This window comes from Schistocerca americana, chromosome 3, assembly GCF_021461395.2.
Source record: "Schistocerca americana isolate TAMUIC-IGC-003095 chromosome 3, iqSchAmer2.1, whole genome shotgun sequence".
NCBI classification, from domain to species: Eukaryota; Metazoa; Arthropoda; class Insecta; order Orthoptera; family Acrididae; genus Schistocerca; species Schistocerca americana.
Window position 1 is genome coordinate 366,826,781 of NC_060121.1, and position 72,089 is coordinate 366,898,869.

General features: G+C 45.0%; 1 protein-coding gene across 1 annotated transcript; it reads right to left on the reverse strand.

The window, feature by feature from the left end:
• Positions 1-20,734: 20,734 nt before the first annotated feature.
• Positions 20,735-43,586, reverse strand: LOC124606085 (noggin-like). The gene is made up of 4 exons (XM_047138050.1): positions 43,326-43,586; positions 35,484-35,624; positions 35,256-35,432; positions 20,735-23,782 (listed from the first exon to the last, which is right to left on the reverse strand). The coding sequence occupies exons 1-4, from the start codon at positions 43,584-43,586 to the stop codon at positions 23,228-23,230; spliced, it is 1,134 nt and encodes a 377-aa protein (XP_046994006.1). The 3' UTR covers positions 20,735-23,227.
• Between the last annotated feature and the right edge of the window lie 28,503 nt (positions 43,587-72,089).

Sequence of the window (72,089 nt, forward strand, 5' to 3'; positions counted from 1 at the left end):
TGGGATTGATACAAGCACCTTTCCTTGCTATCGCCTGAATTAGGAGTCTTATTGCTTGTTTGGTTTAATCAATTAATAGAATATGAAGCAATTGGTATAAAGAATGCTTTTTCCAAACTTTCTACAAAAGAAAGTCTGCTATCAAGACATTGCTTTTGTTCTATTACTTTATTTATGGCTGAACGTTTCTAAAACTGAAGACACTCGTCCATGCTCTGCACTGCAGTCGAGATCTGGCAATGTCGTTCTCTGTTCATTGGCTGACTGTGTTTTGTGACGTCAGATGCGCAGAACGAACCTAAACTCGGCCGCCAACATAAATGACGCGCACTTTAGGAGACGAAAAAATTCGGTAGCACCCTCCAGAACTCGAGATTTTGATCACATTGCCAACAGTTTGTTAGCGTTACTTAGTGTGGTAAACACGAGATGCCTCTGGAAGAGTGTTTCTTGGTAAATTTTTTGTCTTCATATGTACCTTGTCTATAATGAACACTGGAACTCTGTGAGTTATTGCCGCCTGTTTGCAGATCCTGCTTAAGTTACCATACAGTGTGTGACAAAAAGTACACCATGTATCCACAGGCATCCGCAGACGTACACTCAGCGGAAAGCAAGACTCTAAAATTCACATTTTTATGTAGCCGAGCTAATGAGTTTGTGCATGTGCCGTACTGCAGAAACAGAATTATTGTTCAAATCACTGAAAGTCGTGGGAAAGTGTAAAACAAGGCACTCTTCTATGGAGAGCAGCTTCCTTTCTTTTGTTGTATCTCAGATGGTCACAATAGTAATTCACAGACTAGGAAGCAGGATAAAGACCTGGGTAGCTGGGCACGCTGTAGAATCTCAATAGACAGAGCTATAATTGAGTAGTCAAACACAATTACTTATCTTTTGAAAAGCAGTCATCCAGAACATAAGCATTTCCAATATCTGAATTTTGTCAACCCAACAGCAAACTATCTTTCTAGCTGTGCTGGTTCTCGCAGGCCCATCTGACGGATACGTCGGCAGACGCTGCCCCGTGGAGCTGAGCTGTTGAACTGAGGAGACTAACTGCGCTTACGAACTGCCCTCAAGCGCTATCGTCGGGAGTCCATTATGCCAGAGCCAGAGATGGCGCCGGTATCGTGTTGTCTTTTCGGGGAGGGGAGCTGTGGCGCATGATTTGCATACACTGTCTCGCTGGTGCCATCCCTAGGTGTCCACAGATACTGACGTTCGCGCTTACGGGCTTCTGACAGCCAGCGCAGAAGTGGTGTCTTACACTGAAGCGCCAAAGAAACTCGTTTAGCCAAGCGTATTCAAATACAGAGATATGCGAACAGGCAGAATACGGCGCTGCGGTTGGCAACGCCTATATAAGACAGTACCAGTTTGGCGCAGTTGTTAGATCGGTTACTGTTGTTACAATGGGAGATTATCAAGATTTAAGTGAATTTGAACGTGGTGTTGTGGTCGGCGCAAGAGCGATGGGATGCAGCGAGGTAGCGATGAAGGATTTTCCCTTACGACGATTTTATGAGTGTACCGTGATTATCAGGAATCCGGTAAAACATCAAATTTTCCACATCGCTGCAACCGGAGAAAGATCCTGCAAGAACAGGACCTATTACGACTGAAGAGAATCATTCATCTACATCTACATCTACATTTATACTCCGCAAGCCACCCAACGGTGTGTGGCGGAGGGCACTTTACGTGCAACTGTCATTACCTCCCTTTTCTATTCCAGTCGCGTATGGTTCGCGGGAAGAAAGACTGTCTGAAAGCCTCCGTGCCCGCTCTAATCTCTCTAATTTTACATTCGTGATCTCCTTGGGAGGTATAAGTAGGGGTAAGCAATATATTCGATACCTCATCCAGAAACGCACCCTCTCGAAACCTGGCGAGCAAGCTACACCGCGATGCAGAGCGCCTCTCTTGCAGAGTCTGCTACTTGAGTTTGTTAAACATCTCCGTAACGCTATCACGGTTACCAAATAACCCTGTGACGAAACGCGCCGCTCTTCTTTGGATCTTCTCTATCTCCTCCGTCAACCCGATCTGGTACGGATCCCACACTGATGAGCAATACTCAAGTGTAGGTCGAACGAGTGTTTTGTAAGCCACCTCCTTTGTTGATGGACTACATTTTCTAAGGACTCTCCCAATGAATCTCAACCTGGTACCCGCCTTACCAACAATTAATTTTATATGATCATTCCACTTCAAATCGTTCCGCACGCATACTCCCAGATATTTTACAGAAGTAATTGCTACCAGTGTTTGTTCCGCTATCGTATAATCATACAATAAAGGATCCTTCTTTCTATGTATTCGCAATACATTACATTTGTCTATGTTAAGGGTCAGTTGCCACTCCCTGCACCAAGTGCCTATCCGCTGCAGATCTTCCTGCATTTCGCTACAATTTTCTAATGCTGCAACTTCTCTGTATACTACAGCATCATCCGCGAAAAGCCGCATGGAACTTCCGACATTATCTACTAGGTCATTTATATATATATTGTGAAAAGCAATGGTCCCATAACACTCCCCTGTGGCACGCCAGAGGTTACTTTAACGTCTGTAGACGTCTATCCATTGATAACGACATGCTGTGTTCTGTTTGCTAAAAACTCTTCAATCCAGCCACACAGCTGGTCTGATATTCCGTAGGCTCTTACTTTGTTTATCAGGCGACAGTGCGGAACTGTATCGAACGCCTTCCGGAAGTCAAGAAAAATAGCGTCTACCTGGGAGCCTGTATCTAATATTTTCTGGGTCTCATGAACAAATAAAGCGAGTTGGGTCTCACACGATCGCTGTTTCCGGAATCCATGTTGATTCCTACATAGTAGATTCTGGGTTTCCAAAAACGACATGATACTCGAGCAAAAAACATGTTCTAAAGTTCTACAACAGATCGACGTCAGAGATATAGGTCTATAGTTTTGCGCATCTGCTCGACGACCCTTCTTGAAGACAGGGACTACCTGTGCAACTCTTCCGCAAATTTCTGCAGATTTCAGTGCTAGGCTATCAACAAGTGTCAGCGTACGAACCATTCAACAAAACATCATCGATATGGGGTTGCGGAGTCGAAGGCCCACTCGTGTACCCTTGATGACCGCACGACACAAAACTTTAAGCCTCGCCTGGGCCCATCGACACCGACATTGGACTGCTGATGACTAGTAACACGTTGCCTGCTCGGACGAGACTCGTTTCAGATTGTATCGAGTGGATGGACGTGTAAGGGTATAGAGACAACCTCATGAATCCATGGACCTTGTCTGTTACTTCAGACATTAGTCGAGTCCATGCTTCGTCCTGTTTCAGCACTTCCGCGTGCTAGCGGCTGCCCTACACGTTATTAGGCAGGTGCACCAGTTTCTTTTGCTCTTCAGTGTAAGATGACACTGCACCAGTTACATCAACTAACGTTAAGAGCTTCATAAAAATGCAGTGTTCCTGCTCAGTAATGAAGTAAAATAGTTACAGAGACAGTAATACCTTAAGAAATGCTTAATTTTAACTGACATTCGTGAATTTGGCTGTTAGTATGTAAAACTGGTCGCTTACCTCAGAAGCAGAGGTGTAAGTGCGCAGGCAGTGGGGGTTGGGGGCATGACAGTTTTCCTGTTTGTCTTCCAACGCTGACAGCTCATGGTGTGTGTGCCTTGTATTTGTCAGATACTATGGTGTAAATTTTAAACAGAATTAACTTTTCGTGAATGCAAGTTCTAGAAACGATCATCATCAAACGAAGTAAATATTTGTAGGAAAGAATACGAAATTAAACTCAAGCTGTTGTAATACCACCCAATGAGTAGAAGAATCCTGAAACCGAAAGCGGTTTGTGATCTCATTCTGGAAACATTTGTGATCGTGTTTCATACCGCACAGCGCATTAAAATATAAGTTCAGTTACTTTTATTGATCATTTACTCATCCTTACCATTTACTTATTATGTCCCTACATGTATAATTTGACGCTGATACCTACATCTGAATATTTCATGATCTGAAGATGGCAGCAGCTGAAACAGGTAATAGTGAAGTGTAAAAGTTTGCATGATCAAGACGGACCTGTAAAATAAAATGCCACAATATGATCATGGACCCATTTTCAGGCTTTATGTCTGTTCCATATTGTGCCGACTTTTAACGATTAGTACTTGGGGACGGCGGTCACGTTTTCGCACCCGTACTGTGGCTAGTGTAATGGGCCCTCATAATATACAGGGTGTCCGAAACTACTTTCCCTGATTACATAAATTGATAACTCAGGCTAGAAGTAAGATACAAATATGAAACTTGTGTCGAATTGTTTACAACTATCAAAGTTTTTTTTTTCTGTTTTAGGTTCGCACTATGTAAGTAGTGGATGAGGTGCAGTGCCCAAGAAGCCATGTCAACCAATCAGGCGAAGGCACAATGTGTCCTGTGGTACCATGAGACACAATCACCAACCACAGTGCAGAGACACTTCCAGACAACATTTGGAAGGAATCCGACTGATGTCAAGAGCATTAAAGCCTGGTATGAGAAGTTCAAGAACACAGGATCGGTTGCTGACCTTCCGAGGTCTGGTCGACCAACAACCTCTGCCGACAGGGTGGAAGCTGTAAGGCAGTCTTTTCTGCGAAGTCCGAAGAAATCGGTGTGCAGGGCCTCACGTGAATTACAGATGCCAAAAAGCTCTCTCCATGACATTTTACACAAACGTTTATTGTTTCGTGCATACAAAGTGCAAATCGTTCGGGCCTTGTTGCCCAATGACAGTACACGTCGATATGACTTTGCGGTCGAAATGCTGCCACGTATTGAGGACGATGATGGTTATCTCAGACGAATTGCCTTTCCCGACGAAGCGACCTTTTTTGTCAGTGGAGTAGTGAATCGCAATAATGTGCGCATTTGGGGTTCACAACCACCTGGCGAGGTCATGGAGTGCACCAGAGGCAGTCCAAAGGTGAATGTTTGGTGCGCGCTATTGCACGATCGAATTATCGGGCCATTCTTCTTCGCTGAGGCTACCATTACATCTGCAGTGTATCTGGATATGTTGCAACTGTATGCTGTTCCTCAGCTGCTTCACTATCACTCCGATGTCTTGTTTCAGCAAGACGGTGCACCACCTCATGGGGGTTTCGACGTCCGTGCCTATCTCGATATGACCTTTCCTGGGCGATGAATTGGTCCTGATGGGCCACGCTCTCCTGACATAGCCCCATTAGACTTCTTTTTATGGGGTTATGTCAAGGACGAGGTCTTCCGAACACGTGTACCAGATCTTGAAAGCCTGCGGCAACGGATAACCACAGTCGTTGAATCGATCCCTCCAGTGATGTTGGCTAATGTGTGGACGGAAATTGAATATCGGCTAGATGTGCTACGTGCTACCAAGGGTGCTCATGTGGAAGTTTACTGGTGTGTGAAAAAAACTTTGATAATTTGTAAACAATTACACACCAGTTTCATATTTGTATCGTACTTCTAGCCTGAATTATCAATTTATGTAATCAGGGAAACACTTTTCGGACACCCTTTACAAATACACAGGGAGAACAAAAATAGGGAAACATTAAAAACACAATACATTACCATCCCTAACACGGTTTAAGAAAATCAGTGGCATTGAAAACAGCTTCCAGGCGTCTCAGAATGGATAAATAAAGTTACTGTACGATTTACAAGGGAATCATATACTATTCATCCTGCAAAACAGAACCTCGCTCATGTAACGAGGTGAATAGCGACCACACACCCTTCTCTCCAAACCAGACCACAGAGGTCCGATAATATTGAGATCTGGTGAGTGTGGTGGCCAGGAAAGGCGCGACAATTCGTCGCTGTGTTCACAAAACCAGTCCTGGAGGAGGTGAGCTTTGTGAACAGGGGCCCTGCTGTCTTGGAATACAGCGCCACCACTGGGGAACAAACACTGTACCATCGGATGGACGTGACCTGCCAAAATGGATCCGCAACCCTTCGCAGTAGTGTGGAATATCACGTTATGACTGCCCAAACCAACATCGAACCCTCATCATGTTTCAGTCTTCGGACGTAAACTTGGTCAGGAATTGAAACTTGTGTGTGCCGGCCGGGTGGCCGTGCGGTTCTAGCCGCTACAGTCTGGAGCCAAGCGACCGCTACGGTCGCAGGTTCTAATCCTGCCTCGGGCATGGATGTGCGTGATGTCCTTAGGTTAGTTAGGTTTAATTAGTTCTAAGTTCTAGGCGACTGATGACCTCAGAAGTTAAGTCGCATAGTGCTCAGAGCCGTTTGAACCATTTGAAACCAGTGTGAAACAAGACTTTCCAACCAAATGACTTTTTCAGTTGATCCACAGTCCAGGTTTTATTGCTTCGGTACCACGTTTCCCTATTACGGGCATCTGAAACACTGACGAGGGTTTTGGGAATTCCAGCTCGCCGTGCAATTCTCTATTTCTGGAGAGCTCCCTTCGTTTTGTATTGCTACTGATAGGGTTCGCGGGTGGAAATCCAGTTCTTCTGTGACTTTTGCAGCTCTCGTCTCCTTCCTCGTATTTTCCGTCAAAATTCTCTTCAATGGTGGTCTCTCACGATCACTCAACGCACCTTGTACATATTAACGTAGCGGATGACATTTTCCACTTTCGCTGTATGCGGCGTAAATCTTCGATTCAGTGCCTCTTGAAACACCAAACACTTCGGCTACCATAGTTACCCGAAACACCTTCGAATTCACTTAGGTCCAATATAATGCACTCACAACTACACAGGACACTGTTCTGGCAATGGCTGGCACTTGAAAGGTATTGCAGAGATTGTACAAGTGCGGTTCGTGGTCAAATACAAGAGCGCAACATGAAGGCTAGGCTGGGACCTGCATTTACGGTCAGGCATGCGTTTCTTGCCGTGTTTCCACGTTTTGGTCCAACCCGTGTAGCTTCCAAGCAATAACAAGATCTATACATATGCAGCCCAAGGTCACCGCACAATGTCGTGACTACTCATGTAGACCGTTGGCTGTATCTCTTAAGTGTGTTCACTCTCTTGGTTCTACCATACCTGCCTTAGGAATTTTGGAGTATTTTTAAGGCTGGTTATAAATTCTGTCTTCTCAAAGCAAATTTATAATCCAGCATTTTCCACCATCTCATTCAAAAGGTTGATTTTCTCTGTTGCTGTATCGATGTTTTCGGAAAATATTGCTAAATCATTTGCAAAGGGTGGACAGTTCGAGCTTTTATATCCCAATCCGATTTCTTGAATTTCTTTTTCTTGAAGTCTAAGATTCCCGTCCCTTACTTCATTTTCCAAAACGCAGTTGAAGAGCATTGGCGGCAGGTCACCGCATTGCCTTGCGTCAGATTTTATTTCCAATGGTTCTAAAATTTCCATACTGGATTTGTATTTTGTACTTTGGTTCTGTCAGTTGTTCTTTAATTATTGCCAAAGTTTTTTTGCCTGTAAAAATTGAAGAGTTCTTTTCTGTTTGCAGAGTCGTAGGTTCGCTTGAACTCTACAAAGGTTACGACAAGATTTTTGCTTCTTAGACAAAAGTCCCTTATAATCAGTTTCGAGGTCATGATCTCTTCTACGCATGACCGACGCTATCTAAATTCCCCGTGATATTCTTCGCGCTGCTCTTCCAAATGATTCTGAAACGCCTTGGATTGGATTTTGTACGTACGGTTGCTGACATCTGTCTTATTTCCTTTCTTGTGTATACGATGCACGAGAGCGCAGTTCTAGTCTTCTCGATATTTCTGAGTTTTCCAAGTTTCCTCCAAAAGTTTTTTCAGTTTTTCAGTCAGGTAATCGCTGCCACATAACACATTTCCGCGACACCTGAAGCCTCTCCAAAGGACTTGTGATTTTTGACTTCCTTAGTTATAGTCTTAATTACCGTTTTATCTGGAAGTTTTGAATTTGGAAAAACATTTTAAAGTTCTACTTTTCAAAGTGTATCACTGGTTTGTCGAAAATGAGGAGCTTCTTAAAATACTCTGCTAATAATTCATTTTCCTTCTTATTAATGGACAGTTCACCGTTTCCGCTTTTGAAACGTAGACTTGGCGGTTAATACAATTTTGGAAGTTTTATGAAAATTTCTTGTGTTTATTTGGAAGCTTCCTTCAATATCATGCGGAAGATATTTTTCAAAATTTCTCTTAGTAGGCCTCAAAATTTTCCCATTTGCTTTCTTTGGCTTATGAATTCCAAATAATCAGATCCTTTCTTTGTAGGATACCATCTTTTCCATGCACTCAGTCTTTCTTCCAGTGCAGTGTCGGTTAGACCGTCAGTGACCGAGCCACTCGTGTTCCTGCTGCTAGTAAGGCGAGTACACCGTTCGTTTATTACGTGTTTTTACGAACTTCAAACAGGAGCGGCTTATTTTCAGTTAACTGTGTAGTTGTTGGTATATTTTTGTAATTTCTTGCTTGTTTGAGTGCTTACTAGGAACAAACTTTTATTTTAAAAACAGTGTAGCATACAGTATTGCCCTTGCTATCGACCCTTGTATCGGCCCTCGTATCGTATAGGCTTTTGTTTGTTTTGCTTAGAACAGCTCACCATCGGTTAGACCGTCAATGACAGAGCCACTCAAGTTCCTGCTGCTAATAAGGCGAGTACTACGTTTGTTTATTACACATTTTTACGAGTTTCAAACAAGAGCGACTTCAGAAATGGATAGGCACTGTGATTGCTGTGTACAGACGTGAGCTGAGTTGGTGACTCTTCGCCATGGCTCCCAGGCTGCGTTAGCTTCCGTCACACAGCTTGAGGCTGCTGCCAAGGGGCATCACCGTGGGGGTCAGACGCGTGGATGTGAGGGACGTCAAGCACGACCTAAGCGTCCACTGCTTTGGCCATCCTGGGTAGTGCCTGCAGTAAGGTTGACCCCTCACCCGTGGTTGAGTGGGAGATCATTCCAAAGTCTGTCGAGCAGCGAAAGACTTTCTGATTGTAGGGCCTCCCCCGTTCGTTTGACGAACAGTTTCCGGGCGTTATCTGTGGCTGACGAAGTCTCTGAGCTGGGTGCAGTCGTCCATACTGTTCCAGAGGAAGTTTCTCGGCCCGCAAGGTCTGGGCATTCACAGAGGGTGGGTTTGCTGGTAGTTGGGAGCTCCAACGTTAGGCACGTATAAGGGCCTGTTAGGAACATGGTTGCCAAGGAGGGGAAGGAATCCATTGTGCATTCCGTGTGCATACCGGGGGGAGTCATTCCGGATGTGGAAAGGGTGCATCCGGATGCCATGAAGTATTGATGTGCGGTGTGGTATCCACATAAAGTGGGACTGGCGGATGACATCAGAAAAGTTCAGGTAAGGGTGTCTTGTTTTGTTTTATGGCGAAATAGGGGAGATAGTGCCACAGACATGATACGTGCATTGGAGTGGCAATCATTAAAACAAAAGCGTTTTTCGTTGCAACAGGATGTTCTCATGAAATTTCAATCACCAGTTTTCTCCTCCGATTGCGAAAACATTCTGTTGGCACCACCTAGATAGGGAGAAATGATCACCACGATAAAGTAAGAGAAATCAGGACTCGCACAGAAAAATTTAAGTGCTCGTCTTTCCCGCGCGCTATTTGAGAATTGAACGGTTGAGAGGCAACTTGAAGGTGGTTCATTGAACCCTCTGCGAGGCACTGAATTTTGAATAGCAATCACGAAGATGTAGATGTAGACATTCACAGTCTTGATTCCACTATCGGTGTTTCTTGTTCTTTTCCCATGGGTCTGTTTCCTCGACAGCATGTATTATTTCAGTACTGATGCTTTTCCAGTCACTAGTTTCATAATTTGTTAGTTTTGTTGCTACTCGTAAATATTTTACTCCTTTGGCTCCTAATCTTGCTTTGACGAATAAATTCTACCTTAATGCCGTCAGGTAATCATCTGTTTCAATATTTTCTCATTTCTTGGCGTTCATTACTTCTTTAATGTTTCTACCTGAAATCGCAACGTGATCAATCTGGAACTCTCCTGGATTTGGATTAGGTGATCGTCAAACTTTTTGTTTTCTTGGGACCTTTTTGAAGTATATGGACACCAGTTTTAAGTTGAAAGCTTCGCAAAGATTGATCAATCTTTCACCATTTCTGCTGGTTCTTTTGTGAGATGGGATTTCTCGGACAGTGTTTCGAAACGCTTTCTCTTTTCCTGAGCTTTAAAATCTCCGAACAATATTCATAGATTTTCATTTGGGATTTGTGTAATTCGTATGCTAGGAATTTAAAAAAAATCCATCTTATCTGGGTTTTTGATATTTCCTTCATTTACAGGACCACGGCAATTAATGAGAGAGTAATTTTTATTTCCACACTGAAGTATTAGAAGAGACAGTCTTTCACGGAAAATAAGAATTCGGCGCTGAGTCTACACTCCTGGAAATGGAAAAAAGAACACATTGACACCGGTATGTCAGACACACCATACTAACTCCGGACACTGCGAGAGGGCTGTACAAGCAATGATCACACGCACGGCACAGCGGACACACCAGGAACCGCGGTGTTGGCCGTCGAATGGCGCTAGCTGCGCAGCATTTGTGCACTGCCGCCGTCAGTGTCAGCCAGTTTGCCGTGGCATACGGAGCTCCATCGCAGTCTTTAACACTGGTAGCATGCCGCGACAGCGTGGACGTGAACCGTATGTGCAGTTGACGGACTTTGAGCGAGGGCGTATAGTGGGCATGCGGGAGGCCGGGTGGACGTACCGCCGAATTGCTCAACACGTGGGGCGTGAGGTCTCCACAGTACATCGATGTTGTCGCCAGTGGTCGGCGGAAGGTGCACGTGCCCGTCGACCTGGGACCGGACCGCAGCGACGCACGGATGCACGCCAAGACCGTAGGATCCTACGCAGTGCCGTAGGGGACCGCACCGCCACTTCCCAGCAAATTAGGGACACTGTTGCTCCTGGAGTATCGGCGAGGACCATTCGCAACCGTCTCTATGAAGCTGGGCTACGGCCCCGCACACCGTTAGGCCGTCTTCCGCTCACGCCCCAACATCGTGCAGCCCGCCTCCAGTGGTGTCGCGACAGGCGTGAATGGAGGGACGAATGGAGACGTGTCGTCTTCAGCGATGAGAGTCGCTTCTGCCTTGGTGCCAATGATGGTCGTATGCGAGTCTGGCGCCGTGCAGGTGAGCGCCACAATCAGGACTGCATACGACCGAGGCACACAGGGCCAACACCCGGCATCATGGTGTGGGGAGCGATCTCCTACACTGGCCGTACACCACTGGTGATCGTCGAGGGGACACTGAATAGTGCACGGTACATCCAAACCGTCATCGAACCCATCGTTCTACCATTCCTAGACCGGCAAGGGAACTTGCTGTTCCAACAGGACAATGCACGTCCGCATGTATCCCGTGCCACCCAACGTGCTCTAGAAGGTGTAAGTCAACTACCCTGGCCAGCAAGATCTCCGGATCTGTCCCCTATTGAGCATGTTTGGGACTGGATGAAGCGTCGTCTCACGCGGTCTGCACGTCCAGCACGAACGCTGGTCCAACTGAGGCGCCAGGTGGAAATGGCATGGCAAGCCGTTCCACAGGACTACATCCAGCATCTCTACGTTCGTCTCCATGGGAGAATAGCAGCCTGCATTGCTGCGAAAGGTGGATATACACTGTACTAATGCCGACAAAATGGTTCAAATGGCTCTGAGCACTATGGGACTCAACTGCTGTGGTCATCAATCCCCTAGAACTTAGAACTACTTAAACCTAACTAACCTAAGGACATCACACACATCCACGCCCGAGGCAGGATTCGAACCTGCGACCGTAGCGGTCACGCGGTTCCAGACTGAAGCGCCTTTAACCGCACGGCCACACCGGCCGGCCTAGTGCCGACATTGTGCATGCTCTGTTGCCTGTGTCTATGTGCCTGTGGTTCTGTCAGTGTGATCATGTGATGTATCTGACCCCAGGAATGTTTCAATAAAGTTTCCCCTTCCTGCGACAATGAATTCACGGTGTTCTTATTTCAATTTCCAGGAGTGTATAACCAAACAACTGAGGGCAAATGCCCCTCTTAGACGTGAGTATCTCGTTTCTATACGATAGTACTCATATTTCATAGTATTCTCATCTGTGAATCGCTTTCTCTATAGTGCCAGAATAGAAACTATCTGTTCGTCAGAAGCTTTTGGTAGTTGTTTTTGTTTTCCGGGTTTTAATAGGGGATTTATGTTCAATGATTCCATAAAGTATTTTTTTGTGGATCTAAATTTTGACAGAGGGTTTTCAGAATGCTCCGTTTCAGTTGTTTTTTTGGGCTCTTCAGAATTTCCAGGCCCTACTGCGTCGCCTGAAGCGATGGACGATTTCATTTTCAGGACACCTCAAGGAGTAGATTTTATCCAAGATAAAAACCGACGCATCACGAAGGAATATAGAATGGAACGGAAATCGGTAGTCCAGTTGTGCGTTTACAGACAAACACATTATTAGAACGAAATTTTCACTCTGCAGCGGAGTGTGCTCTGATATGAAACTTCCTGGCAGATAAAACTGTGTACCGGGCTGAGACTCGAACTCGTGACCTTTGCTTTTCGAGGGCGGTACACAGTTTTAATCTGCCAGGAGGTTTCAAGCAAATTATTACATTTTCAGAAAAATTTGATAATTTATTCAAGGGAAAGGGCTTCACAAACTGAGCTCGTCCATAATGCGTTGTTCATCTCTAGTCCCTATGCAAGTAGCTAGTCAGCTAAGAAGAAAACCCATCTTGTTGATGAAGGTGAAATGAATGAACTAGTTGCGGGATATAGCTTCCAGCTGGGCATAATGAACCTTTCATGGTTTTGGCTGAAAGACAAATAGCATGCCACGGTGAACAGTGCGTACGTCCCCACTCTAGATTCTGATGATGATGTTAAAGGAACATTCTATTCGAATGTGGATGACATCCTATCACACATTAACCACCACGACAAAATGATCTCACTTGTCGACTTCAACGCTAGAGTGGCTAAGGACCGCAGGGCGTGAAGTGGTGTAAATGGCAAAGAGAGAGTTTGCAGCAGAAACGTCAGTGGTACTAGACTTCTCTCAAAACATTCTGAACATATTTTGTCGAGAGGATCTCTTCAAAACATTATGACAACCCTAGATCGAAGCACTGATGTCTCATTGCCTATGTGATTATCCGCAAGAAAGATCTATACGATGTTTTCACCACGAAAGCGAAGACAGAAGGCGATGACTCTAAGACAGATCACCGACTTATTAAACCCGTAAGGAATCTGTCACTATCCGCCCAGAAGAGGAACAAAATTAAGGACTGTAAACACACGTTTTATACTGAGGAGTTTTGTTAAGTCAGAATACGCCTCACAGTACAGGGAACAGCTTTATCAGACACTGTCTAAGGAACGTCTTCATGAAGGAACACAACAAGGCGAGAATTTGACGATCACTCCTGCAAGGCTGATTTGATAAAAATTATGAATAAATTGAAACACTGATTTCAGAAAAGAAGGTAGCCCTACCAGCATGGCGAAAGGATATTAACTCCATCGCTAAGGCAGAAGCCTTTCACCGTCCCAAAGCAAAAGTACTTGTGCTGAAGAATTCGTGGTAGATAACAATATTTACAAATTAGTGGAAATAGTGTTATGCAAAACACTGTTTTTTTCGTGTAGACCCACACAAATGTCAGCACCTTTGTGTCATCGTCAGCGGCTTTTCCTTATTCAAATTTGTAAACTGTGGATTTGTTTTAAGTGATAATTAATATTCGAATATTAAATCTAAAAACATGTTTTGTTTGCTGTTAACATTACCTCAATTTTACATCACAGCGTTATGCAAGTCGCTCTGCATATTATCGAGAATTGGTAGCTTGTCACCTGCTACTAAATTATGTTAATGTCAATTTTGGTTGGGCCGGCCGGAGTGGCCGAGCGGTTAACGGCGCTACAGTCTGGATCCGCACGACCACTACGGTCGCAGGTTCGAATCCTGCCTCGGGCATGGATGTGTGTGATGTCCTTAGGTTAGTTAGGTTTAAGTAGTTCTAAGTTCTAGGGGACTTATGACCACAGCAGTTGAGTCCCATAGTGCTCAGAGCCATTTGAACCATTTTTTTGAAATTTGGTTGGCGAGTTAAGACATCACTTTCTTTATTTGAATGTAATTTTCGCCAACGACAAAATGATCTCACTTGTCGACTTCAACGCTAGAGTGGCTAAGAACCGCAAAGCGTGAAGTGGTGTAAATGGCAAACATGTCCGTTTTCATCTGAAATCTCAATATAATCGCGAAATATCTTCACACAACAAAATTACGGTTAGATATAAAGTGACGTGTTAAACTCCCTAAAAAAAATTCACATTAACATTGATTTGTTGAAGATGACAAGCTACTAGTTGTCGATAATGTACAGAATGTACAGATAGTTCTGAATAACCTTACAACGTAAAACTGAGGTACTGACAATAAACAAAAAATATTTTGAGTCCTAATATTCGTACATTAAGTATCGGTTACAACATGCATACATTTTACAGATTTTAATGGAGGAAACCCATTGACGATCACACGAAGGCGCTGAAATATGTTTAGGACTATACGAAAAACAGTGTTTTGCGTAACAAGTGGACCTTACATATAGTAATTTTATCTGCAAACACGGCCAATGTAAGAGGAGAAAACCAAATGATACGGAAGCGCTAAACTATTACAATATCTAGTAGACAAAGGTATGTGACAGTTCTTCAATCCACAAGAGTAATTTGTGGTCCAACCACCTTCGGCAGAAATCCATTTCGGTCCCGTGACAAGAGTACACTTCCAAAAGGTAAGTGCTTCATACTAAATAGGTAGAACAAGCATTTTTAAGATCTTCTGAATCAGGAATCAGTTATTGATGAACAAATGTACGACGTAACAGAGCAAGCGCCTGTCAAAGAAGTGTATGACTCCTAACCAAAATCAGACCAAGTTAATTGTGCTAGTACAATGCCAGGGTTCCTGGTGACATACCAGAGGATACTCTCAGAAACTGATAAGGAATTCGTAAGAGACGTGCATGAAATGATTTTTAAAATCTGGAACAGTGTATAAATGCCTCCTCATTTCAGAAACAGTTCGTTGATACCCATACTTAAGAAAGGAGAGCGAAGAGACTGCAATAACTACCATGGAATGTTGTTGCTACCAAGCGAGATACGGCAATGGTTAGCACGCTGGACTCGCATTCGGTAGGACGACGGTTCAAGCTCGCATCCGGCCATCCAGATTTCGCTAAATCGCTCCAGGAAAATGATGGGATAGTTCCTTCGAAAAGGCACGGCCGATTCCTTCACCGTCCTTGACATAATACTAGCCTGTGCTCCGTCTGTAATGACGATTATGTCGACGGGACATTAAATCCAATCTTCCTTCAATATTGTTGATATCTATTTTGCGAGACTCGATTTTTCGAATTCTTTCAAATCGTGGAGCCCTTAGTGGAGAATTTACTACTGAAGAGCCAGTGTGGCTTCAGGCCTTCCAGATGAACCACTGATATACTCGCAGGTCCTCAGTTTCAGGAATAAATCTATTGTGTTTACATTGCCTAAATTGATCTCACTAAGACATATAACTTCGTAAATCAAGAAGCTTTATGGAAGTCTTTAATTCTGTATAGTTTTCCAAAGAAATTTATTTCCATCCTGAAATTGCTCTAGGCAAATATGACCGTACCTGTCATTAGTAATGATTCTATTGGTGAGACATTCCATATCAGTTCCGGGTTAAGCAAGGATATGTGATTGCCCTCACGTTATTTTCCTTGTATGTTGATTCTGTCATGTAGTTAGTCAAAAATGATCTTCCTCCAGGAATACAGTTAACTTACGGGATGGAAGGAAACTATTAATATGCGTCATCTAAACGCAACGACTTTTTAAAATTTTCTGAAGCGTTAGGTGGGTTGTACACCGAAGAGCCAAAGAAACTGGTACACTTGCCTAATATCGTGTAGGGCACCCGCGAGCACGTCGAAGTGCCGCAACACGACGTGGCGTGCATCGACTAATGTCTGAATTAGTGCTAGAGGGAATTGACACCATGAATCCTGCAGGGCTGTCAATAAATCCATAGGAGTACGAAGGCGTGGAGATCTTCGTGGTGGAGATCTCTTCTGAAAAGTACGTTGCAAGGCATCGCAGTATGCTCAATAATGTTAATGTCTGGGGAGTTTGGTGGCCTGTGGTAGTGATAAAACTCAGAAGGGTGTTCCTGGAGCCACTCTGTAACAATTCAGGAAATGTGGGGTGTCGCATTATCCTGCTGGAATTGCACAAATCCGTCGGAATGTACAATCTACATCTACATGGGCACTCTGCAAATCACATTTAAGTGCCTGGCAGAGTGTTCATCGAACCACCTTCATAGCTGTCTAATATTCCAATCTCGAATAGTGCGCGGAAAGAACGAATACCTATATCTATCCGTACGAGCTCTGATTTCCTTATTTGATTCCTTCTGATTTCCTTATTTTATCGTTTACAATGGACATGAATGGATGCAAGCGATAAAACAGGATGCTTACGTATCTAGACGTATCAGGGGTCCCATATAACTCCAACTGCACACGCCCCATACCGTTACAGAGCATCCACCAGCTTTAACAGTGTCCTTCTGACATCCAGGGTCCATGGATTCATGAGGTTGTCTCCATACCCGTACACGTCCATCCGTTCGATACAATGTGAAACGAGATTCGTCCGACCAGGCAACATGTTTTCAGTCGTCAACAGATCAATGTCGACGATGACGGGCTCAGGCGAGGTGTAAAGCTTTGTGTCGTGCGGTTATCAAGGGTACAGGACTGGGCCTTCAGCTCCGAAAGCCCATATCGATAATGTTTCGTTGAACGGTTCGCACTCTGGCTCTTGTAGATGGCCCAGCATTGAAATATGCAGCAGTTTGCGGAAGGTTTGCACTTTTGTCACGTTGAACGATTGTCTTCAGTCGTTCTTGCAGGATCTTCTTCCGGCCGCAGCGATGTCGGAGATTTGATGTTTTACCGGATTCCTGATATTCACGATACATTCATGAAATGGTTGTACGGGAAAATCTTCACTTCATCGCTACCTCGAAGATGCTGTGTCCCATCGCTCGTGCGCTGACCATAACACCACGTTCAAACTCACTTAAATCTTGATAATGTGCCATTGCAGCAACAGTAATTGATCTAACAACTGCACTAGAATTATCAGTGTCACCGTCGACGGAGAGACTCTTCAAGGAATTAACAAACACCTTTCCTATCTTGGTAGCATCCTCTCATCAAGTGTAAATATTGATTCCGAAATTCAATATAGAATTAACCATCCTGGAGCGTCGCTTGCCAGATTAGCATCTAGAGTATTTGACAACCACGATGTCAACACTGAAACGAAGATCCTCGTATACTGTTCAATAGCAGTTCCCACCCTACTTCAAGGATCTTAAAACTGAATATGTTATAGACGGCACTTTAAGAGGTTGGAACACTATTACTAGTGATGCCTGAGGAAGATTATGCATGTACCTTGGTAAGACAAACGCAACAACGTCATCATCCTTGAAGAGGCACATAGAAGTGATGGTTTTAAGATACCATTTTATGATAGGTAGGGCGTGTAGTCTGCATGCCCCATAACCGCATTCCCAAGCAAATATTTAAACCTGAGTTAACAATGGGAAGGCGATGTATTTAAGGCTAACGTGAAGATGTGTCACATTACTCTTAACAACTGGAAGATCTCAGTCTTCGACCGTTCATCCTGGAGATCATTAGCCCATCGCGGGTACTTGTTTTCGGAAAAAACAGACGATGAATACTGATTGATGAGAGACAGCGTAGAAAAGGAATCGGTATGCTGAGACGAAATCGAAGGATAAAAGCTGCTGCTCCCGTCATCCTGTCATTACTGCGAAAAACTCTGCGCCTCTCGTGTAGGAGTGTATAGTGTGGCCTCATAGACGATTGGAAGGCAAACCTACTTGGCTGCGATTGTTTGCTATGAATGATTCTTATTTCAGTGACTGAGACCAGAATGAAGCTTAAAATCTGTATATAATCATTAAAATAGTAAATTTAGTTTTTTATTTTGTCTAGAACACTTGGCACTAGTGTCTCAAACAAAAAAAATAATAATTCGAAAGCAAAAATAGCAAATGACAGTTTTTATGTGATTTCTACCAATCTTAGTCGAGTAGTTATTGATTTTTAAATTAACTGAGTGTAAAGCAGTGAAGAGTAATGAAGAAGCGAATACAAAGTTCTCACCAATAAATCACGCCATGTCTAAACAGACAAGCATAAAAACGATAAACAACGATACTTATAGTTCTACTCTCCATCTTTTTACCGGTCGCAGGTTCGAATCCTGCCTCGGGCATGGATGCGGGTGCTGTCCTTAGGTTAGTTAGGTTTAAGTAGTTCTAAGTTCTAGGGGACTGATGACCTCAGAAGTTAAGTTCCGTAGTGCTCAGAGCCATTTTTTTGTGACATTCATTACCTACAACTAATCTCAACGTTGTCACTTTGACTTCTTTTGGTTCCCTTTACGGTGTCCCTTCCGCAGTGCTGCTGTTGATCTGGCTGAATGGTGTTCAAGCTTAATATTCATAATTTTTCTGATCTATTTGCAATTTTTTGTAATGTGTCTTACACATTTCCGCTGCAGGGTCACTGGCTGTCTTGCGAAGAGTAGTGATAAGACTGATAGCAACTTATACCTATTTAGATATCGTTCGTAAATGGGACTTATTTTATCAGATTTTTCAGAGAATTGTAAATTTCTTCAGTGTCTTTATCATTTTCTGAATTCTTTCTTGAAAAAATTTTTAACGACTGTCGCCGACCATGTGTTTTTGACAAAAAGTTCTCAGTCTACGTACAGTTCCACACCTGATACGTAGCTGTTTTAAGGTCAAATTCAAAGATCCGACAGGACCGCAAATTTTTGTTAAAAAATTAAAATTTATTGACGCGTCTTGACTGGCTTGTTTATCATTTAGTTTAATTCCTCGGCGACACAGGTACGCTAACAAGCTTTTGAAATACTCCCGTTTTGACCAAAAGTTTACTGCCCCGGTGGAAAAATGATTTTAACGTTTTAGATATTCACATTATCCTTCTACGGAAGTACAGAGATTTACTCACCTTCGGTTAGCCGTTTGTTACTCATGGACGATTTAGAATAGTTGGTACAATTCTCACGTATCATGCTTTTGCACAGTCTTGGTTACTCTGTGATGAAGTGTAAGAGGCTCAGAACTGTAATATTTGAAAGGTATATCCCTGTGGATTATGAGTCCTCTTTCCTTTTTCTTTTTCCATATTTTTTAACCAGTTATATGTTGGATATATTTCTGTGTGTATGGTTTACGTTAGTCAACTTAAAGTCAGTGTAGGTGTGTGTGTGTGTGTGTGTGTGTGTGTGTGTGTGTGTGTGTGTGTGTGTGTGTCTAAAAAGAGGTATGACACAGCGTGTTTGATTCTTCATGTGTGTTGCTTGGACAGTTGCTAGGGGAACTACAAACAGAGCCTAACAGGCAAAAAATATTTTTAAAAGATGTGCTACCGAGAATAACCTAATCTATTGAGGGCAGTTATATAATTTTCGCAGTAAGGTTTTTTTATTTTCTTCCTTGTGTTTCAGTGCTGCTGACTTTGCAAAGCACTGCACTTTAGTATACATCGCTGTTCTGTAAGGTCAGTGATACTGACACAATCATCGCAAGCCAATACATGTTGTTTGTAACTGAATGAAAAAAAATTCTCTATAACAATTACCATTCCTGAAATCAAGAACGTACATTGCTTCAACGAGCAACGTTTCACGCAGGGGAGTAGTATTATTGTCGTTATACAACAATGGTCAGCGTATCTATCTGAAGAACTGCATCTGATCAGTATAAGACTTCTATAACTTAGCTATCTTCAGGCTTTCGTTTGTTTCTTTCTTCACCCCTGTCATTTAGTTTACTTCTTTCTTTATCCCTGATTACCTGTTGCACACAGTTTCGTAAAAACGTGTATTACATGTTCTAGTATTTATCACTCAAGCATTTCTGTTGCTCTATGTCCCTCATTCTACTATATCATTAATTACGTAATTTACAGCAACCTTATATGTTTTTTCTGGTAAGATTTATTCACTGATTAACCTAGTATCTATGGTTTCCTTACTTCATATCTACAACTTACGCTTATAATCTTTTCTCAGTTTTACATTTCCATATGTCAGCGTTTGTGTCCGAATTTCGTTTTTTGTTTTGCTTTTGTTACGTAATGGATACATAAAAGCTATTTACTATGTCCCTCTTTCTCGGCCGTCAGCAATAAAACGATCGGCAGTGTTAATAGATAGTATTTCAATATTGAGCACCATTCAGTGACTCGTACACCAACCAGTAATGTATTATATAAAGCTGCGAAAAGTCATCCTGGAATTGTGTGTGTCATTATGTGGAATTGGGTTCATCGCGTGATTTGTAATCATGAATAACAATTTACAAAAATATCTACAGTGCTTTTGTACTCAGTCTCGGGTAGATAATTCTTCTGACTCATGCACGTAACAAAGAAAAAATAAGGAACAGGTTCTCAATATCGTACACTGCAAAAAGTTACTCACATGAAATTTACATAAATAATGGAAGTAAATACTTAATACCGTCCATCAAGAAAACAGAGGTAGGATCCGAAGGAAACCCCACAGAATCAAATGAAATTAAGTAAAAAGTAGGCTTTTTTAATAAGTTATATTAAGTAGTGTCTTAAACCTTTGGTATGTTACAATTAGTGTACACCACTAAACGTGTCTTGTAAGTTTACATGGACTGGATGTATACGGAGTATCTGTAAGTACATAATAAAACATCAGCACAATGACAGTAACTATGTACAATGTTATATTTATCATTAGGGCGCGAGCTGTATATAATACACATCTTACAACGTACTTAATGACTGTTATTTAGATAAATCTTAAAGGTATTGAGTACTATAACATAATTTGTACATGAAGAAGTAGAACATTGAAACTAAAAAGATACGTTCAAGCTTACTGATTTAAACTATTTACAGTAATTACTAATACAGGAATGTTTTCAATAATTCGATTGGAGAACATTTGCAAATGAAACAGTGTAAACTCACATATCCTCCAGCCGAGGAAACACTAACTGCGAGCATGGTACAGTTTATGTTTGTGTATGTGTGTTTTTCTTTACCAGTCACATACTTCTTTCTTTGACGGTCGGCCATCATCATCTTGTGGTAAATACACAAAGTAGCAGTTCTAAGACATATTTTCAAAAAGACCGAAGATACTGACGTAATTACACTTTATATGTGGAGATAAATTGTGCGCAAACGTAGCCCTTAATAGACAGCTACGTGCAAAAAGTACCTCGACTGAGAATTGTTATATGGAATATCATAAAATTGCGAGATGTGATGGTAGCATAGAAAACTATGTATCTGTAATGCACGAATTGCTACAAATATCAGTCGAAATGAACGTGGAAGACATTTGTTTTTTGCTCCAAGCTCTTGCCGAAGCAACAAAGTGCACTTGGAATTTGAATTGCGTTGTCTTACTGTGCCTCCCTGGCTTGTAAGTTCATTACAGAGACTTTATTGCTCAAAAATCTATATAGCTTAGGTTAACAGAAAAACAATGTTTACTAATTTGCACTTATTATGAAAAACGTTGCGCTACAGTTCCCAGATGCATGTCACAACTTGAGATGATTGTACTTGTGAACTACTCAAACTGAAGACGCACTGCATCCACTAATACAACACAGCCTACATTTAAAGGTTGCTGAATGACTTAATGGTTACAAGAGCTGGTATTGCAGCGTTTAGCAGGCATTTTAGTACTTTAGTTTAAGTAGTCCCATCACATACAAATTACGAGTGTGATTAATGGTTACCGTACAACATTGGAAAGGATGTTAAATGCACCGCAAAGTACGCCGACAGGTAGTTTAATACATATCCATGACAGTTCAGAGTGCTACGGCGTGATTAGGTCTAAATCAAGCGGGCAGACTGCGGCAGCAGCGTGTTTGTCATGGGTCAGAGAGTAAATAGTACATAAATTACACAGTAGAAAGTAGTAAAATTATTCCAGCTGAAGACTCTGGTTTCACTTTGACAGAGCAAGTTTGGAGATTTCCTGGATACACTGCACTCGTCGCTCTGGGCAGCGCTCACTGTCTTCTTATCTGCAAAGGCGCTGGCCTTCGTCACAGTCCCGAAGGCAGCGAGCGTGTCCCGGTGGAAGACGACTGCACGCCACACACCGTCCAGTGTCAGAAACACCACGCAGCGCAATGTCCTCTATATCAATAGTAGCCTCATATTCGCGAAAAGACATCGCACTGTTTGCACCGACTGAGTCACTACTGCTTCTCCGTAACGTGAGCTAGCAGTTGTAGCATTTCACGTGCTACGAGCTCGAGACGTTCGCGTCACTGTGAGAAGGTAATGTTTTCTTTTCTTTTTCTTTGAATAAGTTAGTGTACTGAACGTAATACTTACAACGGGACAGGGGCGGGACTATATACAGAGGATCGGCGATGAATGAAACACGGCTTTCGGCTTCTCCATAAAGATGCGGTCTTCCCCATGAGAGAGTTAGGAAGACAGAGGGAATGAGAGAGAGAGGGGAGGGCGGGGGGGGGGGGGGGAGATGCAATATTAAAGGGACTAGTGGTTGGTAATTTACCTCGTATGTTCGAGTGCTTCCATTCAACGATACGGCGTAATGGATAGCCGAAATATGTAATGACCAATTGGATACAAGAATCGACTCGTGGAAGATGTACAGGAGAAGTTTGTGTTATTAGTGTGTTACCAGTAGCAGGTAGACACCCCTGTTAGAAAGCTACGGTACAACAAGTGAGAAGATAACAAGGCAGAGTATCAGGAGGTTATCAGTTCACTGCTGAATTTCCTCGCTCGAGCGAATGAAGACGATTGTATTGTTAAATGCATGTCGTGGACGAGTATTAAAAAGGTAAATACAGAGAATGTCTGTAAGTCAATCTATTGATCGATAGCATTTGGTACGTAGCTCACAGCCAGTACAAAGCAGAGATGTGGTACGTGGATGCAGCGCAGAGCGCTTTATTTGAAGGAATTTTCGAGAGGAGGGAAACGAACTTGGTGCGGAGCCGTAAGTGTGCGAGTGATGTATGGGGTCCGGGACGCGGGAGGGCGGTGCTCAGTCGTGCGTGCTGTCGTTCTTGGGGCAGGCGCAGGTGCAGCTCTCGACGATGAACATGCTGAAGTCCATCCACTGGCAGTGGCGGTCGCTGGGCGGGCGGCCGAGGCAGCGCCAGCTGAGCAGCTTCTTCTCAATTTTGGCGTCGGGGCGGCAGTGCATGCCGGGAGGGATGGAGCAGGAGGCGGCGCCGGCGGCGCAGTGGCCGAGGCGCAGGAAGCGCGGCCAGTAGCGCACGCCCAGGTCGCGCCACTCGTGCTCCACGGGGCAGGCGGTGAACGCCCACAGGAAGTGCTGCAGCTTCTTGCGGAACTTGGCCGGGTAGTTGGTGCGCACGCGCGTGCCGTTGGGCAGCTTGAAGTAGCGCAGGTTGAGCTTGTGCAGCGCCTCGGGCATCTCGCCCACGGGCACCAGGCGGCCGTGCTTGTTGCGCCGGAAGGGGAACTCGCCGGGCGCCGCCGCCTCGCCGTGGTGCCTGCCGTGCGCACGACCCTTGGTCTTGCCGCCCGGGTGCGCCCTGCCTCCACCCCCGTGGTGGCCACGGCCGTCCGGCGCCTGCAACAGCACGTCACACTTCATGTCGCCGTACCACACGTGCGCTATGCGGGCTACACTACAATATTTAGTACCACGCAATAAATTCGTGAAGCTTTCAAGCATATGAAAAATGAGAAATCATTGGGATGGAATATACACTACTGACCATTAAATTTGCTACACCAATAACAAATGCAGATGATAAACGGGTATTCATTGGACAAAGATATTATACTACAAATGAGACGTCAACAATTTGGGTTCATAGATCCTGAGAAATCAGTACTTAGAAAAACCACCTCTGGCCGTAACAACGACCTTGATACGCCTGGGCATTCAGTCAAACAGAGCTTGGATGGCGTGTACAGGTACAGCTGTCCATGCAGCTTCAACACGACACCACAGTTCATCAAGAGTCGTATTGTGACGAGCCAGTTGCTCGGCCACCATTGACCAGATGTTTTCAGTTGGTGAGAGATCTGGAGAATGTGCTGACCAGGGCAGCAGTCGAACATTTTCTGTATCCACAAAGGCCCGTACAGGACGTGAAACATGCAGTCGTGCATTATCCTGCTGAAATGTAGGGCTTCGCAGGAATCGAATGACGCGTAGAGCAACGGCTCGTAACACATCTGAAATGTAACGTCCACTGTTCAAAGTGCCGTCAATGCGAGCAAGAGGTGACCGAGACTTGTAACCAATGGCACCCCATACCATCACGACGGGTGATACGCCAGTATGGCGATGACGAATACACGCTTCCAATGTGCGTTCACCGCGATGTCGCCAATCACGGATGCAACAGAACCTGGATTCATCCGAAAAAATGACGTTTTGCCGTTCGTGCACCCAGGTTCGTCGCTCCTGGCTGTGATGAAGCGTCAAGGGCAACCGCAGCCACGGTCTCCGAGCTGATAGTCCATGTTGCTGCAAACATCATCGAACTGTTAGTGCAGATGGTTGTTGTCTTGCAAACGTCCCTATCTGTTGACTTAGGGATCGAGACGTGGGTGCACGATCCGTTACAGCCATGCGGATAAGATGACTCTCATTCGACTGCTGGTGACACGAGGCCGTTGGGATCCAGCACGGCGTTCCGTGTTACCCTCCTGAACCCACCGATTCCATATTCTGCTAACACTCATTGGATCTCGACCAACGCGAGTAGCAATGTCGCGATACGATAAACCGCAATCGTGATAGGCTACAATCCGACCATTGTCAAAATCGGAAACGTGATGGTACGCATTTCTCCTCCTTACACGAGGCATCACAACGACGTTTCACCAGGCAACGCAGGTCAACTGCTGTTTGTGTATGAGAAATCCGTTGCAAACTTTCCTCATGTCAGTGCGTTGTTGGTGTCGCCACCGACGCCAACCTTGTGTGAATGCTCCGAAAAGCTAATCATTTGCATATCACAGCATCTTCTTCCTGTCGATTAAATTTCGCGTGTGCAGCACGTCATCTTGGTGGTGTAGCAATTTAAATGGCCAGTAGTGTACATAGAGTAAATAAAGGCAACTCTTATGGTTGTGAATATCTTGGCCCAATATGCTGGGTGATTTTTTTCATCTTGTACAATCTCTAGGGATTAATCCTTTGGCCTGCCATTGTGGCTGAGCGGTTCAGTCCGGAACCGTGTTGCTGCTACGGTGGCAGGTTCGAATCCTGCCTCGGGCAGGGATTTGTGTGATCTCCTTAGGTTAGTTAGGTTTAAGTAGTTCTAAGTCTAGGGGACTGATGACCTCAGATGTTAAGTCCCATAGTTCTTAGATCCATTTGAACCATTTGATTGATCGTTAAGAGGATGCGGTACAAAAAAAGTATAATGAATTTATATCCGGAAATGCATAGTTTCCATGCTAAAGATGAGTTATTCAGTCATACTTTGTTACAAAGAGTGCGCTCTAATAGGCGCTGTACCATGCTGCCACTGCTACAGTATGTGTTGAAAATGCTTTCCATGCGCCTCAACGCACGTGAGTACGCTCCGTGGCATGTTCTGTCCCGCACGTTATCGGTCAGGCTGAATCCGAATAGCATCGAAGCCAGTATGAATATGCTGATCCAGTGTCTCCTCATCTGGAGTGGGCTCTGCATAAACGATACATTTGAGATGGCCCCATAACCAGAAATCGCAAGGGTTGAGGTCCGGTGAACGACCAGGCCTTGAAACTGGACCCCCTCGACCGATCCACTGAACGGGGAAGACAATATCGAGATGTGTCCGGACGTTAACTGCGAAGTGGCCTGGAGTGCCAGAATGTAGCAGCCACATAGCCCCTCGAATAATCAATGTCACTTCTTCCAGTAAGGGAGACAAAGTCACCCGCAAGAAGCCCCGATAGTTCCGGCCTGTTAGGCGACGTGGAAGGAGGACTGGTCCCAAAATACGGTCGCCAATTATCCCGACCCTCAAATTCCGGCTGCACCGATGCTGATGATTCGGTGTTACCATACCTTGAAGGTTCTGCATACTGTCGCACAGATGACTATTATGAAACTTCAAGATACCACTCCGCGTAAAGGTGGCCTCATCTCTGAGTAGGATAGATGACAGAAATCCCGGCATCATGGTTGGTGAAGAAACCAGAGCCAACTGCTCCCGATGTGGAAAGTCTACCGTTAGTGAGCCCTGCTCATGCTGTAAGGTGGTAGTAACAATTGTCGTGGAGATTGTTCCACACGGTAGTCTGTCTTACCCTGTACTCGCGGGCCAACAGTCTGGTACTGGCACGGCGGTCCTCTTCCACAGTGTTAACCGCATTTTCCTCCAAGCCTGAGGTCCCAACATTTCGGGTACGTCCTTTATGATTTTCTGCTTTCTGATACGACCTTGTCTCACACAAACGGAGAAACACTGTTGCAAATATTGAATGCTGTGGTTCTAGTCGGCGGGCAAGGTCTCCTGATACAACCTTGCTGTCCGCCACGCGTTGCCATTTGCGTTTCCGCAAGTAAACACCATGTCGGCAACTCTCGATTTGAATACGGAACCATTGTGTGCAACGCTGTGTCACATCCACTGCAAGGCGAATCAGCAACAGAAGTGGCTGGCACACGACATTACCAGTTACTTTGGAAGGAGAGGGCGCTAGGGCATGACGTATGAGGAACAGTACTACCCTCTAGAAGAAAACCATGCATACTACAACTGTGGCTGCATGGTACAGCACGTATTAGACCGCAGTCTCTGTAACAAAGTATGACTGAATAACTCATCTGTAGCATGGAAACTATGCATTTCCGCACATGAGTTCATAGACCTTTTTTCTTCGAATAATCCCTAGAGTTTGTACACGGTGGAAAAATCATCCTTCATAGCGAAGAAACCCAGCATTGCCCAGGTACTGTTTTTTATATCTGGGCGTCCAAGCTCGTACCATGCAGCGTCCGGCCTTGTGCTTAACGTTTACTACGTCATGTCTCTTGAATGATGTGTTTTACAATGACATAATTTTTTAGGTACATTCAGCGCAACACAGGATACTCTCCGCAAAATTTATTACTAGTAGAGTTATAGCAAAGATGTAATAAATTTAAACGTGAGCCATAATGCGGAAGTTTTTCACTCTTGTCACTGCTTAAGACGCTATATCTCCTGAACTATTGAACTATATGTCATACGGTGATAAAATTTTGCAGTTAAATTTAATTTTATATGTGCAGACTTTCTATATAATGTGTCACGAATTCATTTGGTAGTAAAGAAGTAATCAATTATATCGTCATGCCTCATATGGTACTTTTATTGCATGAATGATGGAAAAGTAGTAAGCAATAAACATTTTGGCTTTCATTAGTTTCTAGGGGTTTCCAGCAGTATAGTCCTCCCTTATCAATCCTGCTTTGTAGGGCAGCCTACAAATGGTTCAAACAGCTCTGAGCACTATGCGACTTAACTTCTGAGGTCATCAGTCGCCTAGAACTTAGAACTAATTAAACCTAACTAACCTAAGGACATCACACACATCCATGCCCAAGGCAGGATTCGAACCTGCGACCGTAGCGGTCGCTCGGCTCTAGACTGTAGCGCCTAGAACCGCACGGCAGGGCAGCCTACACTTCAGAGGCAAAAACGGTTTTCAAATCCCTGGTGTGTAGGCTACCATGCATGATTGGTTTGTCATGGGAGTAGTATCAGCTGCCATTATCGATCTGTTTTGGAAGGGGCTACGTGTCTAGATAAGTACAATTCAGCAGAGAGGGAGAGATGAGATGGATAGTAACAGAGGGGAGGAGAGGATGAAGTAGACAGAGAAAGGGGAGATTGAGTAGATGGACAGAGAGAGCGTAAGGAGGATGATATGGACAAAGAAGGAAGGCAGATAAGATGGACAGAGAAAAGATACAGAAAGTGGGGAGGAGAAAGTAGACAGGGAGACAGGAAGAAGGGGTGATGTAGGAGGCAGGTGAAGGTGTATATGGGTACTGGGCAGGTTGAAAAGAAAGTAGGGGCAGGAAGAGATGAACAGAGAGACAGGTAATGGATATGGTTAGGTGGATGGGGAGGAAGACATGGTCAGAGAGAAGGAGCGACAATGACAGCGGGGAAGAGGGAGGTGGACAGATAGAGGGGGGGGGGGAGGGATGAGATGTTCAAAGATATTGAGGGTGGAGGAAGAGGTAGGCAAAGAGAGGGCGAAGGGGGACATGTGTGCAATGCATGTGTCAAATACATACGTGAGCGAAGCTGTGGGGAAAAGACTAGTTGTATAATAAGTGCTTCAAAGAGAACCAGGTACCCAGAGAATGGTAAAAGCTTGTTATTACTTCATCTATAAGAAGGACAATAAACAGGACCGCAGAAATTACTGTAGAGCTAGGACGACTATATGTGATAATCTTAAAAGAAAGAATTGATATGAAGGTTACAATAGTTGAAGAATAGCATGGTTTTATATCAGAGCGCTCATGTATTGATGAAATATTCACATTACAGAATCCTAAAAAAGAAGACAATTGCCAGAGTGATAGAGAACGATTTAGTCTTCGTGGATTTGCATGACGTTTGTAGTATGATACCATAAAACAATTTGTCGACAAGTATGAAGAATAGTAGCGTGTCTGCTACTTACATCAAAACACGACCGTCACTGAATTAGTGCATTTCAGAAAATTAACTAAGCATTAAAATGTTAACATACCGCAGGACGTTAATAATAAAACTTAAATTAAATTTGTAGTGCAAAAACTTTGGAAAAAAGATTCAACTTATTAGTAAGCAGCTTAACTGTAGTCGTTAACACATTCACTGTAATTACTTTTGCAGTCGAATTTCACATTATATATATATATATATATATATATATATATATATATATATATATATATATATATTCAGTCTAGTTAATGGAATGAGACGTAAGTCGTAGATATATCCTGAGTATATGGTGTTTAATGTTTCGTGATTTAACTTTGACACAAATAACGACAGCAAATAAACATGCATTCCACCAGTTATTCACTTAATTTTTATAATTTTAATTCAGTATTCTATATTTATACATGATCCAGGATGGACCATGTTTCTGCTCTGGACGAAGTGATGTTTTCAACACCTAAACGATAATCTCCCGCCGGCCGGAGTGGCCGAGCGGTTCTAGGCGCTACAGTCTGGAACCGCGCGGCCGCCACGGTCACAGGTTCGAATCCTGCCTCGGGCATGGATGTGTGTGATGTCGTTAGGTTAGTTAGGTTTAAGTAGTTCTAAGTTCTAGGGAACTGATGACCTCAGAAGTTAAGTCCCATAGCGCTCAGAGCCATTTGAACTATCTTTGATAATCTCCCGTTTGGTCCTTTTTATTAGCTCGTTATTCCAAAGGATCCAGTTCAGCTGACATACGAGCCTCTTGACTTTCCCTACTTTATCATTTATGTCATCTTCAACTTTTGCGTTTGATGATATGATAACCCCAGATAGAAGTCTTACATCCCTGAGCTTACTGTCTCCAAACTCCAGATCCCCTATTGGTATTTTCGCCAACCTTCAGATAATCGGTTTTGATCAAGGTAAAGTCAAGAAGGGATCGGATGTGAAGGTTATACCTTGTCAAAGATAGTCGGTTGCAAAGTACACTTCCATGTACCGGTTTTTACTTCAGTTAAAACTTCCGGCCTCCAACCGTGGTCAATGTATACAGCTATTCACTGACTTTGGATCCCTATCGGCGGGGTACATCTCCAGAGATAAATCGGCAACTGCATCCAAACCTTGAGAGGACCCTAATTTATAGAGCTGCATAGCGGGCACCACAATTCTTCGCGTGATGCCAGACATGTGATTATCTCGGGCCGATGGCTTCGTTCTCGATTAAAGGTAATCAAACGGTACATTGTGGACACAAAGTCAGCATTCAAACTGTATTTTATTTTATCCGTTCTCTTCTGTTGAAATTATCATTGTGTTTTCCTCCCTTTTAGTAACAAGGCTACTGATCCTACTTGGGAAATCTTTCTCAACAGTTGGGCTGAAGAGATTTTTAAACCCATGAGGAAAATAATGAACGCCTCAAGACTGCAAAGGATGTTAAGTCATACTCTAGCAACAGCTGGCGTTTACACATGTGCTTGTAGTTGTGACCAAGTGTACATTGGAACCCTTAGATCACATTATTTGGAATTAGGACCAAAAAAAGAATTGGTAGCATTCGATTATCTACACTTAAGTGGTACTGTCGTTTTGGATAAACCGCTAAATTGCCCGTAGTGGAATTTGCTTTTCGAAACACAGGCCATGAAATATGATAAATAAATATAATAACAATTTCCAATACAACGCTATATCATTCCACCTTGTATAGAGCGATAACAGAAATTGACAAACACATTGACAATTTCAACAGAAACGGAGGAGTTAAGTAAAATGAAATATGGATGCTGACCTTCCACCAACAGAGTAACGATCGATTACCTTTAACTGAAATAAGTGCTGGCAATGAAAGCTGACAGTGCATTATTAAAGTTGATACTGTTTTATTATTATTGAGTCTAATTAAATCAGGTGATGGTGAGGAAATTAGATTAGGAAATGAGACACTTAAAGTAGTAGATGGGTTTTGCTATTTAGGGAGCAAAATAACTGATGATGGTCGAAGTAGATAGGATATAAGATGCAGGCTGGCAATGGCAAGAAAAGCGTTTCTGAAGAAGAGAAATTTATTAGCACCGAGTATAGATTTAAGTGTCAGGAAGTCTTTTCTAAAGATATTTGTATGGAGTGTAGCCATGTATGGATATGAAAGATAAATAGTTTCGACAAGAAGAGAATAGAAGCTTTAGAAATAAGCTACAGTAGTATGCTGAAGAATAGGCGGGTAGATAGTGTAACTAATGAGGAGGCATCGAATAGAATTTCGGGGAAGAGGAATTTGTTACACAACTTGACTAGAAGAAGGAATCGGGTGGTTGGACATGCTCTGAGGCATCAAGGGGTCATCAAGTTCATGTTGGAGAGCGGGGAGGGTGAAAGTCGTAGATGGAGACCAAGAGAGGAATACACTAAGCAGCTTCAGAAAGCTGTAGGGTGCAGTAGTTGCTTGGAGATGAAGAAGCTTGCACAGGATAGAGTAGCATGGAGAGCTGCATCAAACCACTGTCTGGACTGAAGGCCGCAACAACAACAACAACAACAGTCCTTATGTATAGTCTTCAGTATAATTTAGACCCAAAATTTTCGCTCTCTTTCCTTGATTTCTTCTATGAAACTCTTTCTATTTAAAACGAGTGTTTCAGCCCCCAAAACATACTATGGTTTGATGACAGTGTAGCAGTGTACCAGTTTTATGTATTTTGAGATGCATTCTCTGTTATAGATGTCTTTTTGAGTCTGAAGATCGTTTTCATTTTGTGACAGCGAACCTCGTAACCAATCTTTTATAGGCCAGGTTCCTACACAGTTTCATATAAATATTGTAACTCAGAAAGTGTCTCAACTTTTCTGTGTATATGTTTTAGAATTTGTGGCACCAGGTTATTCCTACACATGCATTTTGCTTTTCCTGATAATATTTTAATATTTGAAGCCCTACTCTTTCTGCCGTTTCTTTAGTTTTTCCGCTATCTGAATGTTTTGTCACATTCTTCTCGATAAACAAAGGTGAAGCACACAAAGGGAGCGAGGAAACGAAATGAAACTTCACAGGTTGAGATGCTATCTGATACTATTTTGCCATTACAAAAATTAATCAAATTTACAAAGAACTTAGCTGTTATGCGCCCACCTATCTGTATGACATAGCATCCCTCTGACCTGGAAGCATGCACTGAATCGGTTGGGAAAGGTATCACAAAGCAATTGTATCTTGTCCTCAGGGAAGCTGGCCCATAACTTTTGTATCTGACACTTCATATCCTGGATACTGCCACTAAGACGGATTTGACATAAGAGCTGATCCTACCTTGCATCAGGGACCGATTTGGAGATTTTGCTGGACAACATCAATCAGACAGTGTATAGAGACATGTGCCATGCGTGGACGAGCCTTTTCTTGTTGAAAAATGGCGTGATGAGACTATCGCATGAGCAGTAACACATGAGGACACAGGATGTCCGAGATGTACCGCTGTGCTCTTAGAATTACCTAAAGCACTATCAGCTGTCACCTGGAAGCTACCCAAGGCATGACGCCAGGAGTAATATGACTGTGCTTCTCCAAAACGTGGGAAAATGGAACGTGCCCAGAGGTCACCTCCCATATTTGCCGACATTGGTCCAACACGCTGTGATGTTATTCACCATCCGTCCATGCTTCAACGCCACGGCACTGCTGCAAACGCACTCGTCAAGACTGTGATTAACTGTACTCGATGCATGGGATCGTGATTCCGTGGTCTGGTGCGGGATGGTGTAGAGTGCTGGAGAGACTCCATTACTTGTTCTCTGGCGCCAGATGCGGATGCAAAGAGGTGTGATGGTGCACAATACGGGGAACCTTCCTTGGGGTGGTCAGACGTGGTCGACTGGAACCCTGACGACATGTATGACAGCCGTCACTTTCCCATGTATGAGATTTTCACTGTGCAGCGGAGTGAGGGCTGATATGAAACTTCCTGGCAGTTAAAACTGTGTGCCGGACCGAGACTCGAACTCGGGTTACACAGGTCCAGAGTTCGAGTCCCGGTCCGGCACACAGTTTTAATCTGCCAGGAAGTTTCATATCAGCGCACACTCCGCTGCAGAGTGAAAATCTTATTCTAGAAATATCCCCCAGGCTGTGGTTAAGCCATGTCTGCGCAATATCCTTTCTTTCAGGAGTGCTAGTTCTGCAAGGTTCGCAGGAGAGCTTCTGTTAAGTTTGGAAGGTAGGAGACGAGGTACTGGCAGAAGTAAAGCTGTGAGGATGGGGCGAGTTTCGTGTTTAGGTAGCACAGATGGTAGAGCACTTCCCCGCGAAGGGCAAAGGTCGCGAGTTCGAATCTCGGTCCGGCACACAGTTTTAATCTGGAAGGAAGTTTTACTTTCCCATGTAATCCTACAATCGGTCACTGTAACTTCTGAATGCCCCACGAATCTCGATACTGAACAATTCGAGAGGTCGACTAAATAGAAAACCACAACGAGTCTCCTTTCAAACTCTGTCAGGTGCTGATAACGCTGGCTTGCACGAGTACGTGGCATCAAAGTGTACTTCACATTGGCCGCTCAATATCGACGCTGTTCACGCTCTTTGTGTATATCCCATCGGGTCCAGTACCGAAACTGAAGACGAACAGCTCTAATCCCAACTGTCTGCTGTTCTAGCTGCGACAGAGAATTGTGACTCTAAAGTATTTACACTACTGGCCATTACAATTAATACACCACGAAGATGACGTGCCACAGACGCGAAATTTAACCGACAGGAAGAAGATGCTGTGATATGCAAATGATTAGCTTTTCAGAGCATTCACACAAGGCTGGCGTCGGTGGCGACACCTACAACGTGCTGACATGAGGAAAGTTCCCAACCGATTTCTCATACACAAACAGCAGTTGATCGGCGTTGCCTGATGAAACGTTGTTGTGATGCCTCGCGTTAGGAGGAGTTATGCGTACCATCACGTTTCCGACTTTGATGAAGGTCGGATTGTAGCCTATCGCGGTTGCGGTTTATCGTATCGCGACATTGCTGCTCGCGTTGGTCGAGATCCAATGAGTGTTAGCAGAATATGGAATCGGTGGGTTCAGGAGGGTAACACGGAACGCCGTGCTGGATCCCAACGGCCTCGTATCACCAGCAGTCGAATGAGAGGCACCTTATCCGCATGGCTGTAACGGATCGTGCACCCACGTCTCGATCCCTAAGTCAACAGATAGGGACGTTTGCAAGACAATCTGCACTAACAGTTCGATGATGTTTGCAGCAGCATGGACTATCAGCTCGGAGACCATGGCTGCGGTTACCGTTGACGCTGCGTCACAGACAGGAGCGCCTGCGATGGTGTACTCGACGACGAATATGGGTGTACGATTGGCAAAACGTCATTTTTTCGGATGAATCCAGGTTATGTTTACAGCATCATGATGGTCGCATCCGTGTTTGACGACATCGCGTTGAACGCACATTGGAAGCGTGTATTCGTCATCGCCATACTGGCGTATCACCCGGCGTAATGGTATCGGGTGGCGAGGGTTACACGTCTCGGTCGTCTCTTGTTCGCATCGACGGCACTTTGAACAGTGGACGTTACATTTCAGATGTGTTACGAACCGTGGCTCTACCCTTCATTCGATCCATGCGAAACCCTACGTTTCAGCAGAATAATGCACGACCGCATGTTGCAGGTCCTGTACGGGCCTTTGTGGATACAGAAAACGTTCGACTGCTGCCATGGCCAGCATATTCTGCAGATCTTGCACCAATTGAAAACGTTTGGTCAATGGTGGCCGAGCAACTGGCTCGTCGCAATGCGCCAGTCACTACTCTTGATGAACTGTGGTATCGTGTTGAAGCTGCATGGGCAGCTGTACCTGTACACGCCATCCAAGGTTTGTTTCACTCAATGCCCAGGCGTATCAAAGTCGTTATTACAGCCAGAGGTGATTGTTCTGGGTACTGATTTCTCAGGAACTATGGACCCAAAATGCATGAAAATGTAATCACATGTCAGTTCTAGTATAATATATTTGTTCAGTGAATACCCGTTTATCATCTGCATTTCTTCTTGGTGTAGCAGTTTTATTGGCCAGTAGTGTACATACCTGCCGACGGCGTGTGTGAATACGAAGTTACACAGACATCCAACCATATCTCATCGGTGCTTCACTTTTTTGTCAGACCCTGTAGAGTCGTCAAGTCATCCGCAAAAGTCAACCAGTCTGCCCCAATGTTGGTTCCCCCTAATATGACTGGTCCGTTTACTATTGCAGTGTTCAAAAAAGCCATAAGAGAAAATTTCGTCGTGTCCTGAGGTCGTATTACTGTAACTAGTCACTGCTTAAGGCAGGTAGAGGTTTGGAGTGGGGTATCAGGTGGAGCTGAAGTCATAGTGCGTTTGCGGTACTCACGACGGGCGTGATGCTCATGCAGGAGGGGTCGAAGTGCACGCCGAGGCGGGCCCGCAGCGCCGTCTCGTTGAGGTCCTGCGGCCTGGGGTCCAGGCTGGCGTCCCGCGGCTCCTCGGGCAGCGGGTACTCGTCGCCCGGCGGCGACGGCTTCAGCCCCGCGTCCTCCGGCGACAGCCCGCGCCGCGACACGCGGCCCGCCGCCGCCCCCGCGCCCGCGCCCGCGCCGGCCGTCCGGTTGTGGTCGTAGCCGTAGGCCTCCGCCTCCAGTCGCCGGTCGTGCGGGTGCGCCCGCGCGTGGGCGTGCAGGTGCGCATCCGCCGCCGCCGTCGCCAGCACCAGCCACAGGCACCACGTCCACAGCAGCTCCATCTGCACACATACCGAGCAAGAGGTTTGTAACCAGCTCCTTACAAACTCCGCCTGTACATCCTTCAAATAGAAAACAATAAAGCAAGCGGTGAAATGCTTGTGAAGAGACAGTATTTTGCCCCCATACGCGAAATACACTACCGTTTGTTGAAACTGCAACACGAAGAAGGAAACGCGTGAATTCAATTAATTTAATACCACAGGTCAGGTACATGACAAGCAACAAATGATTACCTGTTCAAATCTGTACATGTCCTTTGAGCCCTACTATTCAGTATGTCGTGTGGCCACCATATGCTGCAATTAGAGCTCCTATACGCCGTGGCACTGAATCAGTAAGGTTCTGAATACGTTCCTCAGGGATTTCCCTCCACGCAGTCTGTATCCGAGCCCACAAATCCGTGACACCAGCTAGTGGAGGACCCTGGTGCACCAGGTGCCAACCGACCATATCCCAGACGTGTTCGATGGGCGACATATCTGATGAACGTGCAGGCCACGGAAGCAATGGTACCTGTCGCTCTTCGAAGGAGGCCTGTACATTCCTCGCAGTATGTGGCTGGGCATTGGCCTGTGGAGATACCTGAAGCAGGGGGAGTACCTTACGCTCCACAACCTCCGTTAGGTACCGGTTGCTGTTCAAAGTGCCAGCTATACGTACGAGGCGAGATCGGTTGTTGTAACTAATGGCACCCCAAACCAGCACACCTGCTGTTTGTACACTATGCTGCTCCACAATACAGCCCTCCAGGTTGCGCTCACCACAGTATCGCTGGACACGTATGCGACCATCACTGTAGGACACGTTGAAGCGGGACTCATCTGAAAAGATTGCATGTTGCCACTCAACACTCCAGTGACGGTGTCCACGTGCCCATTGCAGTCGGACGAGCTTGTGGTTACTGTACAATAGAAGCCGACGTAATGGCATGCGTGCAACCAGTCCAGCCTGCAGCAGATGGCGACAAATCGTCAATGCAGACAAGTTCACACATGTTGCAGTACTCCAGAGATGAGCCAACACTGTGGATGATACTGTACGGTCCGTAATGACCATGCAAACAAGATGACAGTCATGCCGTGCTGTGGCCATGTTCCGTGGTCCAGTTCCCGCTCGTCGCTGCGTACGACCTTCCTCTAGCCACAGCTTCAAAAAATGGTTCACATGGCTCTGACCACTATGGGACTTAACGTCTTAGGTCATCAGTCAGACCCTGCAGTTTCCACACATGCATCACTGACGTAGCAGCATGCCCTGTGCGAGCCGAAATGTCACGGTATGACAACCCTGTTTCCTGGAGAGCGATCATTCTGCCCCATTCGAACTCGCTCACATGCTGATATGCTTCCTTTGACGTCGACGATGCATACTGGCACTCGCTGTACTGTTTCCACCTTGTGTGACAGCTCTGCACCGACCCTGTCGGACCGTATACGCCGTGGCCACAGATCTGTGACACCAGTTGCTGGAGGACCGTGACGTAGCAGACTCCGACCAACCATATCCCAGACATGTTCGATGGGCGACATGCCTAGCGAACGTGGAGGCCAGGGAAGCAATGGTACCCGTCGCTCTTCGAAGAAGGCCTGTACATTCTTCGCTATATGTGGCCGGGCACTGTCCTGTTGAAACGTGGCCTGTGGAGATGCCTGAAGAAGGGGGAGTACCTCAGGATCCACAACCTCCATTAGGTACCGGTTGTTGTTCAAAGTGCCCACAGTACGTACGGTGCGAGATCGGTTGTTGAAACCAATGGCGTCCCAAACCGTCACACCTGCTGTTCGTCCGCTATTCCGCTCCACTACGCAGCCCTCCAGGTTGTGCTCACCACGGTACCGCCGAAGACGTACGCGGACATCACTGTAAGACACCAAAGCAAGTTGCTGCATATGGGCTGCAGCAGCAGGCGCCTGGTTCGTGCACCCATGCCGATAACTGTTCGTCGGCGACGAAGGCTGGAATTTGCACGTCAATACTGCCTCCGAATGTTTACTGAATGGCGTCAGATGGCCTCCCCAGATGATTCACGTTTTATGCTCTATCAGACAGACGGCCATTGATATGTACGGCGTCAGACGTCTGAAAGCAAACATGTTGCAACGATCGTCGGAAGCTTCCAGGCCGGAGGAGGAAGCTTTGTGGTCTGGAGAATGTTTTCGTGGCATTCCCTCAGTGATAACGTCATTCTGGAAGGCACAATGGATCAACACAATACATCGGGCCATGTCCATCTAGCCGCGCAGGATACTCGTGCGGTCTTAGGCGCATTGTCATGGTTCGCGCGGCTTCCCCCGTCGGAGGTTCGAGTCCTCCCTCGGGCTTGCGTGCGTATGTTGTTAAGTTAGGTTAGGTAGTGCGTAAGCCTAGGGACCGATGACCTCCGCAATTTGGTCCCACAGGAACTTACCACAAATTCCCAAAAAATGTCCATCTACCAGCAGGATAACGCAACGTGTCACACAGTTCGCAGTGTACGTGCGTGGTTCGAAGAGCACCAGGATGAGTTTACTTTACTCCCCTGACGACCAAACTCCCCGGATCTAAACCCAACAGAGAATCTGTGGGGCGACCTCGATCGGGCTGTTCGCATCATGGATTCTCAACCAAGAAACCTAGCGCAGCTGGCCACTGCACTACAGCCGTCATGCTACCTTCCAGAACCTCCATGGTCGCTACTTGCAGCGGCCCGCATCACAAAAGTCTTTATTTACTCTTTGGACGGTGGGTCGCGTTAATGTGACTTGACAGTGTACCTCGTAGACACTGCCGTGTTCAGGGCTTTTGCTGAATCGCTAGTGGAACCAATCAAATTCCGTATCCTGTGGCAGATTCTTCGTCGGTGTAATAGACAGGTCCCCAATACTGCAGAAACATTGCCCGAGTTCGTGGGAAGGCACTACGACACCATTCGGTTGTCTGATGCTGAAAACAGTGCGGAGTATTTGTCTCCGTACAGTCCTGGCACAAATGGGTTCCTGACGGCCCACCTTCAAAACGGTGGCCATCTGATGTGGCGGTGTACTCGCGAGGAAAAAGTATCTTTGCGATACTGAAGATCCACGTTAGACAGTTCTGATGTCGGAAACTAGACCTTTTGTGTTATCTCCAATATGCTATGATACATGCGACTTGCATCGATTTTCATCCCTTGTTCAAAGTCGGTAAACTAGCGATTGCTGCCGTATTCACTACAGACTGGTCAGATGTCTTTTCTATACTCACGATATAGCCGCAGGTGGGCATAACATTGGCACCATATGCGGCACGAAACAGAATACTGACATTTGCTGGACGCATCAAGAAGATGAGCGACAATACATCGACCAAGATACGTAAAGCAGTATGTTTGAATGGTATCAAATATGTGAAATAAGTCAGGGGATGATTGGAAAACGATTGAAATAAAAAATCCTTGCACAGTAAGGCAAGACATGTCCGGCTATTGTGAAACAGTGGAAAATTATAGGTGGGCGTAATAGGATCAAAATTAAGGTAACAGGAGCAGGAGGAATCACGAGGTGCGGGAAAATGAAAAGGTATTGGAAAGAAGGAACAAATACGTACTGAAGAAGTCGCTTGTCATCGTAAAGGATCGAAATGAATTAAATAAATACATAAGCAAATCATTTAACCACTCACAAATGACCACTTCCTGCATTTGACGCCGATAGTGAGGAAGGACTATTTGCATCATTACTGTCTTTGAAGCAAATTGTGAATGGTTTTAACTTTTAAATAAAACGTTAAAATACGATGTCCACTGCAAATTTTAGATAGTATACTTGTGAAGAGAATCATTTAATCGGCAAAGTGGAGGTTGTTGAGCTATATATTGATCTCCTGGCTTACGCTGTCCAATGTGCACTTTCGGTTGAAGTCTGAGCGGTGTTTTATATTTTTAAGTACTGAGAATGTTTTTGTAAGTTAATGCACCAAATACTAGTGTGATAAAATTCAGAGCCGCATCTGGTCTGATACGAGACAGCAGCTTCAGCATTCTTCTAGTAGAACTAAGACTCCTACAGTTGTGTTCCAACACACTCCAATGTTAGGTCTATCGGGTAGCAAGCAACACTTTGAAAATCTGCTTCAGAGATAGATGATGCAAGTGATTTGATTTTTCTGTTTCCCTACGTGTAACGTAATCTAAAAATTCATTGGAGTCCATCTGAATTAATGGTTTAATTTTCAAAAAGGGTTACATATATTCAACGTATTTTATCAAAGAAAATTCTTCAGTAAATCTTCTGTCACATTTCTTTCACATAAAAATTGCCTTTAGTAACAGGTAATGATGAATGAATCTCGTTCATCACGCCTTGTCTGTTTCACAACTGATGCAGAATATGCAAGCGATGTCTTCTGTAAATATTTCGCCTTTAGTTTTACCAAGTAATAAATTTTTACTCTTTGACTTCTAATGTAAGACTGACAGCAGTGGATGCCGTATGCCTACTCATCCGAAATAGAAGTGTTGACAGGCATAAAACGAGAACAAATTGTGCTTAAACACGCTGCTTGGCAATAAATCAATGCGAACATAATATTCTGTCTCTCTTAATTTTCTTTTTTAAAAGCTGACGTCGATGGCCTTCGCAGTGGACAACTCTGAACAAGTTTCTACATCCGACTTGCTTCTCCAACAGAAGGCGGTACAGTGAGTGAAAAAACGTCCTTTAGCTCCAGGAAACGAGGTACATTAACATACGGAACAGAATCCACGAAACAACTACTTCTTTTTGCAGCACTCACTATTTATTATCAAAGATAATGTCTAATGATCATGCAGTTCAGACCATGAACTAAATCTTTTCAGTTGAACTAAATCTTTTCAGTTGACTGAACGTAGAAACAGCGACATTTCTACATCTACTATATGTGACAAGAGCATTTGATTCGACGTTAAGATATTAACTCATTGAGATGATACAATACTACCACAGAGTAGTTACACAGATGTTGTACGTTGGGTAAATAGACCACTACAATACACTTAAACTGACCCGCTGCCAACTAACGCATAGTATATTAAGAACTCACGTTACTCACAAACTGCCACAACGCTTGTATCGCCTGTGGGCACTCCCAAAATGTCAACAGCATTGTTTACACAGCTGCACGCATACGTTTCTTTTTCGACGAATACTCAATAGGCACCTTGGTTCGCTATATTACGCTACCTTAATCCCATGTCTAGGACTGTTTTGAACAGAGTGTGAATTACACCAACCAACATCCCCCCAATCTGGTTGGAGGACCTAACTATAAATGCGAGGCTTCAGCTGAATATGAGATACAGGAAGAGACTGATGGACTCCCTCCCTTGCCCTGTTGAGGAGGTGTTACACGACATTAGCGTGATGTTTATTCGGGGCGACTAATTTTTTATCCAGTTTGTTTACATAGAGAGGAATTTTCCCTCAAAGCTATGGAGATTCTTGGGAGATCCAGCAATGACAAAACTACGTATTTCACCTGGTGTACAAGATATGTGAGACAGCCAAAATAATCTCAGACTTCATGATCAGTGTAATAATTCGAATAAGAGAGAAGGCAGCTGCTTAAACCATCTGTTTAATAAGTAATGGATGTAAAATACTGAAACGAATTATAGAATAATAGAAAAAATAGTAGATGCCGACCTCGAGCGACCTCGAGGAAATCACTTTGGGTTCCAAAGAAATGTAGGAAGACGCAGAGCAATACTGACCCTGCGAATCTTAAAAGATACATTAAAGAAAGGCAGACCTACGTTGATAGCATTAGTAGATCTAGAGAAAGTTTTTGCACTGTTGACTGGACTGGAGTGTTCGAAATTCTCAACGTCGGAGGGTCAAATATAGGGAACGGAGAATTATTTACAGCTTGTACAGAAACCAGATTGCAGCTGTAACAGTCCAATGATACAAAAGGGAAGCAGTGGTTGACAAAATAATGAGATCAGGCTGTAATTTAAACACAATGTTATACACTCTGTACAATGAGAAAGTATTAAATGAAAACCAAAGAGAAATTTGGAAGGGGAATTAAAGATCAGGGAGAAGAAATAAAAACCTTGAGGTTTGTTGATATCATTATAATCGCGCAAGAGATGGCAAAGAACTCGGAACAGAAGCTGAAATAAATGGGTAGTGTCTTGCACAGAAATTAGAAGGTGGACACAGAAAATAAACAAATAAATAGAAATAAAACAAGGGTAATGGATTGAAGTCAAATTAAATCGACGGATGGTGAAGGGACTTGGAAATTATACATGACCATTAGGAGTTAAAAAATGAATGTCGTGTGACTAGAGCCTCCCGTCGTGTAGACCGTTCGCCGGGTGCAAGTCTTTCGATTTTACGCCTCTTCGGCGACTTGCACGTCGATGGAGATGAAACACCCAGTCCCTGAGGGGAGAAAATCTCCGACCCAGCTGTGAATCGAACCCGGGCCCTTAGGACTGACATTCTGTCGCACTGACTACTCAGCTAACGGGGGCGGACAACATTAGTATTTAAGTTTTGCTATTTAGGGAGGAAAATAAAAGATAGTGGCCGAAGTACAGACGATACAACATGCTAATAGAAAATCTATTCTGAAGGTAAGTGGCTTAGCATACAAGCGAAACGCAGTTTAGACAGTAAGAAAATAGAAATTTTTGAAATGTAAAGGAGACCGCTTATAAAACACTAATACGACCTATTCTTGAGTACTGCTCGAGCGTTTGGAATCCCTATCAGGTCGGATTGAGGGAGGACATAGAAGCAATTCAGAGGCGGGCTGCTAGATTTGTTACTGGTAGGTTTGATCATCACGGGAGTGTTACGGAAATGCTTCAGGAACTCGGGTGGGAGTCTCTGGAGAAAAGGAGGCGTTCTTTTCGTGAATCGCTACTGATGAAATTTAGAAAACCAGCATCTGAGGCTGACTGCAGTACAATTTTACTGCCGCCAACTTATATTTCGCGGAAAGACCACAAAGATAAGATAAGAGAGATTAGGGCTCGTACAGAGGCATATTGGCAGTCATTTTTCCCTCGTTCAGTTTGGGAGTGGAACAGGGATAGAAGATGGTAATTGTGGTACGAGGTACCCTCCGCCACACACCATATGGTGGATTGCGGAGGATGTATGTAGATGTAGATGTAGAACTGAAGATCAGATGGGTAGATCGGATAACTAATGACAAGGTACTGAACGGAATTGGGGGGGAAAAGAAATTTATGAAACAATTTGACTTAAAGGAGGGATATGTCAATAGGAGACATCCTGAGGCATCAAGCAGTCGTCAATTTCTAAATGTAGGGAAGTGTAGGAGTAACTGTCGAGGGAGCCTGAGTGATGAATACATTAAGCATGTGCGTATAGTTTTTGGGTCAAGTATTTATGAACAGATGAAGAGGTTTGCACAGGATATACTAGTGTGGAGAGAAGCATCATACCAATCTTCTAACTGAAGACCACAAAAACAACAAACAGGTATCTGAAGACAGCAGATCAGCACTCATCAAAACCAAACAAAGAATAGTAAAATAAAACGTGCGTAAACGTCTGAATATCCTGAATATCACAACGATGATGGCCAGAGCCGTACCAACCCTGAGGGTACCTCGCAATTTCGTTATACGTAACAAATATTTAGGTCATTCACACAAATCAATTTGTTATTAAGACGACATTCTATTATTTGCGGAGAGATTCACTTTTTTCTCAGCTCACCTTGCACGCCGTAAGTAACCTCAGACAACACTCTGTGATCGCGGGGGCGTCGCTTGTTTTGCCCGAGGCGGCGCGTGAGTTATGCCTGCGGCGCGCGGCGCGTGAGGCAACCGGGTGGCCAGCCGGCGCCGGCGGGCAGACTAAACAGCGGCGCGCAGGCGCCGCCGACCGCCTTATAGCCTCGTAAACGAGTCCGCTGCTGGTCGCGCGCACGTGGGGACAGTTATACGTGCGGGATCTGACTCGCGCCTCGCAACTCATTTACGCCGCTAACCGCGCTTTATGCGAGCTCTCTCCGCAGTGCGTCTAACTTTGTAGAACAAACAGCCGCCACAAATAACGGCCACAAAGGAATTTCAAAAGCCTTAGTGCTGGCCTTCGTCCCCGTGGAATGGCTGTTGTTTATTATCCTTCCGTCACGATGGAAGCCTCTACGGATCTGAACTATTTCGTATCTTCCACCCGTGCCTCTAAGAACTGTCTGCGTACGAGTCAACTCGTAAAAGATGCATTCCGAAAATTCCAGGTTCGCATTTCATCCTATTTCCAGAACACATCTTCTCCGTGTTCGCATTAAGTTCCTCTACGTTTGTTCAGAATTTGATCATTGCTATTAAGTTTAAAGTACTCTGACCTCAATATGTACAAAGTGTTCCACACTTTGAGACGTGATAATACAGACTGAAAAAAGAAAAATGTCCAATAATCATGGACTCTAAAATACATACCTTAAGAGCTCTGAGCATTTATCCATCTTCACTCAAGAGAAACATATCTCTCCTGCCACGCTCTATTTTCTATTATGTACGACCTACTGAAAGCAGTAAATGAATGAGAACATAGTACACTGTTACTGTAAAACAGAAGAGCTTCTACACTACTGGCCATATAAATTGCTACACCACCAAGGTTACGTGCTGCAGACGCGAAATTTAATCGACAGGAAGAAGATGCTGTGAAATGCAAATGATTAGCTTTTCAGAGCATTCACACAAGGTTGACGCCGGTGCCGATACCTACAACGTGCTGCATGAGGAAAGTATCCAATCATTTCTGATACACAAACAGCGGTTGACCGGTCTTGCCTGGTGAAACATTATTGTGATGCCTCGTGTTACGAGAAGAAATGCGTACCATCACGTTTCCGACTTTGATAAAGGTCGGATTGTAGCCTATCGCGATTGCGGTTTATCGTATCGCGTCATTGCTGCTAGCGTTGGTCGAGATCCAATGACTGTTAGCAGAATATGGAAACGGTGGGTTCAGGAGGCTAATATGGAACGCCGTGTTGGATCCCAACGGCCTCGTATCACTAGCACTCGAGATGACAGGCATCTTATCCGCATGGCTGTAACAGACCGTGCAGCCACGTCTCGATCCCTGAGTCAACACATGGGGACGTTTGCAAGACAACAACCATCTGCACCAACAGTTCGACGACGTTTGCAGCAGCATTGACTATCAGCTCCGAGACCATGGCTGCGGTTACCCTTGACGCTGCATCACACACACGAGTGCCTGCGATGGTGTACTCAACGACGAACCTGGGTGCACGAATGGCAAAACGTCATTTTCTCGGATGAATCTAGGTTCTGTTTACAATACGCCAGTCACTACTCTTGATGAACTGTGGTATCGTGTTGAAGCTGCATGGGCAGCTGTATCTGTACACGCCATCCAAGCTCTGTTTGACTCAATGTCCAAGCGCATCAAGGCCGTTATTACGCCCAGAGGTGGTTGTTATGGGTACTGATTTCTCAGGATCTATGCACCAAAATTCCTTGAAAATGTAATCACATGTCAGTTCTAGTATAATATATTTGTCCAGATACAGGGTTGTAGCCTCTCCCCGATGTTATTCAATCTGTATATTGAGCAAGCAGTGAAGGAAACAAAAGAAAGATTCGGAGTAGGTATTAAAATCCATGGAGAAGAAATAAAAATTTTGAGGTTCGCCGATGACATTGTAATTCTGTCAGAGACAGCAAAGGACTTGGAAGAGCAGTTGAACGGAATGGATAGTGTCTTGAAGAATATAAGATGAACAACAACAAAAGCAAAACGAGGATAATGGAATGTAGTCGAATGAAGTCGGGTGATGTTGAAGGTATTAGATTACGAAATGAGACACTTAAAGTAGTAAAGGAGTTTTGCTATTTGGGGAGCAAAATAACTGATGATGGTCGAAGCAGAGAGGATATAAAATGTAGACTGGCAATGGGAAGGAAAGCGTTTCTGAAGAAGAGAAATTTGTTAACATCTAGTTTAGATTTAAGTGTGAGGAAGTCGTTTCTGAAAGTATTTGTATGGAGTGTAGCCATGTATGGAAGTGAAACTTTTAGATGTTCTGAGCGGTCTACCTCGTCGTGGTAGGTCCTTGTTGTGAAGGGTGTATTGAGTTCTCCCTACATACACGGGACATTTGGGTCATAAATGAGCCAGCTTGTCTGAGTGTTACAGCTATAGCACGTTTGTCTATGGAACCACAATAATGATGCTCACACAGTCAGCTGTCACTAAGGAACTGTAGTATAGTAACGAAATAGTGTGTATCGCACAACTGTATGATATACAGTGCGGACGTCAAAACAGAACAGGGAAGAAAAGGGTAGTATGGAACGTTCATTCATTCGTCACACAGGAAAAAAAAAATAAAACCTACCATTTCCAGTAAGTATTTTGTATGTACACAACACTCTTCTGTATAATATTCAATGGAGATGAAAACAAACACTAAAACACGAAGTTCTTACCAATGTTGTGCTAAGGCATGGTACTATATACTGTGTACGGGGAATTAGATGTCAGTTATTTGTACTGAAATTAATGACCAGTAGCGTGTACCAGGTGTAGAAGAATGAAACCGGCAATTACTATAGATGGTGCTAGAAGTCAATGTAGGACCGTGAGACAGCATCTGCAGCGCCATAAGCTTCCTGTAGCAGCTGACGACGAATCTCAACACGCAGTAACCCAAGTTACATAGATAGGTATCTGTCTCAAACCCGTAAACATGTCGACTTTTGTGCTTACGAACTACGATTTGCGGACAGCATTGGTTTTCTGTTATTATTTGAAGAAAACTGCTGCAGAATCGCATCGAAAGCTCGTCGAAGCTTTCGGCGAACATTCTCTTGGGAAAACACAGTGTTTTGAGTGGTTCAAAAAATTCAAAAGTGGTGATTTTGACGTGAGAAACGACGAGCGTGGGAAACCACCGAGAAAGTTCGAAGACCAGGCTTTATTGGATGAAGGTGATACTCAAATTCAACAGGAACTCGCAGAACACTTGAATGTGACGCAGAAAGCCGTTTCTCTTCGGTTGAAAGTTGTAGGAAAGGAGCAGAAAGTGAAAACATGGCTTCCGCGCGAACTGAATGAAAGACAGCAAACAAATCGGAAGTCCACTTGTGAAATGCTGCTGGACAGATACAAAAGAATGTCATTTGTCCATCGAATAGTGAAAGGTGATGAAAAATGGATATATTTTAAGCCGCGCGGTGTAGGCGTGCGGTCCAGGGCTCCTTGTCACGGTCCGCGCGGCTTCCTCTGTTGGAGGTTCGAGTCCTTCTCAGGGCACGGGTGTGTGTGTCGTCCTTAGCGTAAGTTAGTTTAAGTTAGAGTAAGTAGTTTGTAAGCTTAGGGAGCGATGACCTCAGCAGTTTGGTCCCGTAAGACCTTACCATAAATTTCCAATTTCCAAATATACACTCATGGAAATTGAAATAAGAACACCGTGAATTCATTGTCCCAGGAAGGGGAAACTTTATTGACACATTCCTGGGGTCAGATACATCACATGATCACACTGACAGAACCACAGGCACATAGATACAGGCAACAGAGCATGCACAATGTCGGCACTAGTACAGTGTATATCCACCTTTCGCAGCAATGCAGGCTGCTATTCTCCCATGGAGACGATCGTAGAGATGCTGGATGTAGTCCTGTGGAACGGCTTGCCATGCCATTTCCACCTGGCGCCTCAGTTGGACCAGCGTTCGTGCTGGACGTGCAGACCGCGTGAGACGACGCTTCATCCAGTCCCAAACATGCTCAATGGGGGACAGATCCGGAGATCTTGCTGGCCAGGGTAGTTGACTTACACCTTCTAGAGCACGTTGGGTGGCACGGGATACATGCGGACGTGCATTGTCCTGTTGGAACAGCAAGTTCCCTTGCCGGTCTAGGAATGGTAGAACGATGGGTTCGATGACGGTTTGGATGTACCGTGCACCATTCAGTGTCCCCTCGACGATCACCAGTGGTGTACGGCCAGTGTAGGAGATCGCTCCCCACACCATGATGCCGGGTGTTGACCCTGTGTGCCTCGGTCGTATGCAGTCCTGATTGTGGCGCTCACCTGCACGGCGCCAAACACGCATACGACCATCATTGGCACCAAGGCAGAAGCGACTCTCATCGCTGAAGATGACTCGTCTCCATTCGTCCCTCCATTCACGCCTGTCGCGACACCACTGGAGGCGGGCTGCACGATGTTGGGGCGTGAGCGGAAGACGGCCTAACGGTGTGCGGGACCGTAGCCCAGCTTCATGGAGACGGTTGCGAATTGTCCTCGCCGATACCCCAGGAGCAACAGTGTCCCTAATTTGCTGGGAAGTGGCGGTGCGGTCCCCTACGGCACTGCGTAGGATCCTACGGTCTTGGCGTGCATCCGTTCGTCGCTGCGGTCCGGTCCCAGGTCGACGGGCACGTGCACCTTCCGCCGACCACTGGCGACAACATCGATGTACTGTGGAGACCTCACGCCCCACGTGTTGAGCAATTCGGCGGTACGTCCACCCGGCCTCCCGCATGCCCACTATACGCCCTCGCTCAAAGTCCGTCAACTGCACATACGGTTCACGTCCACGCTGTCGCGGCATGCTACCAGTGTTAAAGACTGCGATGGAGCTCCGTATGCCGCGGCAAACTGGCTGACACTGACGGCGGCGGTGCACAAATGCTGCGCAGCTAGCGCCATTCGACGGCCAACACCGCGGTTCCTGGTGTGTCCGCTGTGCCGTGCGTGTGATCATTGCTTGTACAGCCCTCTCGCAGTGTCCGGAGCAAGTATGGTGGGTCTGACACACCGGTGTCAATGTGTTCTTTTTTCCATTTCCAGGAGTGTATTTGCCGCGGTATTAGCCGAGCGGTCTCGGGCGCTGGAATCATAGACTTTGCGGCTGGTCCCGGCGGAGGTTCGAATTCTCCCTCGGGCATGGGTGTGTGTGTTTGTCCTTAGGATAATTTAGGTTAAGTAGTGTGTGTAAGCTTAGGGACTGATGACCATATCAGTTAAGTCCGATAAGATTTCACACACATTTGAACATTTTTTTCCAAATATATTTTGAGAATCATAAGCGTCATAAATCATTGGTGAATCCATGCAAACCATGGATAACCACTGAAAGACCAAATCGTTTTGGAAAGAAGCTCTGTGTTTGGTGGGATCAGAGGGGTGCCACCTATTATGAGCTACTAAGGGCTGGTGAAACCGTTGACACTGATCGCTGTCAACAGCAAATGATAGATTTAAATCGAGCACACGTGAAAAGCGACCAGAATACGGAAAAAGTCAAGTCATATTGCTCCATTTTAACGCCTCATCCCACGCAGCAAAACGGGTCAGGGCAATGGTCGCGGCGTTCAGTTGGAAAATACTAGGGCATGCGGCTTATTCTCCAGACTTGACTCTGTCCGATTATCATCTATTTCAAACACTGGGACATGCTCTCGCTGAACAACGCTTCAGTTCGTATGCAAATGTACGAAAATTGCTCGCTGATTGGTTCACTTCAAAAGAAGGCTATTTTTTTAAGCCTGCCGGAGGGTGCGAGAAATATATAAATAACAATGGAGATTCTTTTGAATAAAATATTGGTTATCAGTTTCAAATAACAGACGTGTAATTATTGCAACCAGAGGTCAGTTTTATATTTCTACATCTGGTAACTAAGAAATGTGAAATACACCCGAACAGGCCACGGAAGACCCAACGGTTCCGACCGACCGCCGCGTCATCCTTAGCCGATAGATATCATTGGATGCGGCTAAAGAGGGGCCTATGGTGAGCACATCGTTTACCCGGTTGTTGTCAATTTTTTGTACTCAAAGCCGCTATAGTACCCAGAGCCGCTACATCTCGGTCAAGTAGCTTATGAAGAATACCGGTTCAAATGGCTCTGAGCACTATGGGACTTAACTTCTGAGGTCATCAGTCCCCTAGAACGTAGAACTATTTAAACCTAACTAACATAAGGACATCACACACATCCATTCCCGAGGCAGGATTCGAATCTGAGACCGTAGCGGTCGCGCGGTTCCAGACTGTAGCGCCTAGAACCGCTCAGCCACTTTGGCTGGCTGTAGCTTCTGAATTGCCCTCACGAGGGCTGGGTGCACCACGCCTGCCAACAGCGCTCGGCAGACCTGAATGATCACCCATCCAAATGCCAGCCAAGCTCGACAGCGCTCAAGTTCGGTGACCTTACGAGAACTGGTGTTACCACTGCGACAAGGTCGTTGTTCCAATAAATGTAATCAGCGTCAACTAAACTGATTCACACTGTGGTTTTTTCAAACTAGCCAAATTCAATGCATATTAAAAATCGCTAAAAATCTTTTGGTTTCTATTTATTTGATAAAAAGAAATGTGTTCTCTTGCTTTGTGCTGGGTTTCAAATTTCTCCGCTAAATCTCCCGTTTCTTCTTGTCTGCCGCAGGAGCGCTTCTGAGAGAGCGATACAAAAATGCCGAGAATGTGCCAGCTAAGAGTGGTGAGCTTCGCTCCGTGAGTGTACGGGGCAGCCGACAGCCGAGTGTAGGGTTACGGACTGGGGCCGCAGCAGCCGCAGGTACGCAGGAAGCGGCCCGCCCACTGCCGCCGCCGCAGCCGCCGCCGCCGTCCTTCGCAGGGTCGTCAGCGCGGCAGCCGCCCACGGGCGCGCCATTGTGTTCCTCCGGAGGCGCTGACCTCAGACACTGGAGCGCCGGCGCATGTCGCATCGCTAGCGAGTGCTGCGGCATACTTGTGGCTCTGTACTGTGGTCACAGCCTGAGGGTGTCACCACCCGAAGGCAAGGATTCCAGGACAAAATTCTGGATAATTCTATATGTTGCAGACGACGTCAGTGTAAATTCTGTGATTGTGGGTGATGTACTGAGCGAGATGCAATAGGTAATTCAAATAGTATTCGAAAGGACTAGGGTCCAAATACTCATCCGATAATTCCAATTTACACTGAACAGCCGAAGAAACTGGTACACCTGCCTAATATCGTGCAGGGCCCGCGCGAGCACGCAGAAGTGCCGCAAAATAACGTGGTATGGACTCGACTAATGTCTGAAGTAGTGATGGAGGGAATTGACACCATGAATCCTGCAGGTCTGTCCATAAATCCGGAAGAGTACGAGTGGGTGGAGATCTCTTCTGAATAGCACGTTGCAAGGCATCCCAGATACGCTCAATAATATTCATATCTCGGGAGTTTGGTGGCCATCGGAAGTGATTAAACTCAGAAAAGTGTTCCTGGAGCCACTCTGTAGCAGTTTCGGACGTGTGGGGGGGGGGGGGGGGGGGCGCATTGTCCTGCTGCAATTGCTGAAGTCCGTTGGAACGCACAATGGACATGAATGGATGCAGGCGATCAGACAGGATGCTTTCGTGCGTGTCACCTGTCAGAGTCGTATCTAGACGTATCAGGGGTCACTCCAACTGCACATGCCCCATACTATTACAAAGCCTCTACCAGCTTTAACACTCCGCTGCTGAGATGCAAGGTTAATGTATTGACTCGTTCCATGACCATGGAGACTTCTCCTTAATTTGGTCCCACGGAACAATAAATAAATAAAATAAATGGATTCAGGAGGTCGTCTCCATACCCGTACACGTCCATCCGCTCGATATAATTGGAAACGAGACTCGTCTAACCAGGTAACATGTTTCCAGTCATCAACAGACCGCCGGCCGAAGTGGCCATGCGGTTAAAGGCGCTGCAGTCTGGAACCGCAAGACCGCTGCGGTCGCAGGTTCGAATCCTACCTCGGGCATGGATGTTTGTGATGTCCTTAGGTTAGTTAGGTTTAACTAGTTCTAAGTTCTAGGGGACTAATGACCTCAGCAGTTGAGTCCCATAGTGCTCAGAGCCATCAACAGACCAAACTCTGCGTTGGTGGGCTCACGCGAGGTGACAAAGGCATGACAAGCAAAGTATTTCTTAATGGGCTCCCATTACCTGGATGTTGAAAGTCATGTACCCTACTGGACAAGGAGCGCAGGGTATAGAGCAGACAAACACTGTATGTGACCGGATGAACTAGCTTCTGGTGTAGGTGTATTGCCACGAGCTCATCACCGATCAGCGTAGGTGAATTTACATTCCATAAGATCACTTATTCCAAGTACACCGCGAGAAATGTCTCCACTGGGGTTAGTGTAGTTGGTTTCGAACGTATACGGTGCACACTACTCATAGAACTGTATTGGCATTCAACTTAGGTAGTGAATCCTAGTACGTTTCCAGCCCCTCTCCCCCACCACCCGTCCTCTCTATTTAGAACTGATGTGTAATATGCTTTCTCGTCATTATACATATTTTCGATTGTATTTAACCCAACACACAGCCTCACAAAAAAGGGAATTACCCAAAAGGCGAGCAGGGAACAAAATTAAACTTCGCCGGTTGAGGAATTTATGACGTTATTTCACTGAAGACAGTACCGACGCAAGTTTACAAAGACCTTGAGAGTATCAGCTCACTTATTGGTATGACTTTGCAGCCACCATGGCCTGGATGCATGCGTTGACTGCATAGGGTGCCATAATGCCGTTGTATCTCCTCCTGATGCAAACTTACCCTTTACCTGTTGTAACTGGTCCATCATATCCTCGATACAGGCTGTGGGACGGAGTTGAGCTGGTCCCACACATGTTCTGTCGGCGACAGATCTGCGGATTTTGCTGGACACGGAGGTATCTCGACTTAACACAATTTATAGAGGGACGTACCATATGTGGATGAGCACTGTCCTGTTGAAAAGTAGCACCACGATAGTCTCGCATGAGAGGTGACACCTGAGGATACAGGTTGCCCGTGGCGTTCCGTTGTGGCATCAGAGGCATCAGATTTCCCTCAATCACTACAAGCCGTGACCAGAAGCCATACCTGTGGACTGACCACACAATGAACAACGAACAACACCGCTTTCCAGCAGGTTGGGAGAATGAGACCTCTTCCTAGGTCGTTGCCGTGTTCACCAAAGATGATCTTTTCAAATTTTTTCAGGTGCTGATAATGCTGTCTTACACCAGTCTTCGACTCTCCGTGTGCTTCACAGTGATCACTCGACATCTGACACTTTTTACGCCCCTTATACCATCTACCACTCCTGGTACCAGCCAACGGCCTTGCCGCACTGGTAACACAGGTTCCCGTCAGATCACCGAAGAAGTTAAGCGCTGTCGGGATGGGGTAGCATTTGAATGGGTCACCATCTGGTCTGCCGAGCGCTGTTGGCAAGCGGGGTGCACTCAGCCCTTGTGAGGCAAGCTGAGGACCTACTTGATTGAGAGGTAGCGGCTCCAGTCTCGGAAACTGACATACGGCCGGGAGAGTGGTGTGCTGACCACATGCCCCTTCATATCCGCATCCAGTGACGCCTGTGAACTGAGGATGACACGGCGGCCGGTCGGTACCGTTGGGCTTCAATGGCCTCTTCGGGAAGAGTTTTAGTTTAGTCCTAGTACCAGTGCTAAACACGAACAACACTAACGTATGCTGGTAGTCGTTCTACCTGTCCGAGGGAACGACAGCGCTACATACATGCTTATGTTCAGTACATGTACGAAGTTACATTGATATTTGACCACTTCTTCTGAGCGCTTTAGTTTTTCGTCAGGCAGCACAGTTTCCTGCAACTTTCATCGATAACCTCCGCCACAAACAAAACTGGGATGTAGTTAATGGTAAAGAAGGACGTACATAAAAACGCCACAGTTCAGATGTCAGAGAGAAGAAAGGGAATTTATTATCTTCTATTCGAGCTTATCAAGTCAGTATCGTTCATTAAACGTCACCTGCAGCTAGCGAAAACTCCACGCTCTGGTATTCTGTCTCTTCTTATCGGACATCCGCAAGACCACCTAAGTGCAGCATTCGCTTAAAAAATTGCACCATAAACACACTTCCACACCTGCTCAATGACTCGCACTTTCAAATTATCGCAAGCTTCAAAACCAATAGAATTACCTTATCTTTCACTGAGGATCATCGCTACAAACTTCATCCATGCAAGACTTAAATCTCACCTAACCCCTCCTCTCCCCCTCCGCCCCCCCCCCCCCTCCAGGGCTCCAAATCACCTCCTACAGTCACGAGGACTGTAGGCCGACTCGCCAGATTTCTCGAGCACCGAACTGCGTTAGTAAATTGTTTTAACACCCATCTCGTTCAGCCAGTCAACGTGAGGAGGAATTTGCAGGCTTTTCCACTGGCCATTCCTCGCCAGAGTTAGATTTGCTGCATGTATGAACTCTTGGAAAACAACTGCCATCATGGGAAACTTGCTGCGACTATACCCGAGCATACAAGGCTCCGACCACAGTACATTTAGCAGGATTATGGTATCACTGTCCCAGCATCCGCAGTCTGAACGAAGCTCCCTGCCCTCAAATAAAGAAAACCGGCTCTTGCGTCCAAAACAGACAAAGGACGAGCCTCAGAGCGTCAAAAACAATGATATTAATTGACCAATCCCTTAACACTGCATCGGGTCGCTAGATAACAAGACTCAGTTTGTAATTTAAAAAAAAAAACACTAAGGCGTTTTAGGCGTGGTCCATTATCAGAATATCAGAAACCAACTTCACACAAAGTATCGTGTCAACTGGTAACCCTACTAAATACAGCTTGAACAGAGATGTCAGCACAGTTACCACTTGCGTATCAAGTTTGTTTCTGATATTGTGAGCCACAGCTATGTGCTAAAGGCGTCAGTAATGTCTTATAACTATTGCGTAGTTGTTAACAATGTTAAACAGTGTTGATATCGTGCTAAGTTAATCGTATAATAATCGCAGGCCTTCTGCACGAACTTGTATCGCACGGGAAACTAAAAAGGGAATGATATGTTGCCGTCAGCCCTGTTACATTGAACTCAGCCAAACAGTTATGCGTTGTGTTCCGTTATAATAGCTTAAGGGAGTGGGTGAAAGTCTACCGTCAGGTCTGCTTGACAGAGATTTGTAATTTGCTCCTGGCACAGAGTAGGAATATCTATGGACTGAGAATAGCTTATGACGCTTACGGCGTACATCAAACTGAAATAGCCACGTGAGTTACGTATAACGCTGTTTGTCTGCATGTTGATCTAGGACAGAAACATAAGCGCTACAAATCGAGCGAGGTGACGCAGTGTTTATCACACTAGCCTCGCATTCGGGAAGAGAGCTGTTCAGATCACCGATTGGGCCTTCCAAATTTAGGTTTTCTGCTATTTCCCTCAATCCCGTAACGGGGTTGTTCTCTTTGAAAATTTTTAAAAATCTACTTTTTTTGCTTAAAACGTTCATTGGCATGTCTACTTTATTCTACTGTTCGTCCCTAGTTCGCCAGAAACTCCGTTATCGAGTTACAAGGCAATTTCAGAAAAGGTCTCGGCAACATGTAACTTCAACGACGGCCTAACAGGCATTGTGGAAAAGGATGAACGTGCTCGAACTTGGGACCGGACCAGTCTGTTACATCTTCTCTACAAAAGTGGAGGAAAAGCATATCGAGTGAGCAGAGCAGCGGATGACAGAAGCTGGCAAAGAGGCCAGCATGATCACCATGGCCACGAAGGAAGTGGGCCAAAGGCACTCTGCAGCATACGTATGTTGTATGTTTCGCCGGTAATCTGTTCCGCTTGAAAGGACCTGGGCCGATTAAAATTAAAGTTCCTGATCCTCTTCAGAAATGTCTTTCTCCTGTTAGAGACACGTGTCCCTAAGGTTTTCTTGTTGAAAATCACTCTTCTCAGTTTAAGGGTTATGCGGATGCGGCACACATGGTTAGTAGACAGTGCTAGTTCGATGAAATCTTGTGACCCAAGCCCGGCGAATTCAATAAAATGACGCCTAGTGTCACTGCAAAGTGTCGATAGAGACTTTTTGTCTCCAACAAAAGTTGTTCCTCGTGACGTGATCTGCCACCCTTAGACGTTTGATGCCAGGGCTCAAACGCCTTGTGCATGTACACTCCTGGAAATGGAAAAAAGAACACATTGACACCGGTGTGTCAGACCCACCATACTTGCTCCGGACACTGCGAGAGGGCTGTACAAGCAATGATCACACGCACGGCACAGCGGACACACCAGGAACCGCGGTGTTGGCCGTCGAATGGCGCTAGCTGCGCAGCATTTGTGCACCGCCGCCGTCAGTGTCAGCCAGTTTGCCGTGGCATACGGAGCTCCAGCGCAGTCTTTAACACTGGTAGCATGCCGCGACAGCGTGGACGTGAACCGTATGTGCAGTTGACGGACTTTGAGCGAGGGCGTATAGTGGGAATGCGGGAGGCCGGGTGGACGTACCGCCGAATTGCTCAACACGTGGGGCGTGAGGTCTCCACAGTACATCGATGTTGTCGCCAGTGGTCGGCGGAAGGTGCACGTGCCCGTCGACCTGGGACCGGACCGCAGCGACGCACGGATGCCAAGACCGTAGGATCCTACGCAGTGCCGTAGGGGACCGCACCGCCGCTTCCCAGCAAATTAGGGACACTGTTGCTCCTGGGGTATCGGCGAGGACCATTCGCAACCGTCTCCATGAAGCTGGGCTACGGTCCCACACACCGTTAGGCCGTCTTCCGCTCACGCCCCAACATCGTGCAGCCCGCCTCCAGTGGTGTCGCGACAGGCGTGAATGGAGGGACGAATGGAGACGTGTCGTCTTCAGCGATGAGAGTCGCTTCTGCCTTGGTGCCAATGATGGTCGTATGCGTGTTTGGCGCCGTGCAGGTGAGCGCCACAATCAGGACTGCATACGACCGAGGCACACAGGGCCAACACCCGGCATCATGGTGTGGGGAGCGATCTCCTACACTGGCCGTACACCACTGGTGATCGTCGAGGGGACACTGAATAGTGCACAGTACATCCAAACCGTCATCGAACCCATCGTTCTACCATTCCTAGACCGGCAAGAGAACTTGCTGTTCCAACAGGACAATGCACGTCCGCATGTATCCCGTGCCACCCAACGTGCTCTAGAAGGTGTAAGTCAACTACCCTGGCCAGCAAGATCTCCGGATCTGTCCCCCATTGAGCATGTTTGGGACTGGATGAAGCGTCGTCTCACGCGGTCTGCACGTCCAGCACGAACGGTGGTCCAACTGAGGCGCCAGGTGGAAATGGCATGGCAAGCCGTTCCACAGGACTTCATCCAGCATCTCTACTATCGTCTCCATGGGAGAATAGCAGCCTGCATTGCTGCGAAAGGTGGATATACACTGTACTAGTGCATGCTCTGTTGCCTGTGTCTATGTGCCTGTGGTTCTGTCAGTGTGATCATGTGATGTATCTGACCCCAGGAATGTGTCAATAAAGTTTCCCCTTCCTGGTACAATGAATTCACGGTGTTCTTATTTCAATTTCCAGGAGTGTAGATGTCAAATAATGTGTGCAAAACCTACGGTACTTTTGTGTGGAATCTGCATTCTTACCATAGGCACGTTGCTTTTGGAGTCGAGGTATGTTGGCGAATAAATTTACTTTTCGCGCAGCTACGACAGGTGTTCAATAAGTAAAGCAACACACGGTTTTTCTCGGTCAATTTCGGTCAAAAATATTTGGACTTTGATGTGCCACATCGTGGAATATTGACGCTTCATCGCCTGTATTTTCGCAAAGTTCCGATAGGTGGCGGCGCTATACATAGCCTTCGAAATGGCGCCTGTAACGGAGGTGAGTTACTTTTGGCGGAAAAACAAAGCGTCGCAGGTACTCATAGGTGCTTGCTGAATGTCTATGGAAATCTGGCAGTGAACAAAAGCACGGTGAGTCGTTGGGCGAGGAGTTGTCATCATCGCAACAAGGTCGTACAAACTTGTCCTTCGTCCCCCGTGCCCGCCGGCCGCACATAGCTGCGACTTCTGCACCTCATTCGAGATGATCGACAGATCTAAGTCAGATCCCACGCTGCTCAACTGGACGTCTCAGTTGGTAGTGTTGACTCACTGGTTCACCAGTTGTTCTTCCTCATCCACCCTACAGTCTAGATCTCGCACCTTCCGGCTTTGATCTGTTTCGCCCAATGTAGGATGCACTCTGCACAAAGCAGATCGTGAATGATAAGGTTATTGATCTAGCAAGACGTTGACTCCGAAGTCGACCAGTAGAGTGCTTCAATGCAGCCACACGGGCTCTCCCAGTAAGGTACCGTTGAGAGGTTCCATGTCCTCTTTTGCATGTCCCCTCTCATTTTTATCAATTTTATTAATGTTCTATGTTATTGCACGGTAGTAACAGACCGAATAAGGTTATTGTAATGAGAGTATTTGTACTGAGAGCTCAAAAAATATTTTTCACTTGATTCCTAAACATGTTTTACTTCTGTGGCTGGCCTGGGCGAGGCGAGCATCGTAGGGCACGGCATACTGCGTTTCCGGTTGGGAGCTGCACTTCCCTGAATTCTGAGGGGTTCATATAACAGACTTAAGCGCCTGGCAGAACGACTGACGTCGGTCGAGTTTCGCCTATTGTATGCAGGGAGAAACGACCTGCGAGATGTATAAGTGTCGCCACAGTTAATGTGTTTACTGTTCCGGCGCGTCCGGAACGAAGATTCCTGGCACCGACTGACTGCATTGTCCTCATGATTCTGAGAATACTTGTGGACTGTGCCCTGCTGGGTGCGACTGTCTGGCGCTGGATGGTCGGTGGTCTAGGCAGGTTGTTTTTGTAGCCGGTCAAACGGCAAGTTCAGTGCCCTCAGCTGAATAGTAGAGGCATGATTGGTCAACTTAAACTGGGGCTAGTTGATGTCATAAAATCCTGCTCAAAACTGGAGGGAAAAGTCGCTATTGGCGCGAATGATGCTCCAAGACAGTGTGGGGGAATTTTGGAATCAGATGCGAGAGAGCCGCGCAAAGCTACGGTGGAGCGGTCAACAGAGGCCAAAATATGTTTGTGACTATAGCAACTTCACGCTGAATTCATGGTCCGCAGAGTCTGAAGTAAATCAGGTGAAGAGCGATAGAATGAAATACGCCTGCCTCCGATGGGAACGTAGGACCAAGGAATTTGAAGTACTCTCCTGGGAGTCAGAATTCGGGAAAAATTGGTGTTTTGTGGAGATGCTAACTTTGACGGGTGGCCTGGGAGGAGCTAAATAGCAGAAGTTGAGAGGAAGGGAAATTTTGTGGGAATTTGTTCACTTCCCAGAGTAGGCACTGGTTGGCGCTGGGAAGCGATGCATAATTAACGTGACTTGTGCTGCAATTGGCGTAAGTGATTCTGCTGGAGGGGAAACCAAGGCGAAGAGCTGACTGGAAGAAGTCCCCGTAGTAGTCTTCCGTTCCCAGCTTGCCTGGAGTGCGGACATGGTGTTCTTTACTCAGCTTGTCTGAGAGAAAGTGAGCATCTCTGCAGTTTAGGACTTAGCAAACGGAACGATTGAGCTTGCAGATAGAAAGTTTTCGATCAGCTATGTACTGAGCAAGATAGCTAGAAGTGAATAGATGAGCGCAGCATTGCAGCACCGCGAGGTCGGCCGATGCCTGCATAACGATGCAGCGCCGCCACGCTGAATTCGGTGATATTGCGCCCGCTCCGGCCACTGATTAATTTGTTGGATCATGTCGGCAAAGTTTCCACGAGGGTTTCATGGGCCGTGTATTGTAGAATTCCTCTCGCACTTCGCATTACGCCTGGGTCAGTCGATAGGAATTACTTTTGATTCACCGTGCTGTACTCCATGAAGACGCAATTTATTACCACTGCCTGTTAGGAGAGTCATGTAATGTGATGATTGGGGTCGTGAGTTACAAATAAATCTGTGCTAATCGACTGCATCTGTTTTCAATCAAGTAGTTGAAATCCCAAGTCACTTTCTTAATTAATAGCCGGCCGAAGTGGTCGTGCGGTTAAAGGCGCTGCAGTCTGGAACCACAAGACCGCTATGGTCGCAGGTTCGAATCCTGCCTCGGGCATGGATGTTTGTGATGTCCTTAGGTTAGTTAGGTTTAACTAGTTCTAAGTTCTAGGGGACTAATGACCTCAGCAGTTGAGTCCCATAGTGCTCAGGGCCATTTGAACCATTTTTTTTTCTTAATTAATTTTATGGTCTACATTTGCATCTGGTGTTCAATAGCTGAATATAACATCAATGTGCACCCCTTTTTTAATAAAAAGGGATCAATTATGAATCAATTAATGTCAACACTGCCACCACAGTTCAATCAGGAGTCACAGGGCCTTGTTACTTTCTTTGCTCTTATCCGACATTGCGGCAGTTAGTCAATTACGTGGGGTGAACACACACCAAAACTAGATAAGTGACGGGTGGGGTGTTACAGCATGTCCCATTCTCATGCAAGATTCATCTGAATTAAAGAGGTACAAACTCTTCTCCACCCCGACACCTCGCACGTCGTACTGAATGGTCATGATATTGAAAAATTGGGTTTTGTATCAGAAAGATTGGCGGATAATATGGTGTATGGGATCCTGAATAAAAAGGAACCTGCTTTCAGAAAAAAATGTGTTGCATTGCTTATTGAACGAGCCTCGTAAATGTTCATTCCATAGGTACTCCAGCTCCGCGGCTCGTGCCGAAGACGAGTCCATTGTCTGGGCCACGGCGCCAGCTCGACCGCTAGAGGCGCTGCCGCGCCGGCACGGAGGAGGCTGCGGCGGAGGTGGAGGCGTAGCGCTGTGCGCGAAGACGCGCCCCGCCGACCCGGCCGGCCGCCTTGAATGGCGCCCACGGTGCGAAGGTGAGAGAGGCGCGCCGCCTCGGCTATATATAGCGCGGCTGGCGCGGCGCGGCGCGGCGTGCTGCATCCGAGTCAAGGCCGCGGAGGCCACGCGAGGCCCGGCCCGGCACGCCCCGCCCCCCGCCGCGGTCGCTGGCGCCAGTGCCTCCACAGGCGCCAGCGCCACCGCGTTTCACGCGCCACGCCACGCCGCGCCGCGTAATCGCCAGCTCAGAGCCCGCAAACGCCGCCTAGCCCGCAGGCACGCGACCAACCCAGTTGGCCTGCGTTGCCGCATTGTTTCACTGGACAGTGTACGAGGGTCGTTCTGAGAACGAGTCGGTTTTACTCAGAACTGACACAAATCTTATTGAAATGCTGTCATCTTCGCCTTATTCACACGTTAAAGTGTCTACTGTCACACCCCAAAAGAGTGATGCTGTTGCGGTTTTCTGTCCGTATGCTACTTTGCTGCAGATCTACATGTTAGCTTATCCAGTACTCTTCCACATGTACGTCCATAATCATCATTGGGTTTAGCAGCTTAGCAGAAACCATGTTTGCAGACAGAAACACTGGCTTTAAGCCGGCCGGAGTGGCCGAGCGGTTCTAGGTGCTACAGTCTGGAACCGCGCGACCGCGACGGTCGCAGGTTCGAATCCTGCCTCGGGCATGAATGTGTGTGATGTCCTTAGGTTACCAGAATGAGATTTTCACTCTGCATCGGACTGTGCGCTGATATGAAAATTCCTGGCAGATTAAAACTGTGTGCCTGACCGAGACTCGAACTCGGGACCTTTGCCTTTCGCGGGCAAGTGCTCTACCACCTGAGATACCCAAGCACGACTCACGCCCCGTCCTCACAGCTTTACTTCTACCAGTACCTCGTCTCCTACCTTCCAAACTTAACAGCTCCTCTCCTGCGAACCTTGCAGAACTAGCACTCCTGAAAGAAAGAATATTGTGGAGACATGGCTTAGCCACAGCCTAATGGATGTATCCAGTATTAGAAGGTAGGAGACGAGGTACTGGTAGAAGTAAACCTGTGAGGACGGGGCGTGAGTCGTGCTTGGGTAGCTCAGTTGGTAGAGCACTTGCTCGCGAAAGACGAAGGTCCCGAGTTCGAGTCTGGGTCCGGCACACAGCTTTAATCTGCCAGGAAGTTTCATATCTGCGCACACTCCGCTGCAGAGTGAAAATCCCCTAGGCTGTGGCTAAGCTATGTCTCCACAATATCCTTTCTTTCAGGAGTGCTAGTTCTGCAAGGTTCGCAGGAGAGCGTTTGGAAGGTAGAAGACGAGGTACTGGTAGAAGTAAAGCTGTGAGGACGGGGCGTGAGTCGTGCTTGGGTAGCTCAGTTGGTAGAGTACTTGCCCGCGAAAGGCAAAGGTACCGAGTTCGAATCTCGGTCCTTAGGTTAGTTAGGTTTAAGTAGTTCTAAGTTCTAGGGGACTGATGACTCAGAAGTTAAGTCCCATAGTGGTCAGAGTCATTTGAACCACTGGCTTTAAGATCTGCCTGTTACGCTACAACTGTTTTTTCATATAAATCCAAACACGTTTCAGCACATTTATGTCATCATCAGTGGGTGCTTACATTTACATTTCGAAAGCAACGTGAGGCTGTAGTCGCGATATATATTTTCATACAGCAAAATTACGTTTAGATAAAATGTGACTTGTTAGCTCGCCAACAAAACTCACAGTAATATCGTTTGACTGCAAATGGCAAGATATCAAAACCCGATTATGCACAGAGGAGCCGACATAATCTAATATTTATAATAAGCAAGTAAATCACAGACAAAAAGTTTCTTAGGCCAAACTTCTGTTGCTATAATTATTACGTAAAACATTTTACAGAATTGGATTAAGACTACCCACTGACGATGCCTGAAACGTGTTGAAACATGTTTGGGTTTATATGATACACAGTTGTTTGAATTACGGTAACGTGCATGTACACTCAGGAAATCCCCTCCTGCTGTCTGATGGAGGTTGTTTCGTGTACCATAATTACTTTCTCTCTTTCATGTTGCAATCATGAATGGAGAGCGGCAACATTCCATATGCCAGTGAATGTTTCTAATTCTACCCTCATGTAATTAGGAAGCAAAGTATTGATTCATATTTCTAAAGGTACCTTCACACTGGCCGGCCGCGGTGGTCTCGCAGTTCTAGGCGCTCAGTCCGGGACCGCGCGACTGCTACAGTCGCAGGTTCGAACCCTGCCTCGGGCATGGATGTGTGTGATGTCCTTAGGTTAGTTAGGTTTAAGTAGTTCTAAGTTCTAGGGGACTGATGACCTCAGATGTTAAGTCCCATAGTGCTCAGAACCATTTGAGCCTTCAGACTGAAAACCAACTCCAACAAACTTGGTTGACAACTGTTTTCAACTCGAAGTTTGACTTCGTTTTCAACTGTTGTCCACAGTCGTTTGAAGTCGCGAGTCTGAACAACTCGATGAGAAAAGTTTTGCTTCGACTTTGTAGTTTACGGTCCGAGAGCAAAAACACGGCAGAGTTGTGTGACTTGCACATGAGCATTTGCCTTGTCGTTTGCTGTGTTTCTTTCTTCGTCTGTTGTGTTGCTTTCGACTACGGCAACTCACGAGTCGTCAACAGATCCAATAATTCAGTTTCTGTTAGAAATTGAAATGAAGAAATCCTTGTAGGATCCTTCTGACTCTGCATATAAACTCAGATATAACAGGAAAGATTTGTTGAAAGAATTTTCGGATAAAACTGGTGTACCGCTTGTGGAGTGTGTATGGAAATGGACAAATATGAAAACACAGTACAATCGTGAGCATTGTAAAATGATCAAAACCAAAAGTGGGTTGGGACAACTGAGATCTACGTTCCGAAATGGATATTTTACGAGCATATAAAGTATTTTGAAGGCATGAACAAACACGGGGGGAAAATATTTACAATCGGAAGTAAAATGTCATTCACTAGCGTAACTGAAGCTGTAAGACTTTTGGTCGGAAATTTTGTAATTACAGCTGTGTTTTCACCGGAAATTTATTTATTTCACTTGTCATATCATTTTGCCAAAATCTGATGCAAAGTAGTTTGCAAATTAACGACTTACATTGGTAATAAGTAAAGGTATAACGATTTTGTACAGAAGTTTTTAATTACATTTGTCTTTTCACTCGATATTTATTTATTCATATTCCTCTTGCCATTTCATTTTACCGACATCCAGTACAAATCACATAGCAAATTCAACCCCTGTATTCTTTGCGGCTTTTCCTGCGTTGCCTCCCTTCCTCTAAAGACATTTATTTTGCAGAGACCTCCTCCAACTGCCATCCGAAACCTTGCCTGTTTCTCTATCTTCCACATCAAAACTGCCAGGTGGTCAGTAAACTGTGGCACTTTCTTGATATCTTCTAAGAAAGTGTGCAATGACACAGATGGTTTTTCATGATTTAGGTGCATAGTTGTTCTAAGACAACGAAAAACTGCTTACAATATCCCAAAAAAATTCTGCATAATTCTTCTAGCGCAAGATATTCCGTAATTAAACATTCTTTTCTGACTACCTTTCTCTTGCCATCCTGCGCATGCTTTCATCATATATTCTGAAAGAGCTAAAGCATCATCTCCCACCATAACAAGTGGCAGATCTTCACAGTCAGAATCAATTTCTATTGCTTTTCTACAACAAAAAACAAAAACGCCGAACGTGTGCTTACAAGACTTTGAAACTGTTGTCAACAGTTGTAAGTTTGCCAAACTCACGACAGTTGAAAGTTTGCCATACTTACGGCTGTTGTATGTTTCTGTTTGTTGGAGTTGTTTTTCGGTGTGAAGGTACTTTAAGAACGTACACTCTCAGAATGTTAACATTAAACAACTCTGTGTTCCAGAAAGCCTCCGCTGTAACGCTCCAACTGGAGTGACGCTTTCCCGCTTCCTTAAACGGATCTATGGCGAAACTCTCAATTACTTGCGACTAGATGTATATCAACCATATGTTTGTTTGTATACTACCCAGGGTGTAACGAAATGGTATGGACAAAATTTCAGGAAACATTCCTCAAACATAGAGGAATAAAATGTGTTACGTGGGACTGGGTCCGTAAACGCGTTATTTTCATGTCAGAATTCATCTTCGACTTCTCTTCGTAAAAACACTAATCACGGAAAAAAAAAAAAACAGAAACAGAACGTACCAGCATTACTTGAAATGTTTTCTTACCTCAAAATATCTTCTTGGTTACGTTTGGTTAGAAAGTACAGCAAGTTGTAATTCTTTGCTTCGCCACCTGTGTTTGTTGTTCCAATTGAACGAAGGTAATGTTGACATGTGACTGATTTAATTGCTTGTGTTGACGTTACATCTTGCAGCTAATTGTCTTACGCTGACTCTGGGGTTATTGTGGACTGAACGAATAAGTTCCTCCTCCAACTGAGCTGCCCTTGTCCTCCTGAGCCTTCCCCAGTCGCGAGTAGAGGACTTAAATGTGTCACTGCTCTAATAACAACACACACGTAGCATCAATTGTTTAGGGTTAATACTGTGTTGGTTTCAGGTGTAATGCAGTGGAAGTGTACTCAAATGTGGAGTCGACGGATACATTAGCAGATGGTAATGGGCGTGGCGTTCAACGTTAGCATCGAGAAGGATTTCCAGAATGGCAGTTCCGCGACATGGCGACGTTTCAAGCAATTGGTCGTAGTCTTATGAAGCGTGGGGCACTTATGCCCACTACTCGCGACTGGGGGAGACCTAGACGGACGAGGGCACCTCAACTGGAGGAGGAACTACATCGTTCAGTTGACGACAACGCTAGAGTCAACGTAAGACAATTAGCGACAACAAGTAATGTTGAGCACTGCTGTATCAGTACCATGTACAGTGGTGCAAAGACTAGCTTTCGACAGCTGATTTTCCTGCATGGGTACATTTTTGCGAATGAATCATTCAGCAATGTGTCAAGCCTCATTTTAGTGCAAATATGCTGTTCACAGATAATGTGTTGAAAAATTGCAGGAACTGAGCTGTAACATGGAAGTAAAGAGTTTCCAGTCACGCAGCCACACAACATATTGTCTTCCTCTGTATGAGGACGGTTTCCTGAAAGAGTTTGGTCATACCTTTCGTTACACCCTGTTGATATAGACGTATATATACGATACTGTAGATGGTTCGCTGTTGTTTCAAAAATACGTAGATTAGAAAGTGAAGCATTAACGATCTAATAGTGAATAACCATGTTTTAGGTCGAAACTGTAATAATAAGAGTGAATTTAATACGAACTGTGGATTTAAGAATTACAGTAGTCGTAAGTGGAAATAATTTCAGTACAGATTATGAACCCGTGTCTAGAATTCAGAAATCAGTTTTACATTCCGATGTAAAAGTTTTTTGCAGACACGGACCACGGACTACAACATTAAGCATCCATTACTCTTCCACAAGAGCGTGGATTACCCCTTGATTAATTTTAACGGTGAGCAGCTCTCAAATCGGTGTTATTACGTTACTCGTAACTATCATCACAGAGAACGCAATGAGTTTACAAATTTCCCCTACTGCTATCTGGATCTAATTGCTTCCTCCGCCCTTGGCAGCAAAGGGCGCAATGCGCAAATGCAGCTTGTAAGACAACTTATATAATACATACGCACGAACTCCGCCAAAGCCGGTCCCAAGCCCGGTTGAAAAAGGAGGAGGGGGAGGAGTAACAACCTCGTTAAAAAAACCTTGGTTCACCTGGCCCGGGTGATAGTACCTCGTAAGGGTCCCTTGCCAGGGTAACGGTGAAGACCTCAACGGCAGTGAAGGCGGAGATGAAGATCATCGGAACGGCGGAACTGGCGGAAGAGGTGAAGATTAACCAACGGTCCAGAAGGCGGAAGAAGACACTATATGGCCCAACGGCTTTTGGAGCGGAAGAGTTATCTTCAATCAGCAGCGTCTGTACTTCAGAGAAGCGGCTGCGAAAGGCGTCTGTACTCCAGAGGAGCGGCCTGAATTAACTTCTTAGTGTAGCGAACTAAGTCTTAGTGGAAGGAGGTGTATACCTCTGGAAACAACAGCTTTAACCAAGTATCAGAAATGGAAGGTGCAATGAGAAAGTTTCCTCCCCGTGGTGGTAATACCGCCGAAGCTGGGCATTCGGATCCGGGGGCCCAGCATCATTGCGCAACAGACCAGTCGGGGGGTCCTAGGATCCCTAACGCTAAACATAGGAACAGACATCAAACGTTCATAGGAACACTGAACGTGAACTCAATGCTGAGAACAGGTAAACAAAAAGAACTGACAAAACTAATGGATGAACACAAACTAAAAGTTCTGGCTATACAAGAAACAAGATACCCAGATGAGGATACAGTACAGGCAGACCAGTACAGGATTTATAAAGGGAAACCAGCACAGATAGTAAAGAATACAAAAGGTCTTCGGGTATATGGCACAGCATTTGTGATACATAACTCATTTTCTACTAAGGTACTAGAATTTAAATCTAAATCACCAAGAATATCATTGATAACATTCAGAAATAAAAATAAAAAGTACACACTTATAAATGCCCATGCACCAATAAATAAAGACAACCAACAAAATCCAGAGAAAGTGCAGACATTTTGGGAGGAACTGGAAGAAACAATAGGGAAGATCCCTGAGCAACACACTACAATTCTGTTAGGAGACTTTAATGCACAAATTGGAAGAAACGAATTATCAAAAAGCACAGGGAGGTTTACAGCACACACTAAAACTAACATGAATGGCCAGAGATTAGTAGAGTTTTGTGAGAAATTCAAATTGAACATTATGACAACTAAATTCCAGAAGAATCCCAAAAAACAAACAACATGGAAATCACCGAACAAATTACTTGGCGAGTTCCAGATTGATCACGTGGCAATAAGTTATGATAATTCAAGGGACATTCAAGATGTACAGGGCGTGAAAGGGGCCAACTTTCATTCTGACCATTATCTGACCAAAATTAAGATGAAATTAACACCAGAAAGAAGTCACAAGAGTGACGAAACAAAAATAGCCAAATACAGAGTACAGGACTTAATGCTCAATCAGCAAGTCTTAGACGACTACAAGGAAAAGACAGATAAAATCAAAAGTCACAAATGGGAAGAAATTGCAACCTCAATACGAGACGCAGCAGAACAAACAATTTTACTAACCAAAAAGAAAAAGCATCCCTGGTGGAATGAGGTCTGTGAGAAAGCACTACAGAAAAGAGCCAGAACTTGGGAGAAATACAACTCAACCAAAAGGCCAACTGACTGGGAGCAGTTCAAAACGCAAAGACGTGAAACGACGAAAATCATTAAAAGTGAACGAAGGAAATATGACACACAACAAATACAGAAAATACAAGATGAATTTTCTAAGAATAATACACGCAATTTCTTTCAAACATTCAGAACTACAATAACAAGATATAAACCACCGACACTCTGCTTCAAAGATGAAAAAGGAAATCTGATCACCAGCGTGGAACAAAATTGCCAACACCTAGCGAACTACTTTGAAACGCTGCTAAGCTGCAAAAGACCTGATGAAACCTTGACATTTGAGAAGCCTAAGAATAAGCTACCAGACTCTGAACCACCTAATAAAGAAGAAATTAAAGAGATCTTGAAAGGATTGAAAAACAATAAAGCATCTGGTAAAGATTCGTTAGTCGCGGAACTACTGAAATACGCAGGAGAAAACTTAATAAATAATTTCGAGGCGCTGTTTGAAGAGATTTGGAATACAGAGAAGATTCCGGAGGAATGGAAGACAGCATTGATTCATCCGTTACATAAGAAGGGTGCCAAGACAAATGCAAATAACTACAGAGGTATCTCATTGTTATCAGTGGCCTATAAGATCCTATCCAAGGCACTACAAAACAGGATTGAAAATCAGGTAGAGAAAGAACTGGGTGAATATCAGGCTGGGTTTAGAAAAGGAAGATCATGCAGTGAACAGATATTCAGTCTACTCTCCATAATACAACTTCGCGCACGCACATCGAAAAATCTAGTAATTACATTCATAGACTTCAAAAAAGCATATGATTCTATTGATAGACCAACTCTGATTAACACATTAGAAGAATTTGGGATTGATGATAAAAGCAGAAGTCTAATCCAGGAAACCCTTACGGGAACAAAATCGCAAGTGAAGTTTTTGGGTAGATTGTCACAGCCGTTTGTAATTGGAACAGGTGTTAGACAAGGGGATGGGCTCTCCCCGCTGTTGTTTAACATTGTCCTTGAAAAAGTGGTCAGGGAATGGAGAAAGAAGATGGCAGAAGCTGGAGTGAAAAATGGGATAACGTTAGGAAGAAATAAAACAAAAATTGAATGTCTGGCATTTGCTGATGACATGGCAATATTGGCAGATGACATCGAAACAGCAAAGATTCAGATAGAAATGCTGCATGAGATCGCTGAGAAGACAGGTCTACAAATATCGTATGAAAAGACAGAACTGATGATACAGTACAAAACAGACCCAACACAGACATTGCAAACTAAATATGGAATAATTAAGAGAGTTCATAAATTTAAGTATCTAGGGGAATGGATTACACCGACAGGGTTACCAAATGTTTCACTACAGGAAAGAGCAATAAAGATGGAAACGGCATACCAGCTATGCCGAAATGTATACAATAAAAAGTCGATCTCCATCAATGCCAAGCTCAGGCACTACAATGCGGTAATAAAACCAGAACGTTTGTATGCGATTGAATGCATCCCACTGAACAGAAAACGTCTGTTGGAGAAATTGGAAATAAAAGAGAGAAAAATACTGAGAAAGATCTTAGGACCTAAAAAGGATGGACAGGATTATAAATTGCGATCCAATAAAGAGTTATACGAGAAAATTGAAAAACTGACAACATCCTTTAAAAAGAGAAGACTGAGTTTCTATGGGCATGTCAAAAGAATGGCACCAGAAAGAACGGCAAAGAAAATCCTGGAATACATGGAAAGCAGAAAGACACAAATTAACTGGCTGAAAGAAGTAAAAGAAGACATTGCAGAAATGAACATTATACCAGAGACAGTTTACAACAGAATGGAATATAGGAATGCCATCAACAAAATACAGGGATTCAAAGACCGAACGCAATCAAAGAAGACGGGAACAACCTGGTCGCAAGAACGTAAAGAAGCCCACTCAGAAAAAATGAAGAAGTACTGGGAAGAACGCAAGAAAAAGCACAAGAAATGACTGATGCTTAGCGTAGTCCAAAGTTGACTGTAACGAATAATAATAATACATACGCACGCCGCCTCTGCACTTCACATGCCATACATCAGGTAAGCGCCCTTCACGTCACATCTAGAAGGCTGTCAGAGTAACGTGCTTCAACAGAGTACGTAATACGAAGTGTCCATCGTTAAGCACTTGCATTGCTGATTCATACAAGCGGCTGTGTTACCCTGCAGAGATTATTGTGGTCACAAAATGGAGCTTTTTGAAGAGTGACAGACAGATGTTGACGAACGAAAATTTAATGATGCGCACTTCGCAAAACGTGAAAATGTAATGTACAGGGTGTTTCAAAAAGAATATACGTATTTTTCAAATGGCTCTAAGCACTATGGAACTTAAAATCTGACGTCATTAGTCCCCTAGAACTTAGAATTACTTAAACCTAACTAACCTAAGGACATCACACACATCCATGCCCGAGACAGAATTCGAACCTGCTACCGTAGCGGTCGCGCGGTTCCAGACTGTAGCACCTAGAACCGCTCGTCCATAGCGGCCGGCCAATATACGTATTTCGAATACATATATTTATTAAACCTTAAGACATATGAAAATGAAACTTTACACACATATTTAAGAACCTCTCAAGTTCAGATTACATATGTTCAATATGTCCTCCATCAGCGACACGAACAATATCAGATCGATACTCAAATTCTTCTCGGGCAAGCATGTCCTTCGTGACTGATGTTATGACAATACGGATCCGGTTCTTCAACTCTTCCAGCTTCTGTGGACTGGTGGTACATAAACGTTGTCTTTAATCAAACCCCCCTGGAAGAAGTCAGAGTGTGTCAAATCCGGTGACCGTGGAGTCCAGCTGAGACATGCTAAGTCGCCAGCTCCTTGATGACCAATCCAAAGGTTCGGTAGAGATTCTTTCAGATATTAACGCACTTGGCGACTACAGTGAGGAGGTGCCCCGTTTCGTTGAAAAATGAAGTTGTCTTCGTGCTGCCTCGGAAACAACCAGTTTTGTAACATAGCGAGATGCTGCTCACCGTTAACCGTGTTTCCATTAAAGAAGAATGGGCCGTAAACGGGTGATCGGGACATCGCACGAAACACATTGACTTTGGGCGAATCTCGTACATGTTCAATGGCTGCATATGGGTTCTGTAAGCCCAAAATTCGAACATTGTGGTTGTTTACCTGGCCACTAACATGGAAAGTCGCTTCATCACTGAACACGATGCGTTGTGCGAAAGTGTTATCATTGTCAACAGCATCAAGAACCTCGTTACAAAATGCCACACGTTTGCGTTTGTCATCAGAACGCAGAGCTTGTAACAGCTGTAACTTTTACGGTTTCATGACCAATCGACGTCTCAAAACACGCCAAATTGTTGTTGTATGCAGTTGTAACTCCCGACTGGCACGGCGAGTTGATTTTGATGTTGGAAAGCAGTTTGAATTCGTGAAACATTTTCTTCAGGAACACGAGGGTGGCCAGGACTCTTTCCTTTACATACACATACTGTATTTATGTTGGTAGCTCAACGTGAAACGTCTCTGCACTGTAATCAAGGAATTGCACTTCGCATACTCAAGAACACAAAATGATTCCTGCTGCAGAGTAGCCATTTTAAACATAAGACGGTTACCAAGCAAAACAGAAGACAACTGACATCTAGCGGTTATTAATATAAACTAGACTATGTATTCGTTTCTCCAATAGCCGAGGCTAGGCGCAGCAATCGATTGTTTGGACAAACTAATACTTTGTATTACGCATATTCCTTTTGAAACACTGCACATTTAATGAATCACAACTGGAGTCAGTGAAATCACTCAAACACCTGGAAGTGAAAATTTGAAAATATGGTTTGAATGACTTTACTTACAGGAAAGCTACAGGGTCCAGTGACCACAGTCTATGTTCGACTTCAACGTGTAATAACAACTCACAGATGAAAGGTGACAGTACCAGCAGTGGAGGGTATACGGAGTGTGTCAAGGGGATTCGGAAAAACAGTGCATTCGTTGTCGTAATGCGGAGACGGTGAGATTTATCTGACGTACTAAAGGGAATATCATTGGTGTTCAGGCCTAGAGTGGAAGTATTTGCGAAATGGCTAAGTTTGTAAACTGTTCGCGTGCCGCCATCGTTAAAGTACCGGGTGATCAAAAAGTCAGTATAAATTTGAAAACTTAATAAACCACGGAATAATGTAGATAGAGAGATAAAAATTGACACACATGCTTGGAATGACATGAGGCTTTATTAGAACAAAAAAAAAAAAACTTCACAAAATGTCCGACTGATGGTACTGGACAGCAAAACTTCAGTGACTGCGCATGCCAATCTCTATAAAAGGAGCTGTAATGAGAGAGATAATCAGATGCGCCAGCAGTCGCAGCATGTTGACGTTACCTGAAAAGGCGCTTTTAGTGAAGCTGTATTATCAGGATGGGGAATGTGCTAGTTCAGCGTTACGATCCTATCGCCATAGGAAGGGTATTCGAACGGGTAAAGGTCCGTTGACAAATGCAGCTGTGGCGAGAATGATTTCGAAGTTCGAAGCCACGGGTTGTTTAG

Excerpts from the sequence above, each read along its gene's own strand:
- LOC124606085 (XM_047138050.1), bottom strand. The coding sequence starts at position 43,586 with ATGAGTTGCGAGGCGCGAGTCAGATCCCGCACGTATAACTGTCCCCAC. Across the intron at positions 35,625-43,325 it reads GGTTACTTACGGCGTGCAAG|ATGGAGCTGCTGTGGACGTG; the intron begins GTGAGCTGAGAA and ends GTATGTGTGCAG. Across the intron at positions 23,783-35,255 it reads GCATGAGCATCACGCCCGTC|GCGCCGGACGGCCGTGGCCA; the intron begins GTGAGTACCGCA and ends GTGCTGTTGCAG.